General features: G+C 32.3%; 2 protein-coding genes and 1 pseudogene across 2 annotated transcripts; 2 read left to right on the top strand and 1 right to left on the bottom strand.

Annotated features, from left to right (window-relative positions):
- Window positions 1-38,018: 38,018 nt before the first annotated feature.
- LOC112004411 (large ribosomal subunit protein uL4c-like) lies at window positions 38,019-38,676 on the top strand (annotated as a pseudogene).
- A 3,371-nt stretch (window positions 38,677-42,047) lies between these two features.
- LOC112006015 (serine/threonine-protein kinase 12) lies at window positions 42,048-52,260 on the top strand. Its single transcript, XM_065777306.1, has 12 exons — window positions 42,048-42,481; window positions 42,573-42,647; window positions 42,742-42,837; window positions 43,703-43,788; window positions 43,880-44,000; window positions 45,464-45,543; window positions 46,525-46,584; window positions 46,757-46,863; window positions 47,006-47,091; window positions 47,864-47,985; window positions 50,636-50,747; window positions 51,931-52,260. Exons 1-12 carry the CDS (start codon window positions 42,152-42,154, stop codon window positions 52,039-52,041), a joined length of 1,386 nt encoding a protein of 461 aa, XP_065633378.1. The 5' UTR covers window positions 42,048-42,151; the 3' UTR covers window positions 52,042-52,260.
- Window positions 52,261-52,762: 502 nt separating this feature from the next.
- On the bottom strand, window positions 52,763-53,311 carry LOC112004326 (tRNA wybutosine-synthesizing protein 2/3/4-like). Its single transcript, XM_024036583.1, has one exon. The coding sequence runs from the start codon at window positions 53,309-53,311 to the stop codon at window positions 52,763-52,765; it is 549 nt and encodes a 182-aa protein (XP_023892351.1).
- Between the last annotated feature and the right edge of the window lie 18,778 nt (window positions 53,312-72,089).

Below are 72,089 nucleotides of genomic sequence, written 5' to 3'. Positions count from 1 at the left end.
TACAACAATGAGTAAATGAAAAAAAAAAATCAAATTAATTCAAACAAATAATTAATCAACAAAAGATATTGCTTTTAATAAGAAAACAAAAAACCATATGAACCTAAATAAAAAAGTATTTAAGGTGAAGAATTAAGATCAACCTACTGAGACACAAATACTAAAAATCTTAAGATTTAAAACTTCAAAATTTATAAAATCCCCAAATTTTAATTCAGAACCCAACTAAATTTAACAAATTTATATATAACATACCAAATAAAAATTTATTGTTCCTTAGGTTGGAAGATATAGGTTGCATTTTTTATTTTTCTCCAAAAAAATAGGTATGTTTTATTTGTCATGTATAATAAAAAAAAATAGTAAAAATTTCAACCAAAAAATCAAACCCACGATTATCAACGAGAGTCTCTTTTTTACAATGTTAGTCTTTTTTTTTTTTTTTTTTTCTTTTAATATTTATGAGTTCTATCATAATTTTTGTTTTTTATATAGATTATCAATAATTGAGTTTGAGTTTAAGTTGAACTTGTTAGAGAGATAGAGTTTCACTTTTTGTTAAATTTTGATTAAATGAAAATAACTTTATTTAAAAAAAAATAATAATGATGAGTTTGAGTTTAAGTTTAAGTTGGACTTATTAGAGAGATAGAATTTTATTCCTGGTTAAATTTGAACTAAAAAAATAATTTTTTTAAATAAAATGATAATTTTATTTAAATATTATGATGATGTGAAAAATTGTGAAAATTTCAGAAGTTTCGGTGTGTGTATATATATATATATATATATATATCTAGATGATACTTGGATCATAATTGGGTAACCAATTAAAACCTAATAAACATTAATGTTAATTGGGTGGGTTTATGTCTCATTTAAGTGGGTGGATTTGGATGAGCAAATAAGTTTGGATTGATTTTGCCACCCCTAATTTAATTCTTATTTTTTTACAATATATTTGTTCATATTAATTTCTTTGGATAAAATAACAATTAGTGTTTTCACAAAACGTGTAACTTACAAAAAGTATTTTCTAACATTTTAAAAAGAAATTAAATTTAGTTTTTTTTTTTTTTGAGTAAAGAGATTAAACTTAGTCGGTTCGTTTATCTAAAATATTATCAACAAAGCCTAAATTAAATAGAATAGAATTACCTTAAAAAAAAAGGGATAGAATTAGAAAGTAACAATGATCCCATTAAAATTACGTTCCTTTTGTTAATATATTCAATTTGTTTGAAGTATTAGAAATTAACAGTGATTTCATTTTTGTTAATTTTTTTAAGTTCCTTTTTTTTTTTTTTTTGGATAGATATGCAATTTATGTTATCTTTTTCCTAATAATCAAGTAACAAAAGAAAGTAGTATTTGATTTACAATTACAACTATATTTGTATCTATCTAAAATGTTATCAATAAATCCTAAAATCAATTTGATGAAGAAGTCATTGCTTAAACGTGTAATGGATTACAAAAAATTTGTCAAACAATTTTAGATACTGCAAAAAAAATTACTCAAAAATTCAAATATTAAATCTTCTGAAAGACTAAAAAATATTAAAGAATCAGATGATTCACTGCTTAAAAATTATTGAAACAAAACAAAATATATATGACTAAACAATAGAGAAATATAAAAGAAATATGGGTTACATTCAAAAGAATAATTTCAATTATTGCAAGTTTTTTTTTTTTATCTTGTAAAAAACGGTTAAAGAGAGTTTGGTGGTTCATTTACGAAAATTACTTTTTAAAAAATACGTGAAAAACCATAATTTTTTTTTTTTTTTTAACAAAATAGAGGAGAAGAAAATAATATAATAAGAGCTCATATATTTTACTTGGCTTGAAATCACATCCCAAACTTTTTTTTTTTTTTTTTGGAATTATTTCCCCATCAACTTGAAAGGGGTATATTGAAGTATCTAAATGAATGATTCTTGTTTAACAATCCCACCTTATCATGGTTTATTCGAATTCAAGAATTTCCAAGCCACTTGCAAATATATGTGATACTTCTGAAAGTAATGAACTTTGTTTTTTCCCAATAGTAAGTTTGTATTGGCTTTGTATCTCCTTTTAAGTAATGAAAGTAAATAGTATTGATTTTGTATCTCCTTTGAAGTTTTCATTTTTATTCAATTTGAGAATCTTCAAAATTTTACTTTTTAATTCAAAGGCTCTCTTGGAAGGTAATGGCATATCTTCAAAGCCTTCCACACCAGAGTCAAAAACTTATTCTTACTTCACTATCGTCATTAATATTACACTTATTTTTTAGAATTGCACCATTGATATTCTATTTGGTTCTTAATTCATGCCATGAACAATTTAACACCATTGCCCATTGCATAACTTGAACAGTCCGTCCAGGGAAAAAAAGGGATTAAATTATAAATCGCATCTTCTAAATTTGTTTTAAATTCAACTTAATCCTCCAAGTTCACTTTTATTTCAGATCTCTAACTTTCAACTTTGTTCAAATTTTTTATTCTATTTTTTTGTGAAACAACTTAGTCCGAAATTGAGTCATCCCGTTAGTCTCTATCAAGGATCCCCAAAATGATATAATTTTATATTGGACAAAGTTAAAAGTGTTGGATAAACACATGTTTGTATCGCATACAAACACACCTAGTGGAAAATTAACGGATTTACTTTATTCGCAAATAATAACATGTACCATATAAATTTCAGAATATAAAAACAAGAGAGTGTACCTTGGTATGGTAAATTCCAAAAGAAAGATTAGAAGTACTTGGGAATACTTTTAATCTTCACTCCAATTCCACTAACGCCCAAGAAGTGTGGTATCTCAATTAGTTTCTATGAATGTGTTCAAAGGAGAATTAGAGACTGTCCAACACTCACATACAAACTATTTCATTCACATACATAATTTTGTATGTTTCTCTCCTTATAAATGATTATCTAATTGTGTTAGCCTTTTGGGTCTTTTAAATTGGGTTTTAGTATGTGGCTTAGAGTGGGACTAAAAGGAAACAAATAAAACACTAACTTCAATGGGTCTTGAGCTTTTTTGTCAACTCTTGATAAGTTCAAAGTTACCATTAAATATATTTAATACAACTATATAAATATAATTGTACTCTAGACCTTATTAATAATTTATATCCCAAGACTTTATTGTACCTGCAACATTTTCATAAAATATTTGTAGTAATACAAAATCATAAATGTAGACTGCCATTTTGTAGATTATTACATCTTAATTTTTAAGTAACCGGTTTAATCCTTTAAGTTATTTATCATATATTTATGAAATCTAATTTCATAAATATATAATTTAGTAACTCTTTACTAAAGTAGTTAAGCCTAACATTCTGAATAACCAAATCCATTAAACTTATTTCAAGAGAATATTTTATATATTCATCAAGAGATTATGGATTCCATCTTGAAAATATATGTTCTATAAACTCTAAATGTGGTTGTCCAATATGAGGTTTTGATCGTGACTTTAGATCTCACTTTTGATATATCAAAGTAACCTACACTTCATGATCAAGTCTATTATTCTCTCAAGATTAAAAGTTGATGTAAATAGAAATCGTGAGATTTATTATTCATTTGATAGTCGTTAGGAGAATAATAAATCTCATAGTGGTCCAATTCAATATGTCTTAACTCTTAAAACATATTAACATATCAATTAGAAGTCTCCACTTCCATGATCAATACAAATCATCTTAGTTGATATGTTATAGTCTTCGCAGATGAAATGCCCAATTTCATCATTGACTACGAACTAAAATTCTTAGTTTATAAAGAACTTATGATTTATATTTTCTGTGACTTTTCACATAAATTACATACTATGCATCTTATGGACTATATGATAATGTCTAAATATTCATGTTACCATTATTTTAGATAATAATAAAACAACTTTATTAATCACAACATTAAGTCATACATAATGTTATACATAATATCATGCATAGTATTATACAATAAGATTTAAGGGCATTAATCCTAACAAAAAGTTCAACTCAAGTTTAACGAAGAATAATAGGAAAACTGAATTAAACAAAATTAAACGTTACAAGACTAAAATGAATTTTGGACAAAGTTAGAGAACTCAATTTGTAATTTAGCCAAAACTAAAAGTCATCTCTCAACGGATTACTTTATTAATAATAAACTTATCCACAACCAGTTGCTTTTACTTTACCCAAATAATCTAAAACAATCTCCAAACCATTGTAAAAAGTCACAAAATTCTAATTTGGCTTGAGGGATGGATCAAACTAAGCCAACCTTTTTTTTCCAAAAATAAAATACAATTGAGACAACTTATAATGTTCTAGTAGTTATTATTAATTTTATATAATAGGAGCTATGATAGAGGGCATTTTATCAAACTTGACAGATACTCTGATTTTTTTATTTTTTTTTTCTTCTGCAATTAAATAAAAAAAGGTTGGTAATTTTCAAATCCCATTCTAGGCATGTATCCAAAACTTTTATATTGATTATATATTTAATATCACTTCAAAATTGGAAAATAGAAAACTTGTGATTTATATTTTCTGTGATTTTTTACATAAATCACATACTATGCATCTTATGGACTATATGATAATGTCCAAATATTTATGTTACCATTATTTTAGATAATAATAAAACAACTTTATTAATCACAACATTAAGTCATACATAATGTTATACATAATATCATGCATAGTATCATACAATAAGATTTAAGGTCATTAATCTTAACAAAAAGTTCAACTCAAGTTTAACGAAGAATAATAGGAAAACTGAATTAAACAAAATTAAACGTTACAAGACTAAAATGAATTTTGGACAAAGTTAGAGAACTCAATTTGTAATTTAGCCAAAACTAAAAGTCATCTCTCAACTGATTACTTTATTAATAATAAACTTATCCACAAGCAGTTGCTTTTACTTTACCCAAATAATCTAAAACAATCTCCAAACCATTGTGAAAAGTCACAAAATTCTAATTTGGCTTGAGGGATGGATCAAACTAAGCCAACCTTTTTTTTTCAAAAATAAAATACAATTGAGACAACTTATAATGTTCTAGTAGTTATTATTAATTTTATATAATAGGAGCTATGATAGAGGGCATTTTATCAAACTTGACAGATACTCTGATTTTTTTATTTTTTTTTTCTTCTGCAATTAAATAAAAAAAGGTTGGTAATTTTCAAATCCCATTCTAGGCATGTATCCAAAACTTTTATATTGATTATATATTTAATATAACTTCAAAACTGGAAAATGGAGATGATTGGCGACCATGAATAAATACTTCAGTATTGTAATACAAAACCCTTTCTTTCCCTTTCTGCTAATCACTTTTTGGGACATAAAGACTTCTTTATTTTTTTGTTTTTGGGGTTGTTTAATTAATTCTTTGTACTTTCGCTAAATTATTCTATGAAAATTGAAAGATTATTTATACAGTTTCAATGTATTATAAACAAAACAAACGCCAAAGTATAAATAAGAAAATTTCACCATTTAAGAATAAGAAATATAATAAGATTCAAAAATAAATTAATATATGAAAATCAAAAATAGAATTTATGCAGTATTTTTTAATTCTTTTTCTTTTCTTTTTGAGAGTAAGGTAAAATATAGTATATTTTAACTCAATCACCAATTAAAATAAGATAAAATGGAACCTTATATCTCAACTCAATCATTTATTAAAAATAAGATTTTATGTTCCACCCGTTATATATATGTATATATATGGACAAAAATTAGGTATAATACCTTAAATGTTGTTTTTTAGGTTCTCCATTTAAGATTAAACCATGTGGCTACTTAACTAAAAAATACATTTCAATTCCATGAGGAAAAATCCACATGTCAGAATCTTAAAAGAGGAATCTAAGGAACAACACCTAAGTAGTATACCTAAGTCTTACTATATATATATATATATATTGTGAAGACAGGTAAACCAAGCACGTTTATTTGATTATGGGTCATGCCCGAGGACGAACAGACACCCGAGGATGATTAAAGGGTTTGTATAAACCTAAGTCAATAGGCTAAAGAGAAAAGAGGATAGTTACGAGGCAACTGAGGCTCCCGAGGAGCCGAGCCACCTCGGGAGAGCCTTAAGAAGTAAACCATTTTGGAAAGATAAGCTTCAAGGAAGTAGTAGAGCTGAGCCAACAACAAAAGAAGAAATATAAGAGAAAGAGACTGTCACCACCACATTAAATGCACTGCATCAAGTGAACTAACCGTATTTATGAAAAAATGACACCTGAACAGTGTTATCCCAGCTCATAACTCCTCACAAAGCTTCTAGGATGTCCTGATGGGACAAGCATTCAAAAGATTTTTTAGAAAATCAACAGGTGGAGGGTTGAGATGTAGAGATGAGGGACAATATAAGGAAATGGCCACCATAAAAATGGAGCATGTAATCTGAGGAGGAAAAATACTTGTATTCCATAAAAAACTTGATTAATATAAGAATATCTCATTCTCGAACTTGACCAAAGAGTGATATTTCCATCACTTTGCACGTTTAATCATGTTAGTTTGGATCCTATTCATTGAAGCCTACGTTCAATTTGTTGAGTAACTTCTTGGTAAAACCCATTCTCTATCAAATTCATTGTTTTAGGCTTATTGGGTTGGCATCCACTGTTTTTGGTGGTTCTAAATCTAGTCCTTACATATATAATAATAATAATAATAAGATTTTATGTTCCACCTTTTAGACACACACACATTAATAGTTACAACGAAAGAATGAAGATTTGAACCCTAAATGTCTTGGAAATATCATAATGTATTAATCAATTAAATTACAATGCTCTTAACTTGTGACTGAGTGGCTAAGAAGGTAAAGCAATTGGTTTTTGTTTTTTATAATAATTGATTTTTTGAAAGAGTGTATATATATATATATATATAAGCAATTGAATTTTTCGGTCAAGAGGCAAACCATTGGTAAAAAAAAAAATGATAATAATAATAAAATAAACAAAGGATTGAAAATAATGTGTTTATAATCGCTTCATCAGTCATCATTCGTAGTCATTTTGGTAATTGTGAGTGAGTGAAAGTTGCAGGCAGCTACCATAGTTTTGACATCTATGGCAGCTAGCCCCCAACTTTCCTAGCTAGCCGTGACAAGTGATTATAACTTATTTTGGTAACTCTTCCCCACTACGTTCCCAACTTTCCTAGTCATGATAGCTTATTTTGGCAACTCTTCCCCACTACAATAACATTGTATGAGTAGGTCCTTTTTCTTAGTCAACACCAAGTACCCAAAATCATATCAAGTTTCACTTTTTTTGTGTGCGTGTCGTAAGGTAAAAGGACGTTAAGCCTTAATGAGGACATGAGTCACCACATGGCTAAGAATATTGGTGGATAGGAGAAGAACAACTTTTTGTTGTTGTTGAGGAAAAGAAAAGTGGGTGAAGCATGCTGCTATATACAAAACTTTCCCACATGAAGTTTGTTTTAATTGCTAATTCTTTTTGTAATGAAATTGAAAACTACCTTCGCTATGATAACGTTGTAATTAAGTGTCTAATAAATCAATTGTTACATGTAGGGAAGAGTGGTTTAAACCCTAATTTTTTTTTTTTAATAAAGAAGATTATATAATGCTATTGAACTTTGAAGATTTTGTGGTCTTATTTCTTTGTTAAAAAATACTTAAATCCTTCTCAAGTTTCGCGTTTGGGTTACAAGTGATTTTGCCTCAGTCACAGTGGTAATGTGCCTTCAGAAACGAGCTATTGTTTTTATTCAGCTACCCGGTACTTTGCACATTTATTAAGTTACCACATTTTTATTTTGATAGCAAATGACATCAATGTAGGGAAGAGTCATTGGAATCAAGCTGCAAGTGGGGAGAAATTCACAATAAATGCACACCGAAATTAGCAAAGACATTGACAATTGGACACATATGGTATATTGGTATTCTGCAGCAAAGAAACGAAAGAACGTGGCCATGATGCATGTGACAATCTAGAGTAGTTGACCGTACCATCAGTCATTTATATATAGTGTAATATGCTTGCAACTTGTTCACATAGTGCTACTAGTACGTTATATATTTTTGGACCTGAAATTAATAGTGCTTTTTGTAGGGGTTGTTTTTTCTGCATTTTATTATCCTCTCGTCCAATCTATAGACTAATTAATATGTGGAAGACTATAAACTTGATTTCATTAAGTTCCTTTTTATTTCTTATTCTTTTCTTTAAAAAAATATATGATCATATGAGGAAACTTAACATAGGTAAAGCTATAGTCAAGTTGAGTCAAATCGTGTATTAAAAGTTTAGGATTAATTTGTTCAGTTAATTCATTCAGATACGAGCTAAGTTTACCAAGTTAGATTATATATATCCAAGCTTGATTCATTTTTCAGTTGAATAAGTTTAAGTTTGTTCATAAACTACTTAATAAACATATTCTTATTTGTTAGATACCACAACAATTTTTTTTTTCAAGACCCTTCACAAATATATTCTAATAATTAGTAGTTGAAATTATATTATTTGAATTAATTTAACTAAAACAATTTTAAGTAGTTAGTTAACTGATAATAATCAAACAACCACAACACAACATAGCACAACTCACACATCCTAACAGCGTGAATTGTTAACAAAATGAAAACCCAAAACGGTTAAAGCACTTTGAGGCCACGCCAATTCACCAAATCCACTAATAAGATAGGTGCGCTACAAAACAACTTGTTAAACCTCATATAAGTAATTGTTATTGTTTTGAGCTTAAAAATCCAGCTAGCAACAAATATAAGCTGAGTTCACCAAGCAAAATTAATATTTAAGTTTGATTCATTTTCATGTCAAATAAGTTTTGAGTTCGTTCATGTTACGTTATTTAATTAACTTATTGTTATATATCCAACATTACAGCTAAATTTATTTTTTACCCTTTCACAAATATATTGTAATAATCAATAATTAAATTAATTAGATACAACAATTATTGTTTATAAACTTATAAAAATTAGATTCATCGATTCCTTAAGGTTGTACTCAATTTAAATATAAATTCAATAGTTTACTTTTAAAAAATTCAAAATATTCCATGACTTCCTTACTTTTCTTTGTCTTTCCTAATTTTTTTTTTTTTTGCCAAGTACTTTTCTTTGTCATTAGGTTTGTTGGGCGAGCAAAGTCTGAAAAGTAGAATTGAGAGGCCAAACATCTCAACGTTAGCCAAGCATTCTGTGTTTTTTTTTTTTTTTTTAACCGACACCAAAATTCAATGATATTCTATTCTAAAAAATTAGCTTGGATAATTGATCTTTAAGATATCTTTGGTGGATTCTAATCTCTGAGAGTGGTCCAATGTGTTGATAGAAACTAATTAATTAGAGTGTTTATGATTAGAGAAGAAGGAAGAGATTGGGAGGCCGGGACAATTCCAAAGTATTGGTGACTATGTTGAAGGAAACCGGAACAGTAGATTTCGTAGTATAAGAGCATTCACACTCGGACTTGCAAATGCCATATGTTGGCATATTTAGCACCAAAACCTCAAAAACTCCCCATTACCCAGACTTGTAAACCCAAAAAAATTTACAAGTCCGCTATGGTACCATCCCAAATATACGAGCATATTGTAGCACAATCCCAAATCCCAAATATTATTTTTTATTCCAAATCTCTACTCTTTCTCTCTCTTCAGTGTCTCTTCTTAGTCTTCTGCTCTCCCTCTCTCCACAACAATCCAATCCAAACTCCTTTCTCTCACCACATCTCTCTTTAGCTCACGGTGGTGGGCATTTTCTGGCATGGGCTCTGGCATGGGTCACGTGACGGTGTGGGTTGTGGGTTTGGCGGCATGAAGGTGGGTTGTGGCAAGGTCATGCAAGGCAATTAGGTGGGTCGCAGCGAGCTGGGTCGCGACGAGCTAGGTCGCGTCAAGTTGGGTCGCGGCAAGCTGGGTCACTATAGCTCCTTTATAATAAAAAAAATCTCAACCGATTTTTTTAAAATAGTTGCATATTCTTAGAATATTCAGTTACAAAAAGTATTTAAAAAATTTTAAAATGACCTATAGTGGCGTTTGTAAAACGCTGCTATAGACCAACTTAAAAAAAATTGAGGGACCTATAGCAGCATTTGACAAACACCACTATAACTCATTTAAAAGAAGTTTCAAAAGGAGTTATAGTGGCATTCATAAAATGCTACTATAGGTCTTTAAAAAAAAAAATTCAACCAAAATTTTAAAATAGTGGCATATTCTTAGAATATTTTGTTATAAAAATAAAAAATATTAAAAAAGGATCTATAGTGGGGTTTTTTAAACGCTGCTATAGGCCCTTCGAAATGCTGCTATAGAGCCCCTAAACGTGGCTATAGATGTGCTTATAGCAACTTTTTTAGAAAATGCCACTATAGGGTACCTATAATGGCGTTTTCTGCAAATGCCACTAAAAACAACACTGCTATAGGCGGCTTTTTTTGTAGACATATCTTGTTAACTTTTTCTCTTTTTTTTTCTTCTTCTTTTTCATTGTTGTTTTGCTTGTTTGGTTGAAATTTTTTTTTATTCCTCCTTTTTCCCACATTTGTGTTTGTTTTTATGTAAAAACGAAGGGGAAGGGTAGCACCATAATGAGAATCTTGTACGGAGAAAATTACGCTGAAACAAAAAACAAAAGAGGTATATGTTTTTTTTTTTTTTTTTTTTGTTGCGCATATTTTGCTAATCATTTCTTGTGTAGTGTGTTGTTAATAAATTCTAAATGGTTTCTTTCTTGTGTAATGTGTGTTTAGGATCTTTGGATTGTTTTTATGATATGCTCTCCAAATTTAGTGTTTATGAAGGAAACGCCGAGCTGCTTTTAAAGTCTATGGCTAAAAGGTACAATGTCAAGGACTTGAACGTCGCAGAGGCTACTAAAAGCATGGTGAAAGCAACTTCTAGTTATGACCAGATAGAACTATTGTCTATGGTTAAGCAAGATGTGCATCAAGGTGAGGTTATCATCAACAAGCTGAACCAAGTGATCGCTGGTACTGAAAGACTAGAAAATTTTTTGGGAGGCGGCAGAGGAGGAGGCAGTAGAGGCAGCAGTGGAGGAGGTGTTGGTGAAGGTGGTGGAGGCAGTGGTGGAGATGGGGGCAGCGGTGGTGGCGGAGACAGTGGAGATGGTGGCGGCGGTGGCGGTGAAGATGGAGTTGATTTCATAGTGTAAGAGTATTCACACTTGGACCTGCAAATATCATATGTTGGCATATTTAGCATCCAAACCTCAAAAACTCCCCCTTACCAGAATTGTAAACCCAAAAAAATTTACAAGTCTACGACAGTACCATCCTAAATATACAAGCGTACTGTAGCACAATCCTAAATCCCAAATATTATTTTTTATTCCAAATCTCTTCTCTTTCTCTCTCTTTGGTGTCTCTTCTCAGTCTTTTGCTCTCCTTCTCTCAACAACAATCCAATCCAAACTCCATTCTCTCATCACATCTCTCTTTAGCTCACGGTGGTGGGTATTTTCTGGCGTGAGCTTTGGTGTGGGTTAGGTGACGGTGTGGGTTGTGGGTTTGGTGGCATGGAGGTGGGTCATGGCGAGGTCGTGCATGGCAAGGTGGGGTCGCGGAGAGTTGGGTCGCAACGAGCTAGGTTGCGACAAGTTGGGTCACAATAGGTCCTTTATAATTAAAAAAATCTCAACTAAAAATTTTAAAATAGTTGCATATTTTTAGAATATTTAGTTACGAAAATTATTAAAAAAATAAATAAATGAAAAAATGACCTATAGTGGCGTTTGTAAAATGTTGCTATAGCCCAGCCTAAAAAAATTGAGGGACCTATAGCAGCATTTGACAAACACCACTATAGCTCATTTAAAAGAAGTTTAAAAAGGAGTTATAGTGGCGTTCATAAAATGCTACTATAGCTCTTAAAAAAAAAAAAAAAAACTCAGCCAAAATTTTAAAATAGTGGCATATTCTTAGAATATTCTGTTATAAAAATAAAAAATATTAGAAAAAAGATCTATAGTGGCATTTTTTAAACGCTACTATAGACCCTTTGAAATGCTACTATAAGCCCATTGTTTTAAAACGCCGCTATAGAGCCCCTAAACGCTGCTATAGATATGTTTACAGCAGCTTTTTTAGAAAATGCTACTATAGGGTACCTATAGTGGCACTTTTTGCAAACGCCACTAAAAACCACACTACGATAGGCAGCTTTTTTTGTAGATGCATCTTGTTAACTTTTTCTTTTTTTCTTCTTCTTTTTCATTGTTTTTTTGCTTGTTTGGTTTAATTTTTTTTTCCCTTCTTTTTCCCACATTTGTGTTTGTTTTTATGTAGAAACGAAGGGGAAGGGTAGCACCATAATGAGAATCTTGTACAAAGAAAATTACACTGAAACAAAAAACGAAAGAGGTATATGTTTTTTTTTTTTGTTGTTGAGTATATTTTGTTAATCATTTCTTGTGTAGTGTGTTGTTAATAAATTCTAAATGGTTTCTTTATTGTGTAATGTGTGTTTAGGATCTTTGGATCGTTTTTATGATATGCTCTCCAAATTTAGTGTTTATAAAGGAAACACCTAGCTGCTTTTAAAGTCTATGGCTAAAGGGTATAGTGTAAAGGACTTGAATGCCGCAAAGGCTACTAAAAGCATGGTGAAAGCAGCTTCTGGTTATGGCCAGACAGAACTATTTTCTATGGTTAAGCAAGATGTGCATCAATGTGAGGTTATCATCAATAAGCTGGACCAAGTGATCGCTGGTATTGAAAGACTAGAAAAAGTTTTGGGAGGCGGCGGAGGAGGAGGCAGTAGAGGCAGCAGTGGAGGAGGTGGTGGTGAAGGTGGTGGAGAAGGTGGTGGCAGAGATGGCTGAGATGGTGGCATCCAAGCAAGAAAGTCACTCCTAGCATGATTTTGCATTTAATGGAGATGAGATATAGAAGCCACACTTTCTTGACAATGCATGCTAATGCATTTAACCAAATTTGGATCCAATGAGCCATGCTACAACTACTTAGTTGTGAGATGTAAAAGTGAAGATTGTACAAATGTAATCAAGATATAATATAATTTTTTTGCAATGTTAAATTTTACATCTCACAAGTGGTAATTGCCTGGTGCAATAGCCAGATCTATATCCGCATTTAACCGTTAGCCCGAAATTCAAACCACCTTCTAACAGCAACCCCACACTCCACTATACATTTTGCAGTCAAGGAATGGAAGCAACTTGTTAATTTGTATTAGTTTTGAATCAAACCTGTAGTTTGGTCCCAAATACTCTGGTTGTTGATAGCCCAAGGCATTCTCAAATATTATTGTTGGTCCAATTTTCAAGGCAAATTCAAAACAATCTATGATTGAGGATTAAAGTGTTCTTATATAATCTTAGAGTAATATGCGTATTATTAGAATTTAGAAATTAAATTTAAATTTACTAATCATTCCCCTGCAGTGCTAGTATGTTACTTGCTTTTCAGTTTTTGTGTTGTTAGGTGTTACTGTGGCAGCAGGCTTGAATGCTCATTGCAGTGTTTATTTAGAGGTGGACAATTGGATGAGGTACTTGGTTTGGCCTATGTACCACTAATGCATGTTGACCACAAGGATTCTCCATGAACCCACAAGAAAGAAAAAACTCTCATGAACACCATTACACCCCTCTATCACTCAAGAATTAACTCACTCTGCACAAAATTCACATTCATGCAAACACCAAACCCTTGCTGATCCACCTTTTTACCAAGACCAACACTCTCTCTTGATGAAGGAAAAACTAAACGCTTTGTTTCTTCTTCTGCATACACCATAGCCACACCTTGTTTAGGTGACCCCCAAAACAGAGCCACCACAAGTAATGGAAGGATCTGCTATATCAGGATTTGATTTCTCACAATCACCCATCATCTCCACTTCTACTTGCCCTTGATTGCCACCAGCCAAATCACCATGAACAACAATAGAAGAATCATCAGGATCGCACAAGCTGAGGACTTCCTCTCCTCTTGGATTTTTCCATATATGTGCCCAAAGCTACAAAGAAATCAAAATCCAAAAGAACAAATAGTGGTATCCTACAAAAATCTATGCTAAGATCTTGAATTAGCTAGAAGAAAACCAGAGAAATGCTAGCTATGCTCTCGTCATAATCGCCCAGAGAGAAAGAGAGAGAGCCTTTATATATATATATATATATATTATATATCTGATACTAGCATATGTTACTTGCTTTCTAATTTTTGTATTATTAGTAGTTGTTACTGTGGCAACAGGCTTGAATTTTCACTAGCAGTCTTTATTTGTTATATGAACAAGTTCAGCTGTTGCAAATGATCTAGAGCTCATTCAACAACTGACTCTTGACTTAATTAATGGCTTCTCTACAGAATTGGTAGAGATGGTGAAGAACAGTGACCTAGAATCACTCTCTATTGCACGGTTGAGATATCTTGCACCATGGGACGTGCTAAGAGGAAGCTTTAGAAAAGGAATAGTGGCAGTAGTTGGAGATGCCATGCATGTCGTAGGTCCTTTCTTGGGACAGGGTGGCTCAGCAGCTATAGAAGATGCAATAGTCTTGGCTAGATGCTTTGCACGAAATATGCATGGAGGTCAGGTCATTGAGCACAAAGTTGGAGAAGCCATGGATGAATACGTGAAAGAACGGAGGATGAGATTGGTTTGGTTGTCAACACAAACTTATCTTGTTGGTTTACTAGTAAAAAAATCACCATGGCTAGTGAGATTTGTATGTAACATTCTCATGATGGTTTTCTTCTCCGACTCATCTGCTCATACTAGGTATGACTGTGGCTGCCTATAAGATACATTGTGCTTTTAGTTGTATTATTGTGAAAAGATAGATTCTTGAAGAAGGCTAAAAACACTTACAAGATAAATAGCAATCTAATCTATATATACATCAAAACAATGTATGAGCTTGGCGCCAAATAACTAATCTAACAAACTCTCAATTGTACACCTAATCACAGCTTGACAGCTGGCTGGACTAACTGCCTTTGCCTCTTTCACTAGCTCGTGCAATCAGTGTTTGCTCATTAATCAAAATGGTGTGGTTTACATCCTTCTTGCTTCGTGTCGTTTTCTTCTTGTGCTTGCATTTGTCATTGTCGTTTACTATAGATTGTCATTTATTGATCACTCCAACTTCAACACTCCCGCTTAAGTCCTAGGCCAAAATGGGAAATTAGCCATAATTTTTAAACATTATAATTAGTAGGCTAAGTTTTCAAACTATATTTTTTACTAGCATCTCGAGTCTAAGATACTCGATTTAGGGCCTATAAATCAAGTCTTTGAGGGTCAATTTTCATGTTCAGATCAAGTTTAAGTTGGCACTTTTTCCACGTGGCGTCCATATGTAAATCGATTCTCTAAGACTCAATTTACATCCATATTTAAAATGAAAAGATTTCCTTTACACCTTCTGACCTTAACAAAGAAAATATTATTTTAATTTTTCAACAACAACCACAACGACAACAACAATGATTCCATCGACTTATTTGAGTTCTTCAGCGACCTCAATTACTCTAAAAATATGTGTTCATCAGAGAAAAAAAAAAAAAAACCCAGAAACAGAACGCGACGACCTGGGTCGTGCGCTACGACCTAGGTCGCACTATGACCTGGGTCACGTGTTGCGACCTGGGTCGCGCGTGGCCTGGGTCGGCTACGGCCTGGGTCGCGCTACGACCTGGGTCTGGCGCGGCCTGGGTCGCGCTATCGGCTTGAGCTTGCATCTCCATTTCTTCTTCTTCTTCTTCTCTTTCTTTCTTTTTTCTTTCTTTTCGCGTTTTTGCTGTTTCTGTATTTTGGGTCTTCTGAGTATATTTTGTAATTATTATTGGGTTATAAATCAAGTCTTAGAGACTCGATTTCCAGGTAAACGCCATGTGAAAAAAAATACTACATCAAACGTGATAAACCCATGAAAATCGAGTCTCAAAAACTCGATTTATAGGCCTAAATCGAGTCTCTTAGACTTGAGGTGCTAGTAAAAAATATAGTTTGAAAACTTCGCCTACTAATTATAATTTTTAAAATTTATAGCTAATGTCCCATTTTGGCCCAAGTCCTGAACTTTAAAGTTCTGTGATTTGAACTGAAGAATCTACCTTCAAAAAAGTTTTGAGACATTTTATAGTTTACTATTACCCAAAAAAGTGTCAATTTTTTGGAGTGAATGTCACTGACTTTTTCCTCTAATTGGTTCATATAGGTGGTGGTATCTTCCTAAGACTCATGGCCACCATCTTCTTGGAGAAGCCATGGATGAATACGTGAAAGAACGGAGGATGAGATTGGTTTGGTTGTCAACACAAACTTATCTTGTTGGTTTACTAGTAAAAAAATCACCATGGCTAGTGAGATTTGTATGTAACATTCTCATGATGGTTTTCTTCTCCGACTCATCTGCTCATACTAGGTATGACTGTGGCTGCCTATAAGATACATTGTGCTTTTAGTTGTATTATTGTGAAAAGATAGATTCTTGAAGAAGGCTAAAAACACTTACAAGATAAATAGCAATCTAATCTATATATACATCAAAACAATGTATGAGCTTGGCGCCAAATAACTAATCTAACAAACTCTCAATTGTACACCTAATCACAGCTTGACAGCTGGCTAGACTAACTGCCTTTGCCTCTTTCACTAGCTCGTGCAATCAGTGTTTGCTCATTAATCAAAATGGTGTGGTTTACATCCTTCTTACTTCGTGTCGTTTTCTTCTTGTGCTTGCATTTGTCATTGTCGTTTACTATAGATTGTCATTTATTGATCACTCCAACTTCAACACTCCCGCTTAAGTCCTGGGCCAAAATGGGAAATTAGCCATAATTTTTAAACATTATAATTAGTAGGCTAAGTTTTCAAACTATATTTTTTACTAGCATCTCGAGTCTAAGATACTCGATTTAGGGCCTATAAATCAAGTTTTTGAGGGTCAATTTTTATGTTCAGATCAGGTTTGAGTTGGCACTTTTTCCACGTGGCGTCCATATGTAAATCAATTCTCTAAGACTCAATTTACATCCATATTTAAAATGAAAAGATTTCCTTTACACCTTCTGACCTTAACAAAGAAAATATTATTTTAATTTTTCAACAACAACCACAATGACAACAACAATGATTCCATCGACTTATTCGAGTTCTTCAGCGACCTCAATTACTCTGAAAATATGTGTTCATCAGAGAAAAAAAAAAAAAACCAAAAACAGAACGCGGCGACCTGGGTCGTGCGCTACGACCTAGGTCGCGCTATGACTTGGGTCACGTGTTGCGACCTGGGTCGCGCGCCGACCTTGGTTATGCTCTATGACCTGGGTCGCATGCAGCCTGGGTCGGCTGCGGCCTGGGTCGCGCTACGACCTGGGTCTGGCGCGGCCTGGGTCGCGCTATCGACTTGAGCTTGCATCTCCATTTCTTCTTCTTCTTCTTCTTCTTCTCTTTCTTTCTTTTTTCTTTCTTTTCGCGTTTTTGCTGTTTCTGTATTTTGGGTCTTCTGAGTATATTTTGTAATTATTATTGGGTTATAAATCAAGTCTTAGAGACTCGATTTCCAAGTAGACGCCATGTGAAAAAAAATACTACATCAAACGTGATAAACCCATGAAAATCTAGTCTCAAAAACTCGATTTATAGGCCTAAATCGAGTCTTTTAGACTTGAGGAGCTAGTAAAAAATATAGTTTGAAAACTTCGCCTACTAATTATAATTTTTAAAATTTATAGCTAATGTCCCATTTTGGCCCAAGTCCTGAACTTTAAAGTTCTGTGATTTGAACTGAAGAATCTACCTTCAAAAAAGTTTTGAGACATTTTATAGTTTACTATTACCCAAAAAAGTGTCAATTTTTTGGAGTGAATGTCACTGACTTTTTCCTCTAATTGGTTCATATAGGTGGTGGTATCTTCCTAAGACTCATGGCCACCATCTTCGTTGTGTAAGCTCTTTTGTGTATCAGAATGCAAGATAACACAGTAAGTAAATTTCATTTCTTGGGCATTATCTTCCAGTAAAATTAAAAGAACAAGAATGGGAAAGAAGGAATAGGATATCACTACAACAAAAAATGTTTATTACAACAAAAAAAATCGTTGCAATAACATCGAAGTCATTGCAATAATTTATGCGAAGTGTTGCAATAAAATTTGAGGTAATAAGTTTGTGCTACAAAAAAAATTTGTTGCAATAAACCATAAATATTTTAATGAAAATTTTGATGTAATAATATATTTGCTATTGCAATAAACAATTTATTACTTCGAATATCTTGTAGCAATAGACTATTATTTCATGAATTTTATTACAATAGATTGTAAATAATTGACAAAAATAATTTGGGTTCAAATTATTGCAACTGTATATTTATTGTGATAATTAAATTTTTTATATTTTTTCTTACTATAGATTGTAAAATAATTGGAATTAGATCATTGTAATAATATATTCATTGCAGCTTCATGTTTGTCATTGCAATAAATTGTAAAATAATTGATATTTTAGTTATTGCAATGTTAAATTTGTTGCAATAAGCCATCTCTTTGAAATTTCGATCTATTATAATATATCGCAAAATATATAATTGGTATCAAGTTATTACAATGGTTTCTTCAATTTAAGTTATTAAAAAAAATTGATTTCTTCAATTTAAGTTATTGCAAAAAATTTTCTAAATTCAATTTAGTATTAAAATCTCTATTGCAACTGAAAATTATAAATTATTACAACTAATTTTTATTAATGTAATAATTTACTATTTTTAAGTTACTATTGCAACGACTTTTAATTTTTAGATGTGATATTATGTCTAATACCACTATATTAATTTTGTTGTATTAACATTTGATGAAATAGACTTATTTTGATGTGGTGTATGCAAGGGAATGCCCATGTTTAAATCACAACAAGATGAACTATGTTAGTATTTGGCATTCCAATCATTTTTCATGACCTTTTTGGTTTATGAAATTCGACTAGCCCTTGCATTCGGGCATCTTTTAAGTGTGTTTTTTTATAGCGGGAGAAAAGGATCAAGACTTGACTTAGACAAGAATTTTACTTTGAAATATTTTACTCTCAAAAGGAGAGTCATACTTATTTTAGGCCTTTTGAAATGGTTCACAAAAAAATTTGAAGATTGACTCAGGCTTTTGTGTAAGAAAATGGCTTTTCTTTATGTGGTTTATTGCAAGAGGCTAATGCATAACCATATCCTTACAAAGTTGTAGATCCTTAGTACTAGAGTTGGATCTAATGTTTGAGCCATTAAGGACCTCCAAATTGGTGTAGTTTTGTATTGCACAAAATTGAAAGTTAACGGTGCAATCTGATTATGACTAATGGGAGGACTAAATTGAAAAAAAAAATTGAAAGTTGGAGAACTGAATTGAATTTTAGGGAAAATTAGAAGATGCAAATTGTAATTTAGCCAAAAAAAAAAAAAATCTTTCAACTCATTCTTTTATTAATAAAAATTATCTGCAAGAAGCTTATTTTGCTCTACCCAAATAATCTAAAGGAATCTATAAACATTTGCAAGATTCAAAAAATTCTAGGGATGAATCAAAATAAGCCAACTTTTTTCACCCAAAAAAAAAAAATGTGGCAATTATAGTGTTTAAAATAGTTGTTATTATTTCTATACAAGCGGAGCTATGATTTTTTAACTCGATAAATACTTCAATTTAAATTTTTTTCTTTTGGTAATTAAATATGAAATAAGTGGTAATTATCAAATGCTATGTTAGGCACATGCCTAAATAATATATATGGTTGTTGAATAAAAAATTCTTCTTATATTCCATTATATAAACTTATAAAATAGTCAATACTTTTAAATAATACATGGGCTTTTTAACCTACAAAATTTATATTATACTCTATTATAAAATATTATATTACATTTTCTCGCGCTTCTCTTGGACTTGTAGCTAGTTAATCAAACATTTAAGTCATGCCTTTCTTCTAATTGCCCAAGCAACCCACAATTTTCTTAAACCACTTGACTCATGCGTGCTCATGTAAAATTCTGGCAAACCAAAATTATTAATGGTTCACTTTAATTTGTTCAACCCATGATTGACTGCCAGCCCAATTGGGGCGAAACTCATCAATCCTGAATATATATTGACCCACTCAGCAGGCCTAAATCCACTTATAAAATGTTTGGCCAAAATCCATTTTAAACCCAGTCAATTGTCAAAAAAGAAAAAAACCCAGTCTACTGCACGATCCAACCAGCCGAAATCTATTCAAACCCAGTCTTCCTGTTAGGCTTGTTTTCATGCATTCGAGGTTAGTATGATAAGAATGTTATTAATTTCCACACACCACCAAAAAAAAAAAAAAAAAGGGGAAAGAAANAATGTTATTAATTTCCCCACACACCACTAAAAAAAAAAAAAAAAAAGGGGAAAGAAAAACACATGCTATTATGCTAATGGTATTTAGAGGAAAGTATAAGGATATTATTATTTTTTTCTTTTCATTAATGGTTGAGAATAACATATATGGATTATTTCTTTACGTGTTGGAAATTCGGAATTGTATTTATCAATCTGGAAAAAACAAAAAAGACGTTACAAGCAAAATTGAGTTAATGAGAGCACGTTTTTTTTCCCACGTTTTTCATTAATCATGTCTTCTCTGAGAAGTGGCCAGCATTTTTGCTAAAGCTCATCTGTTTCTATATAAAAAAAAAAAAAAAAAAAAAAAAAAAAGTTAATGAATGCTCTAAGGTATTGGTTTAGAAAATATTTTAAAAATTTTTATAAAAATGGAAAAAAGCAATTTAATTATTTTTGACGGTTTTTTATTTTATAAAAGTGGTGTCAAAAATTTCTAAAATAATTTGTAGTAATTGCTTTAAGAGCATCCATTATCATGACCAAAAATTTAGAAAAAAAAAAATGCTAAAGCTTATCTTTCATGGTAGTAACATTATGACTTTATCAATGATGATGATGTTTAAATGATATAATCTATATTTATTAGTCAATAGCAGACTATTATGTTCTATAGGATAATTATGTTTAGCTGGACAATTCCTAACCAAAATCTCATCCCAAACTTTTTTTTTTTTTTTTTAAATCATTTCCCCATCATTGATTGAAGTATCTAAATGAATGATTCTTGGTTTATTCGAATAAGAATGTTTGACTTAATTTCCGAGCCACTTGCTATTACTAAAAGTCAGACAAATTTTAATTTGCTACTAGGGAATTAATAATAATCAAAATGAAAAGTTCCATTTCTCACTAAGCCAAACTGTTCTCATTTCATGTTTATTCTTTTGTTAGTGTCCTCTTTTTTCTTTTCCAAAAACAATGTATCATTTTGGCTTTTGTATCCATGCATGAATAAAATTAATTCTTTTCTCTCAACAAATAATGAAAAGGCAAAAATAAGTAAGCGTTAGCAGAGATGCAAATACATAGGATCCTTCTGAAACTAATGAACTTTTTTTTTTAATAGTAAGTTTGGTTTGAATTCAAATTCTTTATACGATGAAACAAAATATTTTACCAGTTTAGCGAATCAAAATCCACGAAACTAATGAACTAAACACAGAGGATCATCATACTGAAACAAAAGAGTATTGATTTTGTATATTCTTTAAGTTTTCATTTTTATTCAATTTGAGAATCTTCGAAATTTTAATTTTTAAATTAATTCACAAGTTCTCTTGGACAGTGATGACATATCTGTAATACCAAAACTTGTAGCAGAAGTTACAACCTAAATTTTCTCTACAGCTAACTTGAAAAGAGAGTTTCAAGAGTTGGATGCTTTGGAGCCTACCACATTAGAGTCAAAAACTTATCCAGACTTCACTATCATCCTTAATATTATACTCATTTTCTAGAATTGCACCCTTGAAAATTCTTTTTGGTCATGGATTCGTGCCTTGAACAATTTAACATGAAACGTGGGAGAATAAAAATTAAAATCTCGGCTTGAATAGTCCAGCCAAGGAAAAAAAAAAGAGGCTAAATTACAAATTGCACGCTCTAGATTTTTCTAAAATTCAATTTAGTCCTCTAACTTCACTTTTTAATTCAATCTTCTAACTTTAAACTTTGTTCATTTTTTCTTTTTTTAAGAAACAACTTTGTTTAAAATTGAGTTTTCTTATTTGTCTCCATCAAAATTGAGTTTTTAAGGACCCCTAAAACAATGTAGTTTTGTATTGGACAAAGTTGAAAATTGACAGCGGAATTTTGATGGAGACTAACACGAGAATTAAATCGAACAAACTTAAAAATTAGGGAGCTAAATTGAATTTTAGGCAAAGTTAGAGAATGAAATTTATAATTTAGCTATAAGCTAAAAAGTCATCTCTCAATTGATTCTTTCATTAGCAATAAACTTATCCACAAAAAGTTGGTTTTACTCTACCCAAATAATCTAAAATAATCTGAAAACCATCACGAAAAGTCACAAAGCTCTAATTTGGCTTGAGGGATGAATCGAAATTACGCCAACCATTTTACAGTATATATATATATATACACACATATGTGGGGATAAATAAGCCGAGTAGGAGTATTGGGCTGTGGGCCATGCCCAAGGATAGTCGAACAATAAGATAAGTGTGTAGATCAATGGGTCGAGAACAATGACAAGTAATAACGAACAAATGGTGTCTCCGAGGATCCAAACTTCCTTGGGAGGCGTTGTGGAAGGTTGGAGCCCGGTCATCTAGTGAATACCGTGCAAAAGGCAACCATATTTCTGAGAATAAGCTTCAGATAAAGGAGTCCACAGTAAACCAAGAAATATCGGAGAAGAAGCCTGCTACCACCACATTAAATGTTCTGCACCTAACCAATTGGCCGCCGCATTTATATGGAAATGACACGGGCAAGGATATCTCAGTTCACAGCTACTCACAAAGCTTCCAGGAGGTTTCTGATGGGACAAGCATCCAAAAGATCGCCTACATGATCAACAACTGGAAGGTTGGGATTAAAAAGAATAGGACTATATAAGCAAATGGCCCTCGTGAAAAATGGGGCATGTAATCTAAGAGAGAAAGAAAGAACTCATTGTACTTAGAAAAAGCTTGAGTAAATATAAGAACACTTCATCCTTGGACTTAACCAAAGAGTGTTATTCCCTTCAAATTGTGTTTTCTTAACTTTCTGGCACAAATCCAATCTATTATGGCCCATACTTGATTTACTGAGTCTTTTATATGTAAAACCCACTCTCTAACAAAATTATATTGTTTTGGGTTTATTGGGCCATCATCCATTTTTGTTGGGCTGAGGGTCTAATTCTAGTCTTTATAAAAAAAAAAAATATATATATATATATATATTTGAGACAACTTATAATGTTCTAATAGTTATTATTAATTTTACACAAGAGGAGATTTGATAGAGGGAATTTTATCAAACTTGATAGATATTTTGATTAAATTTTTTTTCTAAAAATTAAATATAAAAAGATTGGTAATTTTCAAATGTCATGCTATGCACATTGCTAAAACTTTTACATTAATTATTATATCTGTAATTACTTCAAAATTGGAAAAGAAAGATGAACAGTAATCAATACTCTATTGTGACACCTTTTCTTTCTTTTTTTTTAATCACTTTTTGGGACATAGCATCCGCCTTCGTGGATGCAAAATTTTTGTAATTTTTACAAAAAAAAAAAAAAAAAAAAAAACCTACTTTTTCTATTTTACATCCCATTTTTTCAAAACACCCCTATTACTTTATCTATTCTACACATTTATTCAATAAAATATTCATCTTCACCCGCCATCAATGATCAATCCACACCCACTATCAACCCACCCCGCCACCATCATTAACCCACTCAGCCGCCATCATCAATCATTAACATCAGCCACCATCATCAAGCACCCTCAACAGCCACCATCATCAACCCACCATCATCAAGCACCATCATCACCCCAAAACCCACTGATCAACCAAAAAAAAAAAAAAAATCCTAAAACTGATCAAACAAAAAATTAAAAAGGATCAAAACCCCCAAAAACCACTGATCAAACAAAGCTTCAGCGGTGATCGGTGGTGGCACGATGAGAGCTTCGACGAGTGAGCTTTAGCGGTGATCGGCGGTGGCACAGCGAGAGTGAGTTTGCTTTGGAGATTAGTGGCACGGCTTGCTTCCTCGGAGATCAATGTTGGCTTGCTTCTCCGTTCATTAGTGGCGGCTTGCTTTGGAGATCGATGAGTGAGAGTGAAGGACCAGAGATAAAAAGAGAGAGAGGTGAGACTAAGAAGCACTAGACAGAAAAAGGGAGAGTGAGGTGAAGGAGAGGGAAAAAATTAGTAAAATATTAAATGCAAAGCTAAGTAAACTGTAAATTTTTTGCATTTATGCACAATTTTACACCCATTAATATGGGTGTTTTTTTAATCAAAATGTGTAAAATGAATTACTTTTTGTATTTTGCAAGATTTTGCAACCATTAAGGTACGTTTGGTACACTGAATGAGGATTACAATAGGAATTGTAATTTTTATTACTAGGAATAAAATGTATTGTAATGTAATAACTAAACCTATTCATTAGTTTGGTTGTGAGTTATAACATTAGAATGAAACTTAACATTTATTTTAGGAAATTCCTTACCCATACAATTATATTTCTTTAAAAATTGTTATTTTTAAATTTAAGAGAGATATGTGTTATTTTTTATGATTTTTTATTTTTATAATTGTTAGATGTATATGAAAAGTTTGTTTATTTGAAAACATATTAAGTTTTGAAATTATTGCACTTACTAAGGAATAGTTAATACAACCTTTTAAAGAGGAATAATTATTCCTCATTTTGAAGAATAGCTATTCATAAGGAATGATTATTCCTTGTAATAAAAACATAACCAAAGTAAAGAATAACTAAACCATAAGAATAACTATTATATTACAGCTCCTATTATAGTCTACCAAACATACCCTTAATGTTGTTGCTTAAGGACTACTTTTTTTTGGAGGGGGGGGGGGGGGGGGGTTTGCTTAATCACCTTGGCAGACCAAGGCTAACCCCAAGTGATGGGGGGAGACGAGTTTAGGAGAGGTTGTCACCTCCACAATAAATGCGCTCACCTAACCCCCTGGCCACATTAATGGAGATGTGACTCCTGGACTAGATAACTTTGGTCACTGTAAATCACTTGAGTACTGATAGTACAGCTGATGGGATGGGCGGTCAGAAGGAAGGCACATGGATGATCAATAGATGGAAGAAAGAGAAGAAGGAGAGGGATATAAGAAGAACTCAATAGAACAAAAAAAAAAAGGAGGAGGAACAAGAAAAGGGGAAAAGGAAGGAAGCTCTTCGGATGAGTGCCGAGGAGCAACCTTAAAGAGCTGCCTGGATGCCTAGACCTCCAAAGGGTTGGAATTCCTGTTTTTAGAGTTGTCTGTCTGTTAGGGCCTAATTCTTCATCCACTCTCTAAAAATGTATTGTTGGGGCTTGTTGGGCTAGATACCCATCCTTTTTCTGGGTCCAATCCAAACTGAGTCCCTACAAATAGTATTTAAATTATATATATATATATATATGTATGTATATATATGAATTATATTATGCATTTTGTTGTATATTTTTAAGTGTATCCGTGCATATGCATGGAGTTACAGGCTAGTTAAAATAAAATGAGAGTCTAACTCTTAGTCTTAGATGCACAGCACAGATTTTAAACCTCTTTTACTTACACTCATCTTCTAATGTGGGACTAATCCACTATTTTTTCTTTTGAGAATACTAAGTATTTTTAACACACACACACAAGGTAAGAGGGGAGAAGGTTTTTAAAGAAACTTACAGTGGTGTATATCTAAAAAGGGCCTAACTCTTGAATATACAGCACAAGTTTTAAATCTCTTTTACTCACACTCATTTTTCAATATGAGATTAACCCGCTATTTTTTCTTTTGAAAATACTAAGTATTTTTAACACACACATGAAAAGAGGGTATGATTATTTTTAATTGTACTATTCATATGCACGAGTTATATACTAATAAAATATTAAGTTTATATTTTAATAGTAATTCATGAAACTACCATATACCTTGAAAAAAGAAAACCCTCGTATAGTACACTGTGAATAATAATATTATTAATTCCCCCAAAAAAAAAAAACCACTAATGGTATTCACACACTTCCTCATAAGTTCAGAATGAAATTTGTAGGTTTTTTTTCCCCCACGTTCTCTATTATAATCTTGTCCTCGCTCAGCAGTTGTAGCTTGTGGCCAACATTTCAGCTAAAGCTTATGCTTATCTTTCATTTAATACTTTATCACAACTAATCATCACGAGGTGTAAATGACATAATTTAAAGGATAATTATGCTTAGGCGGACCTACAAGTCTATATGACAATTTCCTAATCAAAATCCCATCCCAAACTCTATTTTTTTGTATCATTTTCCCCATCAGCTTTAAAGGGATATTAGAAGTATCTAAATGAATGATTCTTGTTTAACAATCAGCTCCCACCGGCTACCTTATCATGATTTATTTGAATAAGAATGTTTGACTTTGCAACAATTCAAGAATTTCCGAGCCACTTGCTACTACTAAAGTCAAACAAATTTTAATTTGCTACGAGGGAATTATTAATAATCAAAATGAAAAGTTTCATTTGACTAAATTTTCTTCTGTTGTTTGAGATAGAACTTGTCAAAAGTCTTTTTGTACTATTAAGTTAACAGTTTCATTTTTTTATGTTTGGGAATTGGTAAGAAATTTCAATTGAAAATTCATATTTGATGGCTTGATGATTCTCACTAGCCAAACTGTTCTCATTTTCATGTTCCTTCTTTTGTTAGTATTCTCTGTTTTCTTTTTCCAACAGCAATGTACCATTTTGGCTTTTGTTGCGGCTATGCCAGAATGTTAAACATAGGGGATCATCCTATTGAAACTTATGAGTATTCATTTTGTATTTCCTTTATGTTTTTAATTTTATTCAATCTGAGAATCTTCAAGATTTTACTTTTCAAATTTATTCACAGGCTCTCTTGGACAGTGATAGCATATTCTTAAGTTCTTAACTATGAAAACTTTGTTTAACATNAAAAAAAAAAAAAAAAAAAAAAATCCTAAAACTGATCAAACAAAAAATTAAAAAGGATCAAAACCCCCAAAAACCACTGATCAAACAAAGCTTCAGCGGTGATCGGTGGTGGCATGATGAGAGCTTCGGCAAGTGAGCTTTAGCGGTGATCGACGGTGGCACGGCAAGAGTGAGTTTGCTTTGGAGATTAGTGGCACGGCTTGCTTCCTCGGAGATCAATGTTGGCTTGCTTCTCCGTTCATTAGTGGCGGCTTGCTTTGGAGATCGATGAGTGAGACTGAAGGACCAGAGATAAAAAGAGAGAGAGGTGAGACTAAGAAGCACTAGAGAGAAAAAGGGAGAGTGAGGTGAAGGAGAGGGAAAAAATTAGTAAAATATTAAATGCAAAGCTAAGTAAACTGTAAATTTTTTGCATTTATGCACAATTTTACACCCATTAATATGGGTGTTTTTTTAATCAAAATGTGTAAAATGAATTACTTTTTGTATTTTGCAAGATTTTGCAACCATTAAGGTACGTTTGATACACTGAATGAGGATTACAATAGGAATTGTAATTTTTATTACTAGGAATAAAATGTATTGTAATTTAATAACTAAACCTATTCATTAGTTTGGTTGTGAGTTATAACATTAGAATGAAACTTAACATTTATTTTAGGAAATTCCTTACCCATACAATTATATTTCTTTAAAAATTGTTATTTTTAAATTTAAGAGAGATATGTGTTATTTTTTATGATTTTTTATTTTTATAATTGTTAGATGTATATGAAAAGTTTGTTTATTTGAAAACATATTAAGTTTTGAAATTATTGTACTTACTAAGGAATAGTTAATACAACCTTTTAAAGAGGAATAATTATTCCTCATTTTGAAGAATAGCTATTCATAAGGAATGATTATTCATTGTAATAAAAACATAACCAAAGTAAAGAATAACTAAACCATAGGAATAACTATTATATTACAACTCCTATTATAGTTTACCAAACATACCCTTAATGTTGTTGCTTAAGGACTACTTTTTTTGGGGTGGGGGGGGGGGGGGGGTTTGCTTAATCAATACTTTGATCTTTTGCTAAATTAATGTATGAAAATTTAAAAATTATTTATACAATTTTGATCTATTATAAACAAAATAGTATTTATGCTGTATGTTTTAACTGTCTTTTTCTTTTTTCTTTTTTGAGAGCAAGGTAAATTGTAGTACATTTTAACTCAATCACATATTAAACTAAGATGATTCTCGAGAAAAAAAAAAATTAAACTAATTAAGATAAATTGGAACTTGATATTTCAACTTAATCACATATTAAATAAAATGTACTTTTAAATCTCAAAAATAATTTATAAGGATAATACAATTTTTAGTGTCCAGTATTTTTATTTTTTATTTTAATAATTTGATAGTTAACAAGCGAGAAGGATTGCATCCTAAATATCATGAAAACATCAAGAAAATGCCAACTAATTGAGTTACAAGACTTGTAACTTAGTGTCCACCTTTTTAAGAGTTTGGCTTAGTTCAAGTACTTTTTCAACTGCGTATTTCCTTTTATTTTAAATATATAATGGCTAGTATAATGAGTTTTAATTTCTACCTTTTATTTAGTTAATGGGTAATGTGGTAATTTCTCATATATATATAATAATAGGTGAAGTTGAGAGAAACTCAATCAGAATTTCAAATTAGAGTTCTAATTTTGCGCCATGTTTTCTAAATTATTTATTCTTAAAGGGTTTTATTTCTTAATTTTTAGAATCAAATATGGGAAAATATCATAAATATTCATCCAAGTAATTATTAAGTACAAAAACCAAAGAGTTTAAAATAAATGAATCGTAAAAAAAAAAAAAAAAAAAGTGTTTCACAATAGTTATAAAAAAAAAAAAAATCATGGACAATTTACATTTTATACCTAGAGATCGTTTGGCCAGCGCGTTGGGCGTTGCCGTTTACGTTTTCAGCTCTTTTTTTTTTTTTTTTTTCATTTCACGCGTTTCCAGCTTTCCCAGCCACTTTTTTACTGTAGCAACACTGTTGCGATTACTGTTCATTGAATAGTAGCCGCAACATGTGACTTTTCCACACAACTTTTACTGTTCATGGACCCACAAATTTTACTTTTCAGCAACTTTTTCATTAAAAATGGGTCTCACAGTACTATTTACACATTTAAAAATTATTTGCTACAGTGTTTTTCAGTTTTCAGTTTTCAGCTGTATCTAAACGGACCCCTTAATAATATCCTTACAAAAGTTTTTAAAGAGTTAAAAAAATATAAAAATGACTATCAATAGTGTGGGGCTAATGGCCTGGTAACCTCGGCCCACTTACATTGGCCCAGGGCCCATGCGAGGAAGAAGTATTGTACGAAACGATGTATGAAGGCCTAAGCTCTTAGAACCCCCCGAGGATATCCCTGTTCTCGGCAGACCAGGCTAACCCCAAGTGGTGGGGGGGAGACGAGTTTAGGAGAGGTTGTCACCTCCACAATAAATGCGCTCACCTAACCCCCTGGCCACATTAATGGAGATGTGACTCCTGGACTGATAACCTTGGTCACTGTAAATCACTTGAGTACTGATAGTACAGCTGATGGGATGGGCGGTCAGAAGGAAGGCCATATGATCAAAGATGGAAGAAAGAGAAAGAAGGAGAGGGATATAAGAAGAACCCAACAAAAAAAAAAAAGGAGGAGGAACAAGAAAAGGGGAAAAGGAGGAAGCTCTTCGGATGAGTGCCGAGGAGCAACCTTAAAGAGCTGCCTGATGCCTAGACTCCAAAGGGTTGGAATTCCTGTTTTTAGAGTTGCTGTCTGTTAGGGCCTAATTCTTCATCCCACTCTCTAAAAATGTATTGTTGGGGCTTGTTGGGCTAGATACCATCCTTTTTCTGTCCAATCCAAACTGAGTCCCTACAATTGGGCCGTCTGTGGGAAGAATTTGTGCACAAACAGGCGCAACGGACGATCATTCCTAAATAGCTAGTTTACGGAAGGTTAAGAGGATGTGTCAAAAAAAAAAAACAATATATAAATAAATGAATAAATAAACTCTTGCAGAAAGGTAGAAGATTCAAAGGAAAAGAGATGAAGCATCACATTATTTTATTAAATGAAAAAGAAATACAAGATACAAATAGAGGCTCAGATAGGCATGTTTTAAAGCTAAGGCTACAAACAGAGGCCCAGACGGGCCTGACCTAAAGCTAACTAGAGGGAATAGGGCTGAGGTAGGCCTGTTTCAAGGCTACCAATAACTCTTGGGCTGGTGCGGTGGTGCCGACGACAAGAGAGGAGCAGACGCATGGGAGCCTGGCGGCCCCTCCTCATGATGTTCCCTTGATTCTCTCCTAGCCCCACCGCGGTTGGCCGTTGGAGACGGCAACACTCGGGCACCAAACATGACGTAATCTTGCGCGTCTCCTCCGGCAGGAATGCGCCCAGAGAGAAGAGCGTTATGTACTTCAGGACCTTCCTCCTAGCCGCCTTGCACGACACAATCACGGTGACGCCCAAATTTTGCCACGTCGAAGTCTGATGCGGACTATTGCCTCAGCGGCTCTCGGTCAGGGAGGAGGGCCTTTAGCCTGTACGCCCTCACTCCCATCCGCGGCTGTCCCATTTCTCCAAACTCTTATCACAAGTCTGACAGAGTTATTGAAAGAGCTCGGAAAGTTGGGAGGACATGTTTCCTGTTTTATTAGAAGGTTCATGAAGTGAAGGAAGACGTCTCCCTCCTAATAGCCTTATATAGGGAGTGGAAGTTGGTGAGAATTGATCTACGCAAAACACGAGAGAAGAATTATCGGTGACATTAATCGCGACCAAATTCCAAGGCGGCTATTGACTGTTGGATCTTCATCAATCTACGAAAATATTAATGAGAGCACGCCTCGTGCATTGAAACGTCAAGTGGGAACGCGAATAGTCGGGAGACGCCTTGTAACTAAAGAGGGCAGAAACTTGAATTGAGGGCGGGATTACTGCACGCGTAAGGTTAGAATTCCAAACCACCCTTGCCCAGGGCATTGAGAGGTCAAGGGTCAGGTCCACAGGGTGGCCCACTTCCGACGAAGCAAAGCATATACTGGGTACTAGACAGAACCAAGGTCTTGCATGGTCCTCGGACTCAAACCTATGGGGGAAACTAGCTACTTACAGAAGAACATAAGTGTTAAATAGAACTAAGGTCTTGCATGGTCCTCGAACTCAAACCTATGGGGAAACTAGCTACTTACAGAAGAACAGAAGTGTTAGACAGAACTAAGGTCTTGCATGGTCCTCGGACCCAAACCTATGGGAAAACTAACCACGCAAATATACCTGGTACTAGACAGAACCAAGGTCTTGCGTGGTCCTTGGACTCAAACCTATGGGAGAAACTAGCTACTTACAAGAAGAACAGAAGTGTTAGACAGAACCAAGGTCTTACATGGTCCTCGGACCCAAACCTATGGGAAAATTAACCACACAATATACCTAGGTACTAGACAGAACCAAGGTCTTGCATGGTTCTCGAACTCAAACTATGAGGGAAACTAGCTACTTACAGAAAGAACAGAAGTGTTAGACAGAACCAAGGTCTTGCATGGTCCTCGGACCCAAATATATGGGAAAACTAACTACACAAATATACCTGGGTACTAGACAGAACCAAGGTCTTGCATGGTCCTCAGACTCAAACCTATGTGGTAACTAGCCATTTACAGAAGAACAGAAATGTAAACAGGACCAGGTCTGCATGGTCCTCGGACCCACCCAAACCTATGGGAAAACTAACCACGCAAATATACTGGGTACTAAACAGAACCAAGGTCTTGCATGGTCCTCAGACTCAAACCTATGGGGAAACTAGCTACTTACAGAAGAACAGAAGCGTTAGACAGAACCAAGGTCTTGCATGGTCCTTGGACCCAAACCTATGGGAAAACTAACCATGCAAATATACCTGGATACTAGACAGAACCAAGGTCTTGCATGGTCCTCGGACTCAAACCCATGGGAAAACTAGCTACTTACAGAAGAACAGAAGTGTTAGACAGAACCAAGTTCTTGCATGGTCCTCGGACCCAAACTTATGGGAAAACTAACCACTCAAATATACCTGAGTACTAGACAGAACCAAGGTCTTGCATGTCCTCGGACTCAAGCCTATGAGAAAGCTAACTATTTGCGGAAGAACAAAAGCGTTAGATAAACTGAGTGATGGTACCGTCCTCGAATTCACGCTTCAGGACAGCTGATTGCCTCACGAGACTAAGTCCAGAACAGAACCAAGATATTGAGCAAACATTAGAGTATAACAAGTAAGAGGAAGCATCAATCAAAAAACTAAAGTAAGCTACTGAATATATATATTTCAAGTAGAAAATATGTATTCTCGTTACAATGTCGCCAAGCCAAAAAGCAAAAATGAAATGAAAAAGAAAACAAATAAGAGTGTCCTACGCCACCCCCAACTCGGTAGGCAGTTTGTCTAGAGGAGCCTGTTGAAACACCTAGGAACCCTGATTCGGAGGGGCTACTGCAGAGGACCCTTCCACGGTAGGAGAAATCTGAGGGACAGTAACGGGGGCTCAAAAAAAAAAAAAAAAACCGCTTATGGTATTCACACACTTCCTCATAAGTTCAGAATGAAATTTGTAGGTTTTTTTTTCCCCCACGTTCTCTATTATAATCTTGTCCTCGCTCAGCAGTTGTAGCTTGTGGCCAACATTTCAGCTAAAGCTTATGCTTATCTTTCATTTAATACTTTATCACAACTAATCATCACGAGGTGTAAATGACATAATTTAAAGGATAATTATGCTTAGGCGGACCTACAAGTCTATATGACAATTTCCTAATCAAAATCCCATCCCAAACTCTATTTTTTTGTATCATTTTCCCCATCAGCTTTAAAGGGATATTAGAAGTATCTAAATGAATGATTCTTGTTTAACAATCAGCTCCCACCGGCTACCTTATCATGATTTATTTGAATAAGAATGTTTGACTTTGCAACAATTCAAGAATTTCCGAGCCACTTGCTACTACTAAAGTCAAACAAATTTTAATTTGCTACGAGGGAATTGTTAATAATCAAAATGAAAAGTTTCATTTGACTAAATTTTCTTCTATTGTTTGAGATAGAACTTGTCAAAAGTCTTTTTGTACTATTAAGTTAACAGTTTCATTTTTTTATGTTTGGGAATTGGTAAGAAATTTCAATTGAAAATTCATATTTGATGGCTTGATGATTCTCACTAGCCAAACTGTTCTCATTTTCATGTTCCTTCTTTTGTTAGTATTCTCTGTTTTCTTTTTCCAACAGCAATGTACCATTTTGGCTTTTGTTGCGGCTATGCCAGAATGTTAAACATAGGGGATCATCCTATTGAAACTTATGAGTATTCATTTTGTATTTCCTTTATGTTTTTAATTTTATTCAATCTGAGAATCTTCAAGATTTTACTTTTCAAATTTATTCACAGGCTCTCTTGGACAGTGATAGCATATTCTTAAGTTCTTAACTATGAAAACTTTGTTTAACATTTATTCCTGGACTAAGCATATATAAATGTTCATAATATTCATTACATCCCAGCCTAAAAATTGATCTTTTTGGGCCTTTTGAATAAATTAGTTTCAAACATTCCTGTGACTGTGCATCATCAACCATTAAGAGGTGTGATATCTGTTGAGCATAATACACAAAGTAATAATGGAAGAAGATATGTCATGTCTCTAGCTCTTTCCACTAATTGGTTCATGTACGTAGTGGCATCTTCTTGAGACCACGGGCAACCCATCTTGGCTGTTTAAGCTCTTGCGTGTATCAGGCTGCAAGATAGCACAATAGCCAGATTCTATTTCTTGGGCAGTATCTACTAGTTAAATTAAAAGAACAAGAATGGGAAAGAAGGAATAGGGTGTACAAGAGAATCCCCATTTTTTTTTTTTTTGGTTAAAATAATTCCCATGTTTGAAACACAAAAAAAGAAAGAAAGAAAGAAAGAAACAAAAGAACTTTGTTAGTATTTAACATTCCAATCATTTGTCATGATCTTATTAATTTATGCAATTTGGCAAGCCCTTGGGTTCAAGCATCTTTTAAGTGTGTTTTTATAGCAGGAAAAAATTATCAAAACTTGACTAAATTTAAATTTGAGATATTTTACTCTCAAAGAGAGAGTCAAACTTATTTTAGGGCTTTTTTGAAATGGTTCACCAAAAATTCGAATAATTTGTCATAATCTTACTAGATTATGCAATCTGGTCAGCCCCTAGATTTGGGCATCTTTTAAGTGTATTTTATAGTGGGAAAAAGGATCAAGGCTGGACCTATGAGAATTTTAATTTGAAAGATTTTACTCTAAAAAAGAGAGTCAAAGTTATTTTAGGGCTTTGAAATGGTTCTCTAAAAATTCAAATGTTGACACAGGGTTTTGGGTAAGAAAATGATTTTTCTTTACGTGGTTTCTCGCAAGATCTTTGACCCTTTAGCTCCATTTAATATTTACAATTATTTAGGTTTCAGAGACTAATGCATAACTATATCATTATAGAGTTGTAGATCCTTAGGACTAGTGTTTGATCTAATGTTTGAGCTGTTAAGAACCCCTAAATTAATGTAGTTTCGTATTGAACAAAGTTGAAAGTTGACAGCACAATTCTGACAGAGACTAATAGGAGGATTGAATTAAACAAAATTGAAACTTAGAGAATTGAATTGAATTTTAGGCAAAGTTAGAAGATACAATTTGTAATTTAAAAAAAAAAAAAAGTCATCCCTCAATTGATTCTTTTCTTATTAAAATAAAAACTTATCCGTGATAAGCTGGCTTTACTCTACCCAAATAATCTAAAAGAATCTGTAAAACCATTTGCAAAGAGTCACAAAGTTCTAATTTGGCTTGAGGGAATGAATCGATTAAGCCACCCTCTTTATAAAAAAAATAAAATAAAATAAAATTGAGACAACTTATTTTATTTATTTATTTTATAAAAAAGTTTCAACCTAAGACCAAGTTTAGCGACAAAATTAGTTGTAGCTTAGGCTACAACCTTACTCGATATCTTTTTTATTGGAGGTGAATTTGACAAATCTACCATTAAATTACATCTCTTTCTTATATCCTCTATACTTGCAAAATTTCTAAAAAATTAAAGATCAATAACTATATCATCAATAAATTATTTAAATTGCAAGTTTTTGTAGTTTAAAATTATACATAAAATATAAGCTTATAGATCATATAATAAATAATATCCAATTGACACAAAATTAGACATGTGTATTAAGAGCGTAACATGCATGTCTACGGTTAGATTTTCAAAATATGTAGTAATGTTTATTTTATTGAGTAATGTTGCAATTTTAGGTTACAACCAGTTTTGTAACTAAACTTTGTCATTTGACAAATCCACTATTAAATTACATCTTCTTCTTATATCCTTTGATGTGCATTGATAATAGCTTAATTTTGCATATTTATATCATTATTAGAAAGAATTATCATACTTATTTTGAGTTAATTCATGCATTTTATATTTAGTTTTGGAATAATATCGAATAATCAATTTTGTGCTTAATTAAATCTTATTGCGTGAATTTGTCTTTTGTAGGAGACTAGAATAAAGTAAGTGGATTTGTGCAAAGAAGAAAATTAATGTACTTTACTTTTACAAGGGTCATGATGAAGTTAAAGAATGTCAACCCAATTAAATTTAAGTCTAATTGGAGTAAGGAATCAAAGGAAATTTGCACCGAATCCAAGTCCAATTCGGATTAGGATTCCAGCCTGCACATCAGTTAGTATTTTTGGCATAACTTTCGACTCAGATATCCAATCAAAATGATTCAAGTTAGGCTGAAAAGTTAACTTCAAGGGCTACAACCTTTTAGTTTACCAAAAGTCTGAATTTTGAAATTAAATGAGCCAGAATCGTCGGTTAAGTGAAGCCTAAAAATCTGGGATTTTCTTAAAACGGAAATTCAACTTGTAATAGGATTCCTCGACCTATTTAAAAGCTCTTTAGGGCAAAATTCAAAGAGGGCTGAGGCTAGTGCTAGGGCTGAGAACTGAATGTATAGAGAGCTACGGCTACCTCTTCCATGACAGTTAGTTTTATTTATTTTTCTAGTTTAATATTTAGTATTTTATTTTTATGTTTTCTTTCAATTACCATGAGTAGCTAAATTTATAATTAAAGTTGAGGATGAAACTTTGTTAAGGATTATCAGTAATATTTATGTAATTTGATTTTTCCCACGATAGTTGTTCTTTAATGATTTAAATTGTTTTTACCTCATATCAATTGACTAAGATGAGATTCTAGATATGAGCTCAATCATGTTTTTCTCATGATTTAGGATTTATCTTAATTAATTGAATGCTTGGTTTATTAATTCTTGATTATAAAATTGGATATCGCTTGTGATTTGTCTGTCAATGAATACAATTTATGATTTGATTTATAGAATTGGATATATCTTGTGATTTTTTTGGGTACGGATATAATTGATGATTTGATTTTATACTTAAAAAGCGAAGAAGAACATGTTTTAGATATTTAAATAGAAGTTTCAATGATAATATTTCTCATGGTAGCAAGATTGATTTCTAGATTATCATGTAATGGTTGGAAAAAATTAATGATCATAAATATATGCTGATATGAATTACAAGGCGGATTCCAAAACTTTAATTTCTTTCTCTAGATTGTTTTCATCTCTTTACTGCTTTATATTATATCTTTGCTTAGTTTAATTATTTGTTTAGTTTATTTAATTGCAACCAACCAATTTTTATTAAACTAGATTATGATTAATTTGGTTAAGATTTGATTAATTTTCCTACGTTCATTCAAGTCCTTGTGGGTTCGACCTCATTCTTGTCAAACTATACTTCAGTACAGTTCATACACTTATGAGTACTTTAAAATTTCACATCATCCTTCATGCTTGCAAAATTTTTAGAAAATTAAATATTAATAGCTATATCATCAATAAATTGTTTAAATTGCAAGTTTTGTAATTCAAAATAATGAATAAAATATAAGCTTATAAATCATATAGTAAATAATATCCGATTAACACAAAATTTGACATGCGTATTAATAGCATAAAGAACATGTAATTCAATGGTTGGATTTTCAAAATATAGAGTAATTTTTATTTTATTGAGTAAGGTTGTAGCTTTAGGCCACAACCAATTTTGTAATTAAACTACAATCAGTTTTTTATTTTTATTTTATTATTTTATTTTTTTTATCATCAAACTAAAACACCAATAAGTTTTTGGTGTAAGCGGATATTGAATTTCAGATCTTTTATTTAACTATCAGAGATTTTACCAGTTGAGCTAACTGGAATCCACAATTGAGAAAACTTATTATATTTTAAATAGATATTATTAATTTTATAGGAGAGGAGCAATGGTAGATGACATTTTATCAAGGTCAAAATACAAAACTTACCCTCTAAGTTTCACAATTTTTCATTTCAGTCCTATAAGTTTGGGTTTTTTCATTTCAGTTCTCTATGTTTCGTTCATTTCTAATTAAATCCTTTGTTAATGTGCTGTTAGTTTCTGCTCTTAACCTTTTTTTTTTTTAAGCCAAAATGCAAAGCTGACTCTTTAAGTTTTATCTTTTATCATTTCAGTCCTCTAAATTTGAGTTTTATCTTTTTAGTCCTCTAAATTTTAAATATAGTCAATTTAGTCCTTCGTTTAGTCTTTATTAAGTATTGCCATCCACTTACCAAAACAATGCCATTTTGGATTTTTTATTTAATTTCTTAATTTCCAAAAACTAGAAAACGTTAATTAAAAAAAAAAAAAAATTAGAAACTCAAATCTCTCTCTCTCTCTCTCTCTCTCTCTCTCTCTCCTTGTGTAAAAATGGCAACATTCATAACCATAGCACCATCCTCATCTCTCTAATTCTTCTCCTCTTCATCTTCCTTCCAAACCTTTCTTCTTCTTCTCAACCTTCAGACCCAATTCCCTCAAAACCCAAACTAAACCCCTATCAATCACCTTTGAGCTCACCACCATCCTAGTCCTCTCCTTCACTAGCGATAAAATTGGTAAGACCCACCTTGACCTCAAGTCTGCCCCACCCAACATTGCTCACGCCGTTGTTCATTGAGGCATCATCACTAACCTCCAAAACAAGCGCCGTGGCATTGCCTCCACTTTCACCCGCAACGAAGTTAAAGGCGGTGGCAAAAAGCCCTACCCTCAAAAAGAGATGGGCTAGACACTCTATAGGCCCCTACTCAGGCCCAACGGAGGTGTGGTATTTAGGCATAAGCCTAGAGACTAGACCATCAAAATCAATGGGAAGGAAAAGAGGTTAGCAATATCGACTGCAATTGTAAGTGTTGTAATTAACACGATTGTGGTGGAGGATTTGTTTTGTTTTTCAGTGGGCTTGCGAATGATGGCACAAGCGACATTGGGTTGGGCAGACTTGAGGTCAAGGTGGGTCTCGTCAATTTTACCAGTGAAGGAGAGGACTAGGATGGTGGTTAGCTTATTGGTCTATTTGGATTGAGGGGGAGTAGAGTAAATTTAGCATAAAATTAGCTTATTTTTAGCTAATTCTACTCTATTCCCCTCCACTCCCCCTCCTTCTCCCTTTTATCCAAACAGGTCATAAAGGTGATTGATAGGGGTTTGTTTTGGGTTTTGAGGGAATTTGGTTTGAAGGTTAAAGAAGAAGAAAGGTTTGGAAGGAAGATGGAGGAGGATGAGGGTGGTGCTAAACGTTGCCATTTTTACACACACACACACACACACACACACACACTTTTTACACACACACACACACACACACACACACACACACACACACACACACACACACACACACACACACACACACACACACACACACACACACACACACAGAGAGAGAGAGAGAGAGAGTTAAGTTTCTATTTTTTATTAATTAATGTTTTCTAGTTTTTTGAAATTAAGAAATTTTAAAAAAAAAAAATCCAAAATGGCATCGTTTTAGTAAGTGGACAGCAGCATTTAATAGAAGACTTAACGAATGATTGAATTGACTATACTTAAAACTACGAGGACTGAAATGACAAAAATCAAACTTAGGACTGAAATGATAAAATGTGAAACTTAGAGGGCCAGTCTTGTATTTTAGCATTTTTTTAATTATATTTATTTCTTAATTTTAGAAAAAAAGTTAATTAAAAAAAAGCCAATTAAATGTGCAAACAAAAAGCCAACTAAATATTTGTTTTATATTTAGTTTATGCATTATTCTCTTCCAGCTCAAGTTACTCAAGCTCCTTCTACCTTCAACATTAGTATACACGATTTCCAATCAGCACAATACGAAGGCATTTCCACCATTTCCTCCGCAACGAAAGGTACCTCTTCTCCACTCTCCTCACTTTCACTCTCACTCTCCCTTATTCCAATTCCACTTCCAATTAATCCTAATCTGACCTTAACCTGGTCATGCTCAATCAGATTTCATTAAACAAACAAACTCAACAAATTATCTTATCGCCACACTGCACTAGAAACTTCTCTCAGGACTCCAAATCCATAGATGTTTCGGATCCTTGTTTCGGGTTGGACACGTGTGCAAAGATGGATCAAAAGAACAAGGACGAGTGAAGAATCATCGAATGGAAGCCCATAAATACTTGTTTGCACATTTAATTGGTTTTTTTTTATTAACATTTTTTCTATAATTAAAAAGAAAAGTTAACAGCAAAACCTAATAGAGCATTAACAAAAGACTTAATTGGGAAGAAATAGAAACTAAATAATTGAAATAACAAAACTCAAACTTATATGACCAAAATGAAAAATGATGAAACTTAAAAGACTAAGTTTTGCATTTTATCAAACTTGATAGATATTTTGATTTTTTAAATATTTTTTTTCCTTTTGGCAATTAAATATTAAAAACAAATTGGTAATTATCAAATGCTAGTTAGCCACATGCCTAAAACTTTTAAATTGATTATTATATTAGAAATACTTCAAAATAGGAAAATAGGGATCACCGACGGACATTAACATTTAAAACTCCCTTTCTTCTTTTATCCCAAAAAAAAAAAAAATTTATTTTTTTATTTTTTATAAAATCAATACTTAATTACTTTACGGAAGCAAAAGGAAAAGGCAAACAAGAAACAACCAGGTCCAACTGTCTCAGGCTGAAGAAAGAAAAATGCCCTCCTTTATTTACTCTTGTGACCTCAACGCGCTTATTCGGGTCGGGTCGGGTCGGGTCCTACACCATGTCAATCCTACGGTTCAGATTTGCTTCTCCGTAGACTGGGTCCCACACGCCAGTCTTTTTTTTTTTTTTTGAGAAACTCCACACGCCAGTCTGAAAGCGAATCTTCATCCACACTCATAAATAAAGCTCGCCAACGACTACAAGTAACGAACCTACCTCAAGAAAGTCACGAACAATGTCTGGGAACACACACAAAAAAAAAGAAAAAAGAAAAACACTAATTTTTGCGCAAATTATGAGGGGTAGAGCTATGCCCCCACCACTCAAAACATGCTACGTGGCCAATTACGTAAAAAATTGTGTTAACTATTACCACAACTTGCGCTGCTTCTAATGAATAAAGAATAGTAAATTTATGTAGATCTACCTCTCAACCATTCAATTTGTGTAAATATTTTGGTACTTTTTTTAATTTGGAAAATGCCATTTACACAATATTTTTATAATAAATTATAAGTAATAGGTTATTATGAGGGGTAAAAAAAATAATTTCAATTTTAAATTTAAATTAGAACCAATAACATACGAGTAATGCTACAGACACAAACTATTTTACAATATTTTTATAAACTACTGATATAACTTTAGTAATTTTTAAATAATTATTGCTAAATATAGATGTAATGTTAGTGGTGGACACATATTAGAACTAATAAGAATTTGCCACATCAATAATTTATAAAAATGTTGTAAAATAGTTTGTGAATGTAATATTACTCATAACATATTACCATCTATGATTTGTTTTCAAAATAAAAAATAATATATCCATAATATTTTCACAACAAATTCTAAGTAAAAAGTTGTTACTAATTGTTATTTTTGAGGTAAAAAATTAATTCTAGTATTAGATTTAAATTTGAACTAATAACAATTAATCACGTATGATTTGTTGAGTAAATATAATAAAATACCGACTTATTACTTTTTATTTTATTTCGTTCTCTCGGCACGTTTCCAAAGTCGCAGGGAGGAAAGCGCACTTAACGCGCACTTTAGTCACCTCTTCTTACTGTTTACTCCGAAATTTCCCTCACGCGCTATAAACGCGTGAAACCCCTCTCTCTTAAGTCTTAACCAACAACCGCACTTGTAAATTTAGCCCATTATTTCAATTTCCCTTCCAAGTCAGACTTCAAATTATTCCATTTCCAAAAACTTCTCTCCGCAAGCTAAGCCCAAATTTGTGGCAATGGAAACGAAAGCGGCGGTGAGATTCACATTGGGGAAGCAGTCGTCGATGGCGCCGGACAAGCACGACGCCACGGCGGCGGCGGCGGTGGAGGAGGCTGATGACGTGGAGAGACCAATGGATCCAGAAGTGAGGCTGATGTACTCGGCGAACGAAGGCGACCTGGACGGGATCAGAGAGCTATTGGTAAAATAATAAAAAAATGGTGTAGAGTGAATATTTTATTGAAATATGTTGTAAAATAAATGATCTGATGTGGGTGTTTTGTAAAAGTGGTAGTGTAAAATAGAAAGATGAGGTTTTTTCGTGTAAAATAGACAACAAATTTAGATGAGCTGATGTGAATGCTCTAACGCGCACTTTAGTCACCTCTTCGTACTGTTTACTCCGAAATTTCCCTCACGCGCTATAAACGCGTGAAACCCCTCTCTCTTGACTCTTAACCAACAACCGCACTTGTAAATTTAGCCCATTATTTCAATTTCCCTTCCAAGTCAGACTTCAAATTATTCCATTTCCAAAAACTTCTCTCCGCAAGCTAAGCCCAAATTTGTGGCAATGGAAACGAAAGCGGCGGTGAGATTCACATTGGGGAAGCAGTCGTCGATGGCGCCGGACAAGCACGACGCCACGGCGGCGGCGGCGGTGGAGGAGGCTGATGACGTGGAGAGACCAATGGATCCAGAAGTGAGGCTGATGTACTCGGCGAACGAAGGCGACCTGGACGGGATCAGAGAGCTATTGGATTCTGGCGTCAACGTCAACTTCAAGGACACCGACGGCCGCACCGCTCTCCACGTCGCAGCCTGCAATGGACACACCGACGTCGTTTCGCTCTTGCTTGACCGTGGCTCGGAACTCGATCCCAGTGATTGCTGGGGCAGCACAGTTAGTATAATTAACCAATTAACCAATTAACTAACTAACTAACTGACATCCACAAATTCAGTAAACGTTTTTTTTTTCCTTTATAAAACAGCCTCTTGCAGATGCTGTATATTACAAAAAGCACGATGTGATTAAGCTTTTGGAGAAGCGTGGTGCTAAGCCACTCGTACGTGTTTTTGTTTTTTATTTTTATTGAAATTAATTTCATTGTTTTTGTGTTTTTTGATTTCGAAATTGGTGACTGTGATTTAACTGCTCAGATGGCACCAATGCTCGTTAGACATGCCCGTGAAGTTCCCGAATATGAAATCGATCCCAAGGAAATTGATTTTACCAATAGTGTCGAAATTACCAAGGTACTCTTTTTTTTTTTGTTTGTTTTTCACTGCCCTCTTTTGTTATCGAAAATATTCAAAGAATTACTATTATTTTCGCTGTTTGCTTTGTTTCGTGAACCTGGATAATTTACTAGAGAGCTTGAATGGTTTAAATCACTTTGCTTTTAAGTTTCCACTAATTTCTATGAAACTCGGTACAGTATTTCAGTCAATTTAAGTGGGCTTCTTTTAATATTTGAATATCATTGATTGTCAATGGCCGGTCGGCACATTCAAAATTTTTTATTATTTTTGGTGAAATAGTTTAGGGTTTAAATTGGGTTGGATTATTATAGACTCAATGTTTTAGGGGCTTTCTTGAGAGTGGTGGGAAGAATGTAAAACCCATCTGTATTTTTTCCTTTTTTTTTAAAAAAAAAACATCATTCTATAATTTTTGGAACCTTGTTATACAATTTTGGGGTCCTTTTATTGCAAAACTGTTGTATGTGCCGGGTGCATACGCCCTTTGTCTCACTGACAGGGCAGGACCCACAGGTATGGGTCCCACCTGTCAGTGAGACAAAGGTCTTATGCGCCTGGTGCATGAGATACCTTCTCCCTTTTATTTATGTAATGGGGGCCTAGGTCTATGCCTGGAGCTAGCTCTGTGAATGAATCAAAGTTTTGCTGACCGCTTTTGGGTTTAAATTTGGTAGTCTTATGAAATGTTATTTTCAATTATTATCCTTCTCAAGCTGCAGGAATAGCTTTGTTTAGAATTTTAATAGTAATAAAAAATTTTAGTTTGACCAAATATACTAGTTAGTGTCATTTTGTCTTGTTAATTATCTTCCTCTTGTATTGAATTTACCAATTTGGTATGAAAAAAAAATTGTCTCAGGGAACCTTCCATTTAGCATTGTGGCGTGGCATACAGGTCGCTGTCAAAAGGCTTGAAGAGGAACTGATTATTGATGAGGAAAAAGTGTGGGTTGCTCATGGATTACAAAAGAAAAATTATGCTAAAAATTATTTCCCATATTTTGACGGACTCTTTAAAGCGGTTGGTTTTCTGCAGGAAGTCGTTCAGGGATGAGCTTGCATTGCTTCAAAAGATACGACATCCAAATGTAGTGCAATTTCTGGGTGCTGTCACTCAAAGTAGTCCAATGATGATTGTGACGGAATATCTGCCCAAGGTCTTTTTTTTTCCTCATCCTTTGATTGGTTAGTATATAATAGAATTTTCTGTTGATTTACTCAATAAGTGGCGCTCTCATGATTTTAAGTCGTTTGCATATGTTGAGTGTTCTTATCTTTTATACTCTGTTTATGGATAGAAATTGTACTGCTTGTAGTGATATATGCATATATGAGTTAGAAAGTGTTAGAGAATTAAGAAGAGAGTAATATGGGTTGTACCCTTGTGTTTTATGGGTAGTACTCTTCTAGAACAGGTCAGGAAGTTTCTAGGTAGTGAGCTGTCCCAATCAAGAATATTCATTTTCCTATTGTAATCACATTTTCCTATATAAGAAATGTTGAATAAGAGGGCTGCGAAGAAATATAATTTCCAGGACCTTCTTTCAATATATCATTCTTATTGGCAATCTTGGTGTTTCTAATGGAGATATTTAGGGTTCAAATCCACCCACCCCCAACTATCGATGCATGGAAGAAAAACAGAGAGGAGCAAGAGGAATGAATCTTATGTCTTATGTCATGTCTCCTAAAAAATTGTCCTCTATAGTCTTTGTATGGGGTGTTGCATGGAAAGTGGTTATAGAAGGTTAGAAGCAGTGATCTAAAACATGGAGAGAATTTCTTAAATCGGGCATAGTGTATTTTAAGGCATTGTGAAAGAGCCTTATTTATGGTGATATATCTTAGGAAGCACGGACATGGACATGGGTATGGGTGTGGATATGAAACAGTGACATGAGAAATTTCTGAAAAATTATAACATGAAATAGCTAGTACGATACCGGTGTGGTACGACACTGGTACAACACCCTAAATGAAGTGTTTGTGCTTCCTAGGATATATCAAGGGGCTTGGTCTGTTTGTTGACTGCAGAAGCTATTATTAAATATTTACTGTGTATGAGGGCATTATGGAAAGCTTAAAATGTAATCACTGGTAAGGAGGTTTGGTGCATAACCATTTTTTTGGTCGGTATCAAGGTAGAGGCTCTGCCTTTATGGAAATAAATTGGTGCTCAGTCTGATCAGAGTTGCTTTCTCACCATCTATAGCTGTTGTTACTTATCATCCCTTTATTTAAAGTGCATGGTCCTAAATGAAGCCTGCATGGGCTAAAATTAGTGAACTATTTAATTTTCTATCCTAGATTTAGTCAATTTATTTTGGTCAGCACTACAAAATTTGATTTTGTTCTGTCCTAGATGGCATTTACTATAGCATATATCCTCTTTTTTGTTATTATCATTGTGGAAATTAAATTGTACACAATGTGTTATGCTACACTATGGCAGTGTGCCTTTGTAATCTTGCTTTCCTTTAGTCCTTGATTTTTTTTGTTTGTTTTTAAAGATATGCTTGTAATATGTGTGTTTGTAAATATATAACTGATTGGTGATAATAAAAGTTAAAATCATCATATGAAATTCTTTCGTATAATTATTTTGCCACAATTGGTGCAGGGAGATCTTCGAGCATTCTTGAAGAAAAAAGGGGCTTTAAAGCCAACAACAGCTGTGAGATTTGCACTTGATATTGCAAGGTCTCTTTCTTTTTTCTTATGCTATTGAAGAATTACAATGATTGCTTGTTCTAATTGTTAGTATGATTACAGTAGTCATTTTTAGTGTGAGAATTATAACTAATAGTACATAAACATAGTAACTGTGGGTTTTTTGGTATATTCTATGAAGTGAATGGAGATTTATCTTATTTACTTTTCCACTAAAAGTCTTTTGATTAGTTATCAATTTCACTTGTTTATGTACTGAATAATAGCTAGAGTTGATGTTAAATAGGTAGTAGCTCATGCCTGACTGAAGAAAGCACAAAACAGACACCTCCTTCAAAATTCTACCTGTAATATGTAGAAAATAATCATAGATAACAAAAGATAAGGATCATGACGATGACAAACTACAAGAAAGAGAAGTTTTAAAGAACCGAATAAAGGAAAGAAATATGCCAATAGATTAAGTTTTTTACTGAATTAGTTCTAAAGAAAGGAAAGGAGATATTTAAATTAGATTCTAACAATATATGGATTCTTATCAGTTGGTTGTGCTTATTGTTCAGAAATCACTATCAAATTTCTTGTATTCAGAGAGGCACTGGACTTAAAATTCATTATGGCATATGAGATATGGTCTTTGAAACCCATTTTGGCATCAAGATTGAAACTTGATAAATACCATTTAATTTTTTAAAAGAAAAATTCTTTGTAGATTTTGACACTATTTTTAGCTTCAAGTTTTCATTTTAGGCTCTTCTTTATAAAAGAAATAAAATTGTACTTATATTAAGTTTAACAGTTTGATGATCGAAATGATTATTGCATAACATGTCATCTAACAAAAAGAAAAGGGTATGTGCAAATCACCATTTGATTGATAAACAATTAAGCATTGTGCATTGATCAGTTCTATTTTCTGCTTGTTTCTTGTTTCTTGGCATGGGAACATGATAAACTAACATTTTTTTTTGGATATTTTCCCATGCGACATTGCCTTTGGAAAATTTTCAGGGGAATGAATTATTTGCATGAGAATAAGCCACCAATAATTCACCGTGATCTTGAGCCTTCGTGAGTTTTCTTCTTCAACTTGAACTTTTTTGATTTCATATGTGTAAACACCTTCCAGGATTAGCATTATAATATTTTCAGTTGAAAATCCACTATAAGCCAATTTTCTGAAACTGCTGGCTTTTATTTTTTATTTTTGTATTCTTTATGTTTCTTACGAGTAAGATAACAGAAATATACTGCGGGATGATTCTGGGCACCTCAAAGTTGCTGACTTTGGAGTTAGCAAGTTGATGACAGTTAAAGAAGATAGGCCTCTTACTTGTCAAGAAACTTCTTGTGAGTGATTTCTTTTGATCATAATTTTTCTCAATGTGGTTGAGACCTTGCATGGCTATGAATATAATATTTCAATAAAATGCACACTTGATGAATTTTCATTCGTCATTGCAATGTGTTAGTGTTAATTTGTAATTGACAGGCCGATACATTGCTCCAGAGGTTTACAAAAATGAAGAATACGATACCAAAGTGGATGTATTCTCATTTGCTTTAATTTTGCAAGAGGTAAGAAGTACTCTTGTTCTTATCTTTTCTCATAATGTTTACATGATCTCGACTTATTGTTTCCTTTTTTTTTTTTGTTCTTCTTTTGTAATTCTAGAATATTTCTTCAGGGAATCTTACCCAAAACAGATAATTTTTTGTAAATTCTTAGTTAGGAACTAAAAAGAAAAACTCTATTAATGAAGAGAAATAATACCTGCCTTTCTATATATTCAATCTATATTTTAACAATCTTTTTATGCGATTGATGTTGCTTGCTTTAGCCCAAATGGCACTTCCACCACTTAAGAACAAAATGGTGGGTTAGAGATTGCAGGTTTCAGTCTTGCAGGATGTGTGAGTTATACTACCAACCAACTAAAAAAGAGTGTGTCCAAAGTGCAGATTTATTCCGCAGTTTGGATAGAAACTATTGTGTCTCACGGGTATTCCTTTGATTGTTTAACACATTGAACTTATTTTAGATGATCTTGGAAGACAATTTGCACACTGATTTGGGAAGTGTTGGTGGTCATCTCCTTTCTCTATCACTCTGTTTGACACTGCAATTTCCCTTTTACAACTTTGTTCAGCCATGCTACATATTCATTCCTTCTTTTCTCCTAATTCATTATGTAATAATAAGCTAGAATTCATACTTCGTTCTTTTTAAATGGTAAGTGTGATCAGTTGAGACTTTATGGGGTCTTACTCTTATCTTATGCTTTTTCGTTAAATTCAATTTGGTCATAACAGGCTTGACTAGTGACATTTGCAATATTCTGTACTTCAGATGATTGAAGGCTGTCCACCTTTTTCTGCCAAACAAGAAAATGAAGTTCCTAAAGTATATGCTGCAAAAGTGCGTCCTCCTTTCAATTCTCCAGCAAAGCATTATGCACATGGACTTAGAGAGTAAGTCCTACATGCTTCTCTGATATATTAATGTATGTCAGCTTTCAGTATTTGTTAATGGTAAATGACATAAGTTTTATGCTACCTTATTTCATAACTTGTAAACGTTTTTGGTAAACCTACATTGTGTCCTTCGCTTTCATCAACGAAAAATATAGTTTAGTCCAAAGTTCTTGCTTTGGTAAAAAGTTGACACTTGGAGTGGCATTTTGTTATCAAATATGATGATTATCATTGACGCAGGACAACCAGAACGAAAACTAAACAATAGAAAAATAGAGGGATATGACCTAGGAGTCAGCACCTAGGCCTTGCTTGGAGTCAGCACCAAGCGGGGAAACCACTAGGAGTCAGCACCTAGGGTAGACCTGGAGTCAGCACCAGACCAAAGAAAGACCAAACGGCCATTTTTTTCATTCATCAAAATATCAACTTTTTTCTTCAAGGAGTACAATAAGTTGCTTATAAAGGATTGCTAAACCCTAGTTCTAATTGGCTAGGAAACCCTAATTGCCTTATTACAAAAATAACCTTACTTCTAAATTAAAATACTAAAAGCCCAATAACTAAAAGCCCAATAAACTAATAGGACCTAAAACATAAAAATACAATGGACTTGCAAACATAAATAATACTAAATAATAATCTTCTTTTGTCTCCCTCATCAATCATATTATTCTGTGTGGATTTTGATTTATTATTGCCTTTTACTTATATGAGGGCATGAAGTCAATATGTGAACTATTTGACAATTAAAAAAAAAAAACTAAATAATCTAAATTATTTTTATAAGGTTAGTGAGAAACAGTTAAGTTAAATGACTTGCCAAAAACTTGAAGGTCCTAATTTCCATCTGTTAGATATTACTGCAAATTAGTTTGTAAGAAGATCTCTGTTGGTTGTGCGGCAATTTGTTTTTGGTTTAGGCAGTGTGGCTTTGTCTTGGGTTCAACACAGTATTGGACTCTGGGATTTCCGGGGTGTCTCATGGTTAGGAGTGGAATAGTTTGACCAAAGGTCGAGACACCACTTCCTTTTATTACCCAAAAAAAAAAAAAAAAAATAGTGAGAAATGGCTTGAAGAAAAGTTTAGTGATTAGGCAACATTGGTAGCAGCATAATGGACATCAATATCTATCTCCTGTTTTAATGTTATTTTCTCTCTACTTCTCTCACCGGACTTCTATTTTGATATGTTTGTCCTCCTTTTTTTTTTTTTTTTTTGTCTGACGAGAATTTTCTGATTTAACATGTTGATTGTTTAACACATTGAACTTATTTTAGATGATCTTGGAAGACAATTTGCACACTGATTTGGGAAGTGTTGGTGGTCATCTCCTTTCTCTATCACTCTGTTTGACACTGCAATTTCCCTTTTACAACTTTGTTCAGCCATGCTACATATTCATTCCTTCTTTTCTCCTAATTCATTATGTAATAATAAGCTAGAATTCATACTTCGTTCTTTTTAAATGGTAAGTGTGATCAGTTGAGACTTTATGGGGTCTTACTCTTATCTTATGCTTTTTCGTTAAATTCAATTTGGTCATAACAGGCTTGACCAGTGACATTTGCAATATTCTGTACTTCAGATGATTGAAGGCTGTCCACCTTTTTCTGCCAAACAAGAAAATGAAGTTCCTAAAGTATATGCTGCAAAAATGCGTCCTCCTTTCAATTCTCCAGCAAAGCATTATGCACATGGACTTAGAGAGTAAGTCCTACATGCTTCTCTGATATATTAATGTATGTCAGCTTTCAGTATTTGTTAATGGTAAATGACATAAGTTTTATGCTACTTTATTTCATAACTTGTAAACGTTTTTGGTAAACCTACATTGTGTCCTTCGCTTTCATCAACGAAAAATATAGTTTAGTCCAAAGTTCTTGCTTTGGTAAAATTAAAAAGTTGACACTTGGAGTGGCATTTTGTTATCAAATATGATGATTATCATATTATTCTGTGTGGATTTTGATTTATTATTGCCTTTTACTTATATGAGGGCATGAAGTCAATATGTGAACTCTTTGTCAATTAAAAAAAAAAAACTAAATAATCTAAATTATTTTTATAAGGTTAGTGAGAAACAGTCCTAAGTTAAATGACTTGCCAAAAACTTGAAGGTCCTAAGTTCCATCTGTTAGATATTACTGCAAATTAGTTTGTAAGAAGATCTCTGTTGGTGGTGCGGCAATTTGTTTTTGGTTTAGGCAGTGTGGCTTTGTCTTGGGTTCAACACAGTATTGGACTGTGGGATTTCCGGGGTGTCTCATGGTTAGGAGTGGAATAGTTTGACCAAAGGTCGAGACACCACTTCCTTTTATTACCCAAAAAAAAAAAAAATAGTGAGAAATGGCTTGAAGAAAAGTTTAGTGGTTAGGCAACATTGGTAGCAGCATACTGGACATCAATATCTATCTCCTGTTTTAATGTTATTTTCTCTCTACTTCTCTCACCGGACTTCTATTTTGATATGTTTGTCCTCTTTTTTCTTTTTTCTTTTTTTGCCTGACGAGAATTTTCTGATTTAACATGACTATGGACTGCCAATCAAAGTTGGTCCTTTATAGGAATATTGTCTTTTTTATTGTTTTTGAATGTGGATGGGTGTAAGGTCATAGATATACATCTCATCATTTCTGCTTACAGTTTAATTGAGGAGTGCTGGAGTGAGAAGCCAGCTAAAAGACCAACATTTCGACAAGTCATAACAAGGCTGGAGTCCATACACAACAGTCTTGCTCATAAAAGGCGTTGGAAGGTTTATACACTCTCTCTCTCTCTTTGTGTGTGTGGGGGTATTGGGGTGGTGTAGGTGGGTGGGTGCATGCATGCGGTTAACAGTAAGTTTCATGTTTAAAACTTGATTGGTTCTATGTAGAGAAAAGAAGAGGGAAGAGAGAAAACATGAGAGTTTAAGTGGTTAGCCCTTGTGTCCTACATCCATGGAACAAGAGCTCAAAAGACTACTACATCTTCACTTAGAAAATGATACATTACAATAGAACCCATTTTTATAATGGGAATCACATACATAAATCAATCACAATTTTGATTTGATTGCTTCAATCTCACAATTTCATCAAACAATCAATTTCTTAATTATTCCAATCCCATGATCTTCTCCAAGAAACAATGCCTTGATTTGGTCTTCAATAATATGGAAAGTCTATACTTTCCTACATTTTATAACCAAATAAATTTTTTATGATGTTAACTATTTGAGTGGCCTAAAAAGTTGCATATGCAAAGGCAAAGCACTTCTTTCAATTTCTGGCTGTTGGCCTGTTTGTAAAGTGGGGTCCACAGTCCATGTTTAAATTTGGAAATTGCTAAAGTTGTTATAAATTTTCCACATAACCTTTTTTTTTTTTTTTTTTCCAAAATAGAATTCTACTCTAACCTAATCTAATATATATGTGTGAGAAACTCCCTTCTTGAAACTTGAATTCTGGCCCTTACCTCCCACACCTCACATTTATATTTGTAGAGTGACTATCGCATTAAGGATGTGCGGTGGTTCTTACATAACCTTCACAAACTAATGTGCAGAAAAATGTAATTAGTTGATATCAACAACATAATTAATGTCAAAATGACTTTTTTGTGATTAATGACACTTTAGTTTGTAAAGGTTATATAGTATCCTTAGTATCACTCTTAAAGGTTTTTTAATTTTGATTTTTAATTTTTAATTTATTTTTTTTATGTCTAGGATCGTCAAATAGGCATTCCTTCTTGGTTATGTCAAGCACTAGTTTTTATGGTTTTATTGATTGGCTCATATTGCTGCATGTATTCTATTGTCCTGGCATCTCCTGTGACCCATTTATTATCTTGAATGGTGGTTCTTTCTTTGAATCATCTCACAATCCTGCCGGATAATTGTAAATTTCAAGTCTTAAAGGTTTCCTTTTCTCTTTGTCTCCCTGTAACATGTACAGGTTAGACCGTTGAGATGCTTTCAAAACCTGGAGGCCATGTTAAAAAAGATCATTCCAATGGACGCAGCCGAAGCCGTTCATCTCGTTCTACTGCTGAGAACATATGAATAACAGAGTTCTGCCCGCTTTAGCTTAAAATGTGAAGAAACTTTTTTCCAGTTTGGTGGCAAATGATTGGGTTTATTCAAGCTTAGCATCATTTTCTTATCTGTGTAATCCTGCTTATGGTAGTTGAATCTGAAGTTATCTCATGTATTGCTCAAGGATAATAAAGCTGTTCATGTACATTATGTATGTAATTGCAATATTCTTTGAATTTTGTTGTGCAAATTCACGCACGTGATGATTTTTTTTTTTTTTTTTTGGGGCAAGTCAGTGGTTCTGCACTGATGAATTTTTGATTACTTTAATGGTTTATTTTATTTTATTTTTTTTGAAAGATTTAATGGTTTATTTGGACATAGGTATTTTAAGGGGATGAATATGGGTTTTAATTTTTAGTTCAATGACTTGAATAAAGTATGTAATGATTTTGGGCCATTTTTTGATTTAGTATTTAAATTGATTTTGTTCCTAAGTTAGTCCATGATTTTTTAAAATCGTTTCTAAAATGGTCTCTACCGTCAATCCAGTTATGGAAAAAGCTGAGATGGCAAATGGCGTGTCCTGCTTGTTGACGTGACGCTGACGTGAATAATAGAATATTATTAAAAAATACCATATCAGCATTTTAATGACAAGTCAGCATTTTAATTAATAAAAAATTAAAAATAATTTAAAAAAATTAAACCAAAAAAATTCAAAATCAAAAACAAAAAAAGGAAAAACTTATTCAGATCCTCTCTCGCTCTGTGTTTGTGTCTGTATCTTTTTTTTTTTTCCAGATCCTCTCTTTCTCTGTCTCTTCCATTTTCTCGTTGGCCACATGGACGAGGTACCAAACGAACTCGGTGGTCCCCAACAGAACCTCCAGCCGGATCGAGCAGCGGATTGCGACGATCACGTGCTTGTTGTTCGCGTTGGTTATGTTGGATTCTCTGAACCCAACCGACCTCGCCGTGGAGACCAGAGACTGAGCCGAGGCGAGGTCTTTGCACTCCATGGCGACGATGAGCGGTTCGAAGCGAAGGACGAGTTCGGACTCAGGTTCGGGTTCGGAGCGAGTTGGTGAGTCGAGGAAGAGGAGGGAGATGACGGAGTCGGGATCGGCCGGGTCTTGGGAGACGAAAAGCCAGGAGCCGCCTTTGGATTTTTTGTTGGGTTGGGTTTGGTGTATGGGTTGGGAGAGGATAGAGATACGGCCGGAGCAGGAGCTGGTGGTGAAGTAGCAAGGGTGGTTGTTGAGGGTATTGATGAGAGGGAGGATGGGAGTGTCCAACATGCCCTTCGGTGATTTGTCGATGTCTGAGGATGCAAGTGACTCTAGCGTCGCTGCTTTTTTCTGGGTTTTTGGAGATGGGGTTGTCTCGGTGAGTTTGGTTTCGTGTTTGTGGTTTTTTTTTTTTTTTGATGTGGCTTTGTATATTTATTTCTTGGATTTATTGGGTTTGATTTACTAGAGGTTTATGGGTTTGATTTCTTGGATTTATTGGGTTTGATTTACTGGATGTTTATAGGTTTGATTTCTTAGATTTATTGGGTGACTTATGAGTTTGATTTCTTGGATTTAGTAGGTTTGATTTAATGATGTTTATGGGTTTGATTTCTTGGATTTATTGGATTTGATTTGGGGAAGAACATGAAGCATGAAGTTCATGTCCTGGGGAAGAAGAAGAACAATGTTCTTCCGAAAAATAATGGAAAGTAAACCCATTTTTTAAACTCAATTTTTTAAACTGAATTTTTTTTTTCTTCTTAATTTAATTAAATTAATGTTTATTTATTTTAAAATTTCTAACCTGGATTTTTGTTTTAATTTTTTTATTAATTTAAATCTGACATGGCATTTTAAAAATATTAAAAAAATTTTTTAATAATATTTTAATATCCACATTAGTACTACGTCAACATCACATCAGCAAGTAGGACACTCCATTTGTTACCTCAGCTTTTTCCGTAACTGAGTTGATAGTAGAAACCATTTTAGAAACAATTTTAAAAAATTAGGGACTAACTTAAGAGCAAAATCATTTTATGGACCAAATCGAAAAATGGCCTAAAATATAAAGACTAAAAGTATATTTACGCCTATTTTTTTTTCCTATTAATGAAATTTAAGGAAGGATTTTTAAGCTTTGGAATGATTAAATGTAATATAAAGTATTCTTCAAATCCTTCGATTTAGGTAGCTTACCCTCGCCCAAATCCTTCATCCTTTGGGGCTTGGGCTTGGCTAGGAATTGGCTTTACCAACTCCAACCTATGTTTAAAATGGGCCAACCTGTCCCATAAAAATAAAAAAAAAAGAAAGAAAAAGAAAAAGGGCCAACCTGTACTTGTTTAGTTTGGGCAGTTTTAAGCACTAAGCACAATACAAGTGGACACGGAACTATCTCCAAGTCTCCAACAATTAAACAATTACTAGATAGCTTCCGTGTGATGCGTGGATATTTTGCAAATTAATTTGAAATTTTTTTTATTTTTATGTTTTTTTAAGACCTATTGATAATGCTCATTTTTCTGTATAATATTTATATTTTACCAAAATTTTGCTAAATGTTTTGAAACTCAATTTTCTTAATTCATATTTTATATATATAAAAAATTGTCATAGAATTGATTACCAAATATTGAGTGCAATTGCTCTACTAATCTAAAATTTTGAGGTTAGAACAGTCAATTTTTTAGACAAATGATACTATAAATTATGAGTTCTAAAACATAAAAAAAAAAAAAAAGTAACTAATCTCATCAATAATCAATTAGACAGTTTCCTTTTATTTCTTTTTAGTTCTAAAATAAAATATATTTATGACTTTCCCACACCAAACACCCATACACCCAAAGCAATTACATGCTTTACATAACCCACAACATTTGACCTCAACATCTAAACCATAATTTGTCATCACTCAATAAAAAATGCAAGTTGTTTTCCTTTGACAGAGCCACATGCCATAGTATTGAGTAGTTAGGTGTCATTGAAAGGTTGAAGATAATTGACATCATTTTTAGTCTGGATGTATTTAAGATGAGATGGCATGAAGGGCTATAGGCTATATATAAAGGAATAGAAGTTCACAAGATTTATCTTGAAACATTGAACCAAAGAAAATAAAAAGTCTTCCACAGAATCTTTATTCTTTAATAGAAAAAGTGTTGAAACATTGAACTAAAGAAACAAAAAATTCATATTTTTTTGTTCTTATCTTGTGGGTTAAGAGTATTTCAATTCTTTTTTCAAGGAGTGTGCCACATGGCAGAATTTCATATTCTCTCGTATGAGGTCTTTGTTTTTACATATATATACATTGATTGATTGATTAGGATGGAGATTAGGGGGTATAGCAACTTTCAATCTCAATTATTGAATAAAAAAAAGTGAGAAAAAGTTAAAAAATAGGAGTGGTAAAAAGATTTTGTGAGTAGGAAAGGGGGTAAATCCCAATTATTGTGCAATATTTGTACATGCAAATCAATCAATTGATATATAAAAGAAAAGTATTATATCTACAACATTTTCACAATAATTTTATAACAAATTTTAGGTGATAAGTTGTTGCTGATTCTAATTTGAACTCACCATTGAAATTATTGCTTTGCTCACTAGTAACAGCTAATGGCAACTTATCATTTGAGATTTGTTGTGAAAATATTGTGGAGATTAGATATAATTTTTCTATATAAAAATAGAGATCTTATGTAGAAAAGCATGAGGTTCTACTATGTAGTACATTCCTTGAAATTTTCTTTATTTAGCTTCCACCTCAACAATGTTTTCATGTATATCAAAGTATTAGTTCATTAAATTAGCCAAACGAATAAATTCATATATCAATTATCAATAGTTGTGATGTGTATTAATTATTTATATTAAAGGAATTCATATGACTATTTTTATAAATATTATATAAAAAGCTATTTTTAATAATAATAATAATAATAATAATATGAAATTTTGCCTTATGTTTAGTTGCTTTGACAACTTTTGATACAAAAGCCATAAATAATTAAATATTTAAATATTCACTAAAATTAAACTTAACCATTTAAATTCCCTAGCATCTTTTAGTGACATGTATGTATTTGTGTGTGGAACCAACATTATAGTATTTATTCTATGTAATTAAAAATATTACGAATATGATAAATATATTTATTTGGTTATTTTTATTATTCTAAATGGTGCACTAATTATTTAAGTATAATGATATTTTGTTATTATTTTTTAAATATTTATATGAGAAACAATTGATTTGAAATATGATATTCTTACTCAAATTTAGTTACTTTCATGATAGTTGAAACAAAGTCCAACAAAGCACAAAAATAAATTTAATAACTCACAATCGAGAATGTAAAAAAAATAATTGAAGGTTATTTGTATTTTTAATGTATCAAAATGATATTTGCATTTTTGAGTATTTATGAAACCTGCCAATATATATATTAGTCACTATATTATGGAATTTTTAAATTTGTAAATACATATAGTATGATCAAATCATTACACAATTTTTATTGTTTTTTTTTTTGGTCCATAAAATACAACACTAATGATTGCATGTTTTTACAATAAAAATAATTAAAATATTAGAGAAAACTAATAACAAAATGCAGTTAAACATACGAAACACTTTATGCTAAGGTTCACTAGTGATCTGTTTGGATGCGTGGATTTTAAACGAAGAAAGATTTGGATTTGGCCCAAATCTATAGAGTTTTCAAGATTGTAAATCCATTGATTTCAAACCATCCCTTATATCATGGAATTTAGGAAATCCCAGGACACTCGTGTCTTCTCAAGCTAATTTAGAAAATCCCACGATGCTAGTGTCTTCTTAAGCTTTCTGGAGGTGTGTCTTGAAATTGATGCCACCATTAATCTCAGGCATATAGTTTTGTCTCTCTCAACAATTCTTGGCTTCTTAAGCCTCTCAATCTCTCTCTTCCTTTAATAACAAATCAGCATCCTCAAAATATTAATGGTATTTTGTAGGATTTGTATTTCTATGATTTGATTATGGGTTTGTTGAATGTGATTCTGAAGAGAGTGTGCGCTTTGTTGGGATTATTATTTGATTTTAGTATTACCAAAAAGTAATGTTTTTGGCCTGTTTTGGTTTTGGTTGATGATTTTTCATTCATTCTTGGATAAGAGTTTGGAAGAATATAATATTTTCATGGGTTTTATAGGTTTTGATTGGATTTTTGTGGGTTTATATCTATTGGTAAGGCTGGGAGTGGCAATGTTATTAAGGTTTGGTGAATTGTTTGGTTTGGTTTTGATATTGTTGGAAATTTTTGTTTTTTAGAGTTCAAAATTGGTCTGACTGAAATGCAAATTATTTGTATCAACTTAAGCAAATAACTGTTCAATAAAATGCCTATGAACTGTGTATTTTAATGTGAGTTTTTAGTATTATTGAGATTTTAAGAAATTGTACACAAATTAAGATCTCTATTTAAGGTTTTAAAAATAATCTATGCCTTAGGAATAGAGTTACTTTCAATAATTGGCATTCTAATGCTTCCTCTCAGACTTTGTATAGTTTTGCTTTCGTAAATCTATGTGAAATTTTTTAGGCTGTGTAGAGTTTTGCTTTCATAAATTTATGTGAAATCTTTCTTATTGTAGAACTAGAGCTATGACTGAGTTTGATAGTTGCAAAAAGCAACTTTTAATTTCATGCGAACCATATTTTATTTATTTATTTTATATTTTTATTAATTATAAAAATAAAAAGAGATTGTGGGTGAAAATTCAGAAGCTAGCTCTCAACCTAATATTAGAAGGAATACTCATTGTTATTTGTCAGAATCTCTTCAAATCTAACTTTTTATTTTATTTTTATGGGACTTTTAACTCTAACATTTTTCAGTTCGAATGATCATATATTCATATTTGCTGTCAAAGAGAGGGACTAAAAGCAACTCAACCACACCCAACAACCCAGCAACTAGACAATTATTTCATTTTCCCATCTTTTTTTTTTTTCTCGGATAATTTGAGATTAAAACTTTGTTGTTCTAGATTCTAGAATCTTTGGGCACCAAATTGGGCTCTAACACCAACAATAAAAATTAAAACAAATTCCTCTATATCAATCAAATATTAAAAAATAAAGCAGGAAAAATCTGTGCGAGTACAGAATGTTGGACATATATTCTTTGCTCAAATTAATAATGGCAGCAGTAAGGAATATGAGGCAACAATTAAAGTTTACGCAATGTACCTATGGCCTCTCCAAAGTTAGTACTTTAATACTTAGTTGGATAGTTTGGTGGAAATAAATGCAAAAATAACTATAAAGTTTTTTACTAATCTTCATACTCCCAACATACTAATCTAGAACGACTACTCTCCACTTTTGAACGGAATATAATCACAGATATAGCAATAAATATCTCACTTGAAAACGCTAAAAAAAAAAAAAAAAAGTAAAGAGTGATTAATTTGTGGTACGAAAATTTGAAATCAGGGTATCATTCCAACTAAATCACATGAGAGTAGACTTTTTTACTATTGGTAATTCAAGCTTCGTAATTTTTGAACTGTTAGGCTAATTACGTATAAATAAAATATATATTACCATGTTTAATTCTTTTTAATTATATACGATAGAATTAAAATCATGTTTTAATTAATGACTATGAAAAAAAAAAAAAAAAACAATGTTTCAACTTTCATGACGCAACAATAGTGAGAACACTGGCTTTGGCTTAGCCATCTTTTTTCCCGGGAAGTGATAGTACAAGGTATGAGCTTGACTTGAAACTGACTGATGTAGTGTGGCATAACCCATTTGGATTTGTAACTTTAGGTAAGAACATGGTAGGGACCAAATCATTGTGTAGAAAACTAGCAATGGGCTTCTACATTAAAAATACTATACCAAGTAATAATACCATAAGAGGAGCATCACAACATGTATACGAGTACATTGCAAATGATAATAGAAGGAGTAGTGTTTATTGTACACTGTGCAAACACGCACACTATTCAAATACACACCGTGTGTGCAATAAGTATTAGCCTAATAGAAATAATTTAGGAATGATTCATTGGTTTAGTTGACATCTTTTATGGTCTGTTTGGATTGAGAGAGAAGGTGGGAAAGTAGAGTAAAGTAAAGTAGATTTTATTTAAAATTAGCTTATTTTCAGCAAACTTTTACTCTACTATCCTTCACTTTCCCTTCCCCCCTTTCCATCCAAACGGACTCTTAATGTCTAATGGTGCTGATGAAGGTTCGACTTGCACCCCAACCTAAAAGTTCAAACCATTTGATTTTAAGATGTACACTAAAAGCTGGCCAAAACATTCTTATTTTATTTTATTTTTACATTTAATATTGTTAAATTAGGTCCCAATTAATGGAGATAACAATATTGCTCAACAAACTTGGGAAATCAATGGAGTCTCATCCAATTAAATTGAGACTAGCATATCAATTTAGTTAGGCCATTGTTTTACATATTGAATCTTTCTCCGAAATGCTGGGAAATTTTGCACAATCACATTGTTACGGCTTTTTTTTGGGTTTGCTATGAATAAATAGTTTTATTGAAGAATAAAGATTAGAATTTTATTTTTATTTTTATTTTTAGTGTAACTAGAATGTTGTTGGCAAATTAGAAAATTATCATTTGAATGCTCTAGATAGGCACAGGCTTAGCAAATTCAGCGGGTTTGTTGATCAAACCTACTATTGGCTTATATGATTACACTTGACCCAACCCAAAAAGAGCCACATAATTCCTTTTCCTCAACCCTAACATAACTTAAGATCCGTTCTTACTTTGCATCTTAATGATTTTTCTGGTCACACTTTTAGCTTATGAAAACCATAATATATCAATTTTTGGTCGTTAACCTAAAGATGATTATGTAGGACGAAATCTCTTAGTTAGGAACAGTACATAATCAACCACTCATATTTGCAGTTGTAACATACATAATCCTAAATAGACAATTTGTTTGCATACTCTTAGTTTCGCTTTTTAGGCAAAACAATTAAGTTATTGTTAGCCTAGTGTAGTAGTGTGTCTCACTCTCAACTCTCAAACTCATTTCATTATAATTTGTCTCCCCCCCTCTCCCCCATTGAACATAACTCAAATGCCATCCATATCTTATTTCAAGAACGAACCTTTGAACTCACAAGGAATTCTTTGAATTTAGAAGAAAAATGCTAGAATCTACCAAGAAAGAAGTAAAAACTTCTTTGAAGAATTTTTATTTCTAAAAGTTTGAATGCTTATGATTTACAAGTTAATTACAACTAATCCCGAAGTCTAAAGCAGCTATACATATCCATAGAAAATTCTAGTCTGTTTTAAGCATGAAATTAGGCTAGAAAATAAGAATGGCCAAAAAAAAAAAAAAATTGTCTAACAATGTTTTCCCAAAAAAAAAAAAAAAAAAAAAAAACCCAACAATTTTGAAATACCAAAACAAAAAAACATCAGACTAAATGACTTCTACGATTCTTTGCTTTTTGATCATGAAAATGAAAATCTCTGTAACTTGTGGGCCAACTTTAGAACTATATGCTTCTATAAGGAGGGAGCACTTACAGCTCGCAATTGCATTGGAAGAAAGTGTTTCATGAAATAGGAAATTTAAATCATAATTACACTTTTCATACAGAAAGAAAAGAAAGTAACCACAATAATTGGTTCTTTTATAAAAAAATGAAAGTTACTCTTATGATTTGTCAGCTTGATTGCGACAGTTTATTGGCTTGGACTCTATATCTTTGCCATGTCCTAATAAGTAATAAATTTGGAGATTTCTGTTGTATGGTAAGCTGAACAGTATAGTATATATATGTGATGACCCAAAACCGAATTGAATATCTAACACATAAGAAAAGATCATTATATATTCCCTACGACTCTACAAACTTTGGAAAAATTTGCAAGTAATTGGTAAACCTAACGTTATACGTTGTTTCTAAAAACAATAATTGATAAATAAATTAAATTTGATTACATTCAACATATCATATAAATGATTAAAATTCTCATAATAGAAATTTACCATAAAATTAGAGAATAATAGAGAGATATTATCTTGATGATGCTTTAAAGTAGTCTCACAACATTAGAAGCAAATTACTGTCAATTCATGTATGTTTTTAGATGGCAGGGTTGAGGCGTGGACCATGTCATTATTTTGAGATACATGTGTCTACAAGGTTTTCGGTGTAATAGACTAAACATTGTGCGTGCTGCACCCGGAATACAACAACCCAGCCACCTTCGTTGATTATCTTTCAAGCCTACACCGCTTGTAGGATAGGAAGCTTTCAATAGTACTTTTTTACCCAAAAATATAGAATAGAGAAGAAAATATTTTTTAAAGTGAAAAGAAGAGAAAGTAGACGGTGAGTCTTAGCTCATAATTCAAAATGATCATTTTCTATCTTCTTCTTATTTCTTTCTATATCTCTAGCTAATTGCTGTAATGGTGGTCTGTATATATAGAGGCTATGATTAAAAAAACCTTTGAATTATTTTGATGAAAATTAACTATTACCATAAAAGGCTAATTAACTTTGCCTATCATCCCCCTCCAAAAATAAAAAATAAAAAAATTGCCTATTATTGCAAATTAATTATAGAAATGATTTCATACTAGTAACATACATATACATATAAAGCCTCATTAAATTGACACCAATGGTCATGTACCCCTTTCATATGCCGGTTGTGTTTTCCAACCAAAACCTTATCCTTTACAAAAACATAAATACAAAATGCTTAAAAAGGAAAGATCAACATATAATTTATCGCATTTGAGAAAGAAACTGATTTCTATTAAATCATATAATAAAAGTGAGTTCCAGTTAGCTCAATTGATAAAATCTCTGATGGTTGAATAAGAGATTTGAGATTCAATTTTCGCCTACACAAAAAACTAATTGATGTCTTGGTTTGATGATAAAGAGCTATTACCAGGAACGGACGCCATAGGTTAAAACTCCCTAAAAAAAAATTTATAATTTATAAAAATATTCCAACATTATATGCAAGACAATTTTCTATATATGATTCATTAGGTGCATGGTAAAGCATAGCACAAAAAGTTTGAAATTGATCTTTAGTATTCTGTTAAAATACTTCAAAATTTTGGTGTTTGAATTTTGATTTATATATCAAAATTGAACAAGAAGTGAGGGCCCTTGCAATGAGATGTAATTTCATTTAATAAGTAGGCAGTTTTATCATATAGGGTAAATACGTATTTGGTTCCCTATCTTTTACACCATATTTTAATTTGGTCTTTAACTTTTCAGTACTGTATCAATTTAGTTTTTACCGTTATCTCTTGGATGAAATTGCTGACGTGACTAACGGCCAAAATAAAAAATTAGTTTATTGCTACATCAACAAAAACTTTATTTTATTTATTTTGGCCATCAGTCACTTCAGCAATTTACATCCAAGTTATAACGGTAGGGACTAAATTAATAAGACACTAATGGTTAGAGACTAAATTGACACAATTAAAAAATTAAGGATTAAATTGAAATCTGGTGTAAAGAATAGGGATCAAATATATAATTTACCCTGTCATATAATATCTTGCCAAATAATCCGTACTTGTTGAAATAAATCCACAAGAGAATTCTAAGAAGCTTTGTGTTACATTTCGTTATGGAATTGTGGCTAAAGCAGGCCACTTATGTTTTGACCCAGTAAAAATTTAGTAGCACAATTTTTTTTTTTTTTTTGTCAATCGTATATTTTGACGTTTGAATAAATAAACTAAATAAGGGTACTTGGAGTTTGAACAGAATTCTAACGATTTCATTTTAAGTGTAAACCTTGGGAGTCAAATGAATATAGCACCTGAAAGTTATACCCCAAATCTGATAAGCCAAATTATCTGCACAAGGAGCTAAATTGCAACTTTATCTTTAAAAAAAGAAAAAATTTCTTGTTTATGTTATATTCCGTTTCTTCTAAATCTCATGTATAAATTAGGTTTTTTATTTTATTTATTTATTTTTTTAATCAGAGTGGTTAACAGTCTATATGGATCTATTAGTGTGGTTTTAAATCTTACCATATTATTTGAGCATAAAAATTAAGCAAATGAAGGTAAAGGCCTTCAAGCATCGAGATCAAAATTTCGGAGTATAAAATTGAAATTGAGTGCAAGTCTGCAATCGATTCCAATTTCTATTTCTTGATGGATTACTCCAGTACTTTATGCTCGTCTTGTCGCATTCTTCAACAGGAATGCCGAATGCACCTCTGAAATTGTCAATTCAGTTGTAACCTTTGTGGCCCCTATATTATGTTTGATCTGATAATGTGAATTGTACTTATCTTCCAATACTTCGGATAAACACATTAATACAGATATTAGGAGCCTAAATGAAACAAATATTTTTTTAGAAACTTTTATATCATTTTGTTCTAAGTATAATTAATCACAGTAAGTTTATGTATAAAAAAAATGAAGTATAGAACACAACACAAAGGTTTTGTGTTTATGATTCAGTTTTGTATTTTTTAACCAAATGTGGTTCAGCTTAAATCTATTTCCATGAGCAATAACAATATATAAGTTTCACCAAGCAAAATAGAGAATTGTAAGAATGCACACAACAATTTTATGAGAAAGAAGAAATCAGAACTCTCTCTCATAAATAAACATGACAAAAGAATTTGGTTTTAAATTATTTGCAGCAACTTAAACTCTCTCTATAAAATAAAGAATAATGCTAGGAACACCTATCTTTCCACGTCCACATTTACACTCTACTTACACGTTAAATCCTGATTGGATTTCAACATTTTCACATGAATTTCTAACATTATTCTAAAATGAACATGCATCAGATATATAGAAACCCGCGTACAAAGTCGGCTGAATTGTCTTCGGGAATATTGTCTAATCCAAGTACGAATTTGAGTCAATACAAGCCATATTTTGTTTGTGTTTGCAAACCTACTTTCTAATGTGTGTAATTTATTGTGACGTGGAGAATGGAATACCTTGCATCAAGTAATAAGGCAAAATAAAAAAATCCTGCAAGAAAAAAAGAAAAAGAAAAAGAAGAAGAAGTTGAAGGCTGATCTTCTGCATGTATTTGATCAAATATTTTCATTTTTTATTAAATAAAAGTATGCGAATTCCATTGACTAGATCATTATTTTAAAGCACATACATTTAAAGAAAAATATAATTCTATCAATGATCATCACCATTCTTTTCATCTGGCCTCTAATCAAAAGTAAAGCAAAAAAACTTTGCAACTATGAATATGTCAAATCTGACACAAAAAAAGCTTAATTGACACGAGTCCTCAATGAAGAAATGACATTTCAATTCTCCATCTCCTAAAGTTTATGAAGTTTATTTTCCCATTATGGATAAGTTTGATATGTTCAAGCTACTCTACTGCCTAGCTATTTTCATTTCGGGTTTTGGCCGTGCGACCCAAAAAAGTATGGACTTTCCTCCATAGTTGATAAATCTGAGAAAAAAAAATTGTCAGTAAGTATTGTACATAAGGACCATATAGTCACTCTCATTCTGAGCCATGTATATTTGACAAATTTGTGCTCGTAATTCTAGGTTCACAGATCAAGAATCACCGCTTATATATTTTCTTTCAAATACAACTAAAATAGTGAAAAGTTTGTGTCTAGCAGTCCTAAAATAGAAAATCTAAGGTGAGCTATCAGAAAAAAAAAGGTTTCTTCAGAAGGAAAATTTCTAACATTGAGGTGGTTTTAAAAAATGCAATTTCTTTTTTGATACGTAAAAAGGTTCCAGCATAAGATACCGAGAAAGGAAGGAAAAAGAAGAAGAAGAAGAAGAAGTTGATGAGACCTAAAACTACATAGATATGAAAAATCCAAAAGGAGAAAGAAGCAAAACCTTAAATAATTCTCAATTTCTCATCCAGGTAAAATATAGGTCCGTCGCAATTGCTCGTTTTTCTTGTAGTGAAGAAACCTGCCTACACAAAAAAGAAAAAAAAATTGATGCCTTAACTCTATAGTATAGAACAATCTTCATAAAGCAAACACGTACAAAGATTTCAAATCCTATCTAGATAAGACATCTATCAGAAAAAGTTTAGACAACTATACTTTTCATATACCTTTCAACATGATTCCTAACATTTACATATCTTCCTTCGACTCAAACACCAGAATTAGGATTAAATGTCACACACACACACACACGCACACATATATATTTCTCACATCAGTTGTTTAATGTCTTTTGAAACCATCTTTCTATCATGCTAGATAGAAGCTCCTTCACTGAATTATGATGAGTCTAGTAGTGTCTAGCACTATAGAAAAGGACTTTAATTGCGAAACGTTAAACAATTTTGCTAAATAATTTTAAGTGGTTTTTAATGCTGAAAGATAACCTTATGATACTAAAATTCAAATTTCAAAGTTTTTATATTTTATAAATCCGAACTTTAAATTACTTTCAATGTAATTTATCAACCACTCAAAACATGCCACCATTTCAATTAATAAAGCTTTATATCAGGAAAGTTCTAATATTATAACTTTATAGTTAAATCTTTACTTTCTACAGTAATTTTGAATGAAGTTGTGGTGTGTTTTTGTATTAGAATCTATTTCCCTCTCTCGTGTGTGTGTGTTTGTTTCTCCAAAAAAGAAAAAAAAAAAAAAGAATGGGTAACTTCCTACATTGCTTAAGAGAGTGTGTTGTGTGTAGTATAATTTGTCCCACCTTCTCTTAAAAGTTACAATAACTTCTAAGTGGAGTTGTAATGTGTCTTTGTGTTAGAACATTTCTCTCTCTCCCTTGTGTATGTGTATTTGTTCTCAAAAAAAAAAAAAAAAAAAAAAAAGGACACTTAAGCACGATTCAAATATTATAAATAAAGATAAAAAAGTCAAGGACTAAGAGCTCCTTAATAATATATATGAAAAAGGATAATTATTCCACATTACTTAAGTGAATGCAATAAAAATAATGTATTATGTTAGGTTTTAAAGATTTAGAATTAAATACTTAGAGTCTCACATTGTATAAGTTAGCAAACTGAGAACAAAAACATATCTAGAATAAGTGTTAGACATTGCTCAAAGTGTTTTAAGTCAAGTCTCAAGAATATTCAAGCTGTAGGAAAAAGAAGTCATTTTCTGTGAAGCTCGATCGATCGAAAGATCAAGCTCTACCGATTGAAAATCACAAAAAAATAATTTTTGTAGAATTTTAAATCAGGCTCAAGCTCGTGAAAATGTTTAGGGTTTCAGTCCAACACTTCTAAGTATAAAAGGAAAACCTTAACTACGTTTTGAAACTCTTAGAAGACTTGTAAGTTACTCTTGTAAGATCTAAGAGGTTTTGTACTTTCTAACTCTACAAGTGTCTATTGGAACAAGATCTACAATCAAGTGCCAATGGAATCTAGTTGCTGCAAGATCAACAAGTTGTGATTTGAAACCTTTGAGTGAGATTTCAAAGTTACAAACATGGGAGTTTGTGTTCTGCAAATCCAAGAGAGAAGGAGTTCATGGATTCGGAGATTGCACGTGATAGTGTCAGTAAGTTACTACTGGATGTAGCAATAGATTTTGGTTAAATCCTTTGTAAAAACTTCAATTCTCTTATAGTAGATTTGTTTTACCTTGAGGATAGTTAGGTCAAATTCTCCCTAGGTTTTTATCTTGAGACAGTTCGTTTCATTGGTTTTTCTAGATGATCATATCGGTGTATTCCTTACTTTTCCGCTGTTGTGCATGATATGATCTCTATCTGTTTAACCTAGATCTCATAATTAACATAAGTAATCACTTGGCTAATATATTAGGTTAAACAATCTGCGTTAAGGGGTTTAAACAAACAAACACATCATGTGTAGTATAATTTGTCTTATCTTTCCTCAAAAGATATTGTGACATTTGANGAGCTCACACATATATACACTTAAATTAGACTAGAGTAGAATTTCATCTTGTATATATAAAAAAAATTAAAAAAAATAATAATGAACTCTCTCAAATTTTTTCCCTTGCACTTTTACAAGGTTATCCACTAGTAAATTTTATATTTGTGTCTCTATTGAAGTGAAAATGCTACCATTAATTTCAGGAGCTTTGCCTTAAATCTCTTTTACAGTATGTTTCTCAATTATTGAAATTGTAGATTATGATTAGTGTACAATAAAAGATGATATAATAATAATTTCAATGAAAATTAATGATTTTGTACTAATTGTAATCTATCACTTTAGTAAGTTGTAAAGAATATTGCCAATAACATTGTTGTTTTTTCACTTTTGTTTGGAATTTTAGCGAATTTTCCAACTTTAGCATTTGAACATGTGCTAAAACTTAGAAAGTCAATAAGTAATCAACATTAATACCAATTAGTCATAGAACATTGCTTGCCCATGTTGGGCTAGTTGATATTTCCCCAAGGTTTTGAGGGGTATGAGGACCCATGTTCGAGTGGCCCTAGGATGAGGAGAAGGAGAATTGTTTAATTAAGTAAATATCTCTAACCAATCTCAAAAGAAAGAAAGAAAGAAAGAAAAAAAAAAAAGTCATAAGACACTGCAATTACACAAAGATATGTAAGTGGACCTTGGGCTGGGCAAACTATCAACCTATTACAGGTAGGAAAATGTTTCTCTCTGAGCCCTTCAAACTCTACCGATATTTTTTTTTATTGAATATGAATTTTAAAAATTTAACTGTTGGATTGCACGTTTTAAATATATCCTCCTTGCTTACAAAATTTCGAAAAGATCAAAGATAAATAGTGATGTTATTAATCAAATGTTTAAATTTCAAGTTTCCGTGATCTAAAATTATGCGCATAAAAAATAAATTTATTGATTGAATAGTAAATAAAATCAAATTTGAATAAAATTTGACATATGTGTTAAGAATATAAAGAACATGAAATTCAATAGTTAAAAATTTAACCGTTGGATTGCACGTTCTAATTATATCCTCATTGCTTACAAAATTTCAAAAATATCAAAGATAAATAGTAATGTCATCAATCAAATGTTTAAATTTCAAATTTCCGTGATCTAAAATTATGCGCATAAAAAATAAATTTATTGATTGAATAGTAAATAAAATCTAATTTGAATAAAATTTGACATATGTGTTAAGAATATAAAGAACATAGAATTCAACAGTTAGATTCCCAAAATTCACATCCAATAAAAATATATAGGAGAAGTTTGAAATGTTTCTCTAGTTTGAAGAGAAACTTTGTCCTTACAGGCAAGTATCGGTGGAAGATGTACCCCGTAATAAATAAATAAATAAATATATATATATATATATATTTATTTATTTATATATGAAAGTTCAAAGAAGATGCAAATACAAAAAATGAAAAATATAAAATATAAAAGAGGATGGGTAAAATTGAATCAGCTTCAATTTCACATGATATTTTTAGTTAAGGTGAGTAGTAATGCTATAACACGTCATGAGCAGTAGGCGGCAAAGACTCATCAGTCATCATTATTACTTCTCTATCCCTTGATGTCAAAATCATGATTAGTGTTGAAAATTACTCCTCCTACAACATCATGGGCGCAAAATGAGCTGTTGGGCATTGAGTATGATGTAATTTATTAATTATTGATCACTTAATTCTCTTTCTCATTCTCAACTACGCTCCTTCTCCAAGTTACTCCGGAATTGGCTAAAAATACATGTTATCTATAAGAATAATATATATATATATATATGCGCTATCTTCCTTCTTAAATTTAGGAAGTAAACCTTTGATAGATATTAAAATAATGATTTCTTTAGTACCATTTCTATATGTTTGATTCTGGGCACGGGATTAGCAGCACCTACATTTTTTTGTCACAATGGTAGGTGGGATTTCACAGGTGCAAATGTGAACCCTTGCGATGGAGCACCTAAAGTTGCTAACAACTAGAATTTCACAGCCGATAATGAGAACAATTTCTCTAATTGCAGGTTCTTTCCCTTTCAAAAACTGTTCATTTATACCATTTCATGGTTTAGTTTTACTTTCTAAATCTAATAGTATACAAATTACTCTATCATTTAGAATTTTAAATAACCTAGCACTTTTAAATTTTGTAAAATCTAATTTGAACCATGAAAAATTGATGAAATGGATAATATTTGAAATTTGTTTATTTTTTCTTTTATTTTTTGTAGCCACCTACTCAGGGACGTAGCTAGCTTTGGACTAGGGGTGCAATGGCCCCTCCTAATTTTTTTAATATATATATATATATGTACTAATTTTAGAAATTTTGTTTTACAAAATTACATTTTTTTCCTCAAAAAATATCATTAATTCTTTTAAGAGTAATGCTATACTCACAAAATTTTTTACAACATTTTTACAAATTGTTTTGGTAGCAAATTCGTATTGGTTCGCACATGGACCCACCACTCACATAATTTTTTTTTTACTTATTAGTAACCACTTATTACATCAATAATTGATAAAAAAAGTTTGTAGCGATAGTATTTTCCTTATTTTAGTGACTATAAAAAAATTTATAGATCTAAAATCTAAAACAAAGTATACAAGCTCAAAAAAAAAAATAGCTAAACAACAAAAATTACTAATGGTAAAACCTTAAAAAAAATTTAGCTCAGATTAACAAATTTAAAATAAACAACCCTATCATATAAAAAATTCTAAACAAAAATAATTTGTTCTTACTAACACACAAAAAAAAAAAAAAAAAAAATCACAATAGCTAAGTAGTAGCAGAGTTAAAGGTTGAAACTGCTGCACACAGTCAACAGTAAAGCCGCCCCCCTTAACTCAAGGTCTGGCTCTGTCCCTGCACCTACTAAACCAAACTAACATGCATCTTGGAAAAGCAACGTGATCTTTTATGCATTGAACCAAGTCATCTAGGAGAAAAGCACTTGAAGCTAGCTCAGTATGTGCTTAATGGATTTGGATCAGAATGCCAAAAATAAGAAAGGCAACAAGATAGACCAAATGAAGTGGACATTTATGCTGTTAATAGGAATTCGAAGCATATACCCCTTACCCTTGTAGGTTCCGGTTGAGGCAACGAATCAAAAAGAAAGGTAAAACATAATAAGGATAGGGAAATGTCACCTGATTAGCTCGTTCATCTCTGCTTTTCTGCCTAACCTCAAATCTTGAGTTTAGAGAGGACAAAAGTGTGCCTTCGGTTTTTGGAAAAGATCAATGATATATATAAAAGTTAACGGATGCTTTTAAGCACGTTAATTTAGAAAATATTTTTAAAAATATGTTATGAAAAAGAAAGAAAAACAATTGATTTTATGATAACTTTTTACATTTTACACTAAAAGTAGTTTTTTTTTTTTTTTAAATAGTCTATTAACCAATGTTCTAAGGCCACCTATTATGAAGCAATCAAGCCTTGCTCTAATGTATTATTGGCCTGATAGTTGCTCTACAAAGACACGTTTTTGTTTGGGTGGGGGGGGGGGTGGGGGAGGGCAGAGAGCTAGGTTCATGTTTCACGGAGATTAGGCTAGAGTATGATTTCTATTTTAAATTAAAAAAAGAAGAAAAAAAAAAACTAACTAATAGTAGTAAGTCAAATGAACTAGCTTACATGTATTTATTAACCAGTATATTTAGGTATAATTGATAATTATGATTCCGTGGAGCCAGACGGCTCAGAACTTATACTTGATGATTCTCTCATCTCATGATGAACAAGAAACAAATTGTGGTTGCTTACTCTAGCACAGAGGTAGAATATTGAGTCTGGGCTAGTGCCATGTCTGAACTACTTTGCTTGTAATGGATGTTCGGGATATGGGCATCTATCGGAACACATATAGCATGATTCATACCCATAATGACATGTTTCGCAACTGGACTAAACATAACGAGATCGACCACCATTTTTCCTGTCATCATTTCCTTAGGTGACTTTGCAGCTAGCTTCGCTTCATATCATCTCAAGATTAGCAGTTTGCCAACATTTCCAATGAGTACCATCTACATAGTGCTTTAGTGGTATTGTCCCCAATCCTAAAATGGTTTCCTGTAATCCATGCACCTTGAGTTTTAGGAGTCTAAGGTCTCTAAGATCATGACAGAACTACTCAAGGGACACGGGTGCCATTTTTTTTTTTTTTTTTTAATTCTTTTTGTTTTTTTGAATAATATGTATACATAGATTCTTTTATGGTATATTACATAATTTAAATTTGAAGTGCGGAAAACTTGTTATATTCGTCTTTTGTAAACAAGCCAAACTCAAACCTAAGTTTAAGTTGACTATTAAATGAGCTAAGTTCAAATATAATAATGTATTCATGAACAAACTTATGAACTTGAGACTCGATTTAACCATATATATATTAATTTTTATATGCATATTTGTATAAACTTTAGATTGGATGTATAAGTTGAAACAGTTTCATTTGATATCGAATTGTTGTTTACAATTTATAATATTATAAAAAAATTTTGCAGTAAACATTTCTTAACTTGTGAAGGAATAAAAAATTTTAGCCATGGTAATTTATTATATATAGGAAAAAAAATTACAGTAGCTTGTGAACAACTTGAGTTTTTGATAAGAAAATGAACCAAACTTAAATATGTTATCTTGTTCAGTAATAAGTTCGAACACAACTTGCGTTCAAAATAAAATAAATGCAACAACTAAATTTTTAATACTCAACTTAAGCTTGTTTATAGCTAGTGTGACATCATATTGAAGCACACCCCTCAAGAAGTCTGCCAACTCTTGTATAAACTACCAGAACCCTGAGATTCTCAATGCTATTTGTGATATTAACTGGGGCAATCTTCTCTCTCCTCTCTCTTCTCCTCTTCTCTCTCTCTCTCTCTCTCTCTCTCTCTCTCTCTCTCTTCTCTCTCTCTCTCTCAATTTAGATTTGTGAAAGGAAATTTTTTGAATCAATCTTATTAATGATTTGTTTTCTTACCTACANGCTTCACATTGGACTAAGGACTATCTCTCTTTTGATATCCACACACAACACACAAGTCTATGTTCAATGAATGCCTTATTCATTTGTGTGATTGTACTTGT

Source organism: Quercus suber, unplaced genomic scaffold, assembly GCF_002906115.3.
Source record: "Quercus suber isolate HL8 unplaced genomic scaffold, Cork oak 2.0 scaffold_152, whole genome shotgun sequence".
Taxonomy (NCBI): Eukaryota; Viridiplantae; Streptophyta; class Magnoliopsida; order Fagales; family Fagaceae; genus Quercus; species Quercus suber.
This window is presented reverse-complemented; position numbering and strand designations above follow the sequence as displayed.

Excerpts from the sequence above, each read along its gene's own strand:
- LOC112006015 (XM_065777306.1), top strand. The coding sequence starts at position 42,152 with ATGGAAACGAAAGCGGCGGTGAGATTCACATTGGGGAAGCAGTCGTCG. Across the intron at positions 43,789-43,879 it reads ATTATTGATGAGGAAAAAGT|GAAGTCGTTCAGGGATGAGC; the intron begins GTGGGTTGCTCA and ends GGTTTTCTGCAG. Across the intron at positions 44,001-45,463 it reads TGACGGAATATCTGCCCAAG|GGAGATCTTCGAGCATTCTT; the intron begins GTCTTTTTTTTT and ends CAATTGGTGCAG.
- LOC112004326 (XM_024036583.1), bottom strand. The coding sequence starts at position 53,311 with ATGTTGGACACTCCCATCCTCCCTCTCATCAATACCCTCAACAACCAC.